Source organism: Cyprinus carpio, unplaced genomic scaffold (genome assembly GCF_018340385.1).
Source record: "Cyprinus carpio isolate SPL01 unplaced genomic scaffold, ASM1834038v1 S000006714, whole genome shotgun sequence".
NCBI classification, from domain to species: domain Eukaryota; kingdom Metazoa; phylum Chordata; class Actinopteri; order Cypriniformes; family Cyprinidae; genus Cyprinus; species Cyprinus carpio.
The window spans coordinates 99,391-160,338 of record NW_024879320.1 but is presented as its reverse complement, the minus strand read 5'-3'; the positions used below and the strand labels follow the sequence as shown (position 1 = coordinate 160,338).

The 60,948-nt window shown below is 38.4% G+C and overlaps 3 protein-coding genes and 1 long non-coding RNA gene across 4 annotated transcripts in view; 3 read left to right on the top strand and 1 right to left on the bottom strand.

Moving 5' to 3' along the window:
- The first annotated feature begins 519 nt into the window (after window positions 1-519).
- Window positions 520-26,321, top strand: rprd2b (regulation of nuclear pre-mRNA domain containing 2b). Its single transcript, XM_042755519.1, is given in 11 exon segments — window positions 520-748; window positions 21,115-21,244; window positions 21,318-21,490; window positions 22,082-22,134; window positions 22,221-22,347; window positions 22,431-22,514; window positions 22,517-22,605; window positions 22,870-23,158; window positions 23,235-23,531; window positions 23,735-23,938; window positions 24,045-26,321. Coding segments are annotated over 11 exon segments (3,612 nt in total). The 5' UTR covers window positions 520-546; the 3' UTR covers window positions 26,009-26,321.
- Window positions 26,322-29,234: 2,913 nt separating this feature from the next.
- On the top strand, window positions 29,235-43,267 carry tars2 (threonyl-tRNA synthetase 2, mitochondrial). The gene is made up of 18 exons (XM_042755521.1): window positions 29,235-29,430; window positions 30,181-30,368; window positions 32,280-32,394; window positions 32,548-32,669; window positions 32,756-32,864; window positions 33,628-33,692; window positions 33,789-33,867; window positions 35,176-35,322; window positions 35,550-35,657; window positions 36,614-36,780; window positions 37,576-37,738; window positions 38,541-38,678; window positions 40,245-40,322; window positions 41,002-41,102; window positions 42,292-42,393; window positions 42,458-42,530; window positions 42,618-42,732; window positions 42,929-43,267. The coding sequence occupies exons 1-18, from the start codon at window positions 29,359-29,361 to the stop codon at window positions 43,069-43,071; spliced, it is 2,085 nt and encodes a 694-aa protein (XP_042611455.1). The 5' UTR covers window positions 29,235-29,358; the 3' UTR covers window positions 43,072-43,267.
- A 1,093-nt stretch (window positions 43,268-44,360) lies between these two features.
- On the bottom strand, window positions 44,361-46,637 carry LOC122144541. Its single transcript, XR_006159750.1, has 4 exons — window positions 46,268-46,637; window positions 46,064-46,157; window positions 45,930-45,992; window positions 44,361-45,836 (listed from the first exon to the last, which is right to left on the bottom strand). It is a non-coding gene; the product is annotated as an uncharacterized LOC122144541 (long non-coding RNA).
- An 11,043-nt stretch (window positions 46,638-57,680) lies between these two features.
- Window positions 57,681-60,948, top strand: part of LOC109064915 (thrombospondin type-1 domain-containing protein 4-like) — a 49,457-nt gene continuing 46,189 nt past the window's right edge. Inside the window, exons 1-2 of the mRNA XM_042755520.1 lie at window positions 57,681-57,978; window positions 60,643-60,712. Coding sequence (XP_042611454.1) covers window positions 57,956-57,978; window positions 60,643-60,712 — 93 coding nt within the window. The 5' untranslated portion in view covers window positions 57,681-57,955. The remainder of the gene's footprint in view (window positions 57,979-60,642; window positions 60,713-60,948) is intronic.

Genomic DNA, 60,948 nt, shown 5'->3' with positions numbered 1-60,948 from the left:
TAAGCCTTGTCTGTGAAACCGGAGGTATGTTGTGGTCTTCATGCCCACTTGAACGCTTGAGGCAAATACAGGAAATAAGTCATGCAAGTAGACAAGTGTTCAAGACTGCAAGTGTGTGTATTGGGACAGGCCTACTAGTTCTCAAAAATAACCAGTTTACAAGACCATTTGAAAGAACTCACAACTTCTTCTGCATGGAATTCAGATCCTCCTTAATGCTGACTATTTGTACAAATGTTGTGGGCCATGCATTAATGCATACTAGCCCCAGAATATACTACAGTGTGGTAGCATCGCATTATTCAGAACAATGTCGCCCTCTGCTGGTGGTTTGCAGCGGTGCAGCGGCGCCCTCTGCTGGTGGTTTGCAGCGGTGCAGCGGCGCCCCCTGCTGAAGGTTTGCAGCGTTGCAGCGGCGCACTCTGCTGGTGGTTTGCAGTGGTGCAGCGGCGCCCTCTGCTGGTGGTTTGCAGCGGTGCAGCGGCGCCCTCTGCTGGTGCAGCGCGGTTAAAACCTCCAACGCGACGCTGCGGGAGTGAAGGAAAGATGGCGGCCGGACCCGGAGCGGCCAGCAGTGGTCACAGTGGTGGCCGCGGCTCGTCGACCGCTTTGGAGTCATCGATGGACCGGCGATTTCAAGGAGTCACCAATACGATGGAGTCCATCCAGGGATTATCCTCGTGGTGCATCGAGAACAAGAAACACCACAGCCTCGTCGTTCGCTGCTGGATGAAGTGGCTGAAGAAATGTGAGTTGCTAACGTTGCTAACGAGCACAAACACGCACAGACTGACGGATCTGAATGCACACCTTGCCCCGATGACAATGCATTTTGTGTTCAACGCAGGGCGCTTGAGACATATCAGGGTTTGATGTGAACGCGCTGGTGTGAGTCGCGCGTGCAAAGCGAGCTCCAGCATGTTGTAATGTTTCGCACTAAAGGCTCAGTGCTGGATCAGTCTGCAGGCCTGAGCATTTAAAACGCAAAGTTTGACATCGTTCAGCAGCTCTTACGAGCGTTTAGCAGCATTGTGCACGAGCAGAGGTGATGCAAACTCAGTATGCGCGAGCCTCGCATACATAAACAGCAGTGTGGAGCTCAGACAGTGATCCAGTGTTGATCACGACACTGGTGGGATGTCAGTGTGGTTTGGGTTTGAATGTGTTGTGTATGGAGTGTGTTGGTGGTTATTTAGGGTTAGTGATGGATGTCAGGTCTGGTTGTATAGAAACTTCTCATGTTGGCTCTTCTTACTGTTGCTTGCTTGTCATTGACTCAACTAAAGGCTGCAAACTTTCATGCCTATATTCTTAAATAACAAGAGGTTATGTCTGCTATAAAGCACTGTATTTATCTGTCCTGCTGTCAGCGTTTGCACATTGCACTTCAGTTTAAATAATGTTGATGTTATGTTTTACAAGTTCATCCATACTTTGAGCCGGATCTGTGTGCATGAGATACTGAACATAGCTTTTGTATTTTATGTTCACATTAATCTATCTATCTATCCATCTATCCATCTATCCAGTTTATTAGTTTAATAACTGGATCCATAAAACTGTGATATCTAGTGTGCATGAACGGGAAGCTTATGGAGTCAATTCAATGCCACATATATTTGCAAAAGAAAATAAAGTATTTTCAAGATAAAAATGGAGATTTGCAAACAAAAATGAAGAATAACAAAATATAAATAAATCAAAGCAAAATCAATGATTTCGCAAAAGATGTTTTTCATGGCCATAGCTACTAATTTATTTGCAGTGCTGCTTTTATTTTGTATTTCAGTCTCTCTACTAGTAGTGAAGCTGTGGGATTTATTTAAGAAATACATGCTTGAACGTTTCAGTTTCTAAGCTATTTTATTGAGAAATCACAGTACAGTGTTGACAATTTATTTCCGCGCTGAATGCAAGGCTCAAAATTGCGACCATTTTAGTTGCATATGCTTCCTAAATTTAATGTGTGTGACCTCAAAATGTATTTGGGAGCATTTGTGCGAGTGCAAATAATTGTTGAGGTGCGACCTGTTTTAATTTCTATGCAAAACGTTGGCTAATTATTGCACAGTATGTGCCTGCTGTGAGCTCATACAGTGACTGGTCTACCGTTCTATCACATAATCAATTAAACTTCATCTTTACCTTCTAACGTTTAAAGCAGATTTTAGGCTGGTTAATATTAGCCGTCAATCACTCCCTTTCACTGCACTCCGTTATCACGTGACAGAGCTAACTAGCATGGAAAATGTAAAAAGATGAGGAGAGAAGATGAAAAGAACAATGTTAAACAGGGTTCTCGACATTAACACTTGAGTTTTTATATTTATAACATATGATACAGTTAAGTAATATTACACGACCAAGAATGCTGTTTTCCCGAATATCCTGAATAAAACCATCAAGACTGAAAATGTGACACTAATTTCATACAACAGTTCAGTAAACTGTAAAAAGTAGTTAAAATGAAATCACTTACATTTTATACGCAATATTATCTGTTTTTGTTCTGTTTCAGCAGCGAAAATAGTTCCAGACAAAGATCACAACAGAACTATGGAGCATTTCACAAGAAAACAATCGTGTTTCATTACTGAATGATTCAGCGTTTTGAAAGAATCGGTTGAGTCAAAGAATCAGTGACCCATTCATAAACAGCTGCCTCCCTCTTGAATGAATCATCCATTTGAACGAATCGTTTGAATGACTGACTTAAAGATTCACTCATTAAGATGGTCAGACGGTCACTTGCTGCCACCTACTGGTGGATTAGTTAAATGTTTAAAAGTATCATTAAAAATATAATTCTTTCCAATATTTATTATATATTAAAAAAAGTAAAACATACATACAACATATACAAATTTAAAAATGTAAACTTATAGATGAAGCACACATTTAATATGATTAGAGAAAAAATGTCCTTTATAAAGGTTAAAAAAATGCCCTGGTGTAATTATTAAAAATATGCAGATTTAAATGTCAAAGCTGATAGAACACCGATGAGAATATTGCTTCAGAATAAATTATATTTACAACACACAAATCCTATGTATTCCAGAATTTATTTTTTTTAATCATTGAAAAAAATGATTTTTCTACACATTTTAGTTGTGTTGCTCTTAAATTTTTGCTGGTGCTCCTAACTTTTTGAAGTTGGGAACACCAGTGCTACCAAGTAAAAAAGTTAATTTCGAGCCCTGGAATGATTGTATGCGTGTGCATTCTGTGTGTGATGTACAAGCTACTGTCTGTAGCCTATGTGTGTGCATTACAGTGCAGCAGCGCATTAGATTAGAACAGCGATTAACTTACCTGTACAATAGGCTGTTTAAAACATGGATTGTGGAGTGCTTTCAGAGCATGTATTTATTTGTAATTTTAACTGTTCAGAAACAGAGCGTAAATGTGGAAGTCCTTCAAAGATTTCTTATCCTGTTGTACCCTCTATAGGACCAGCAACTAGTCGGCTTAAAGCGTCATGGCAGAGCTCTGAAGTCGACTAGTCGATTTGTCAGTGCAACCCCTAGTACACGTCCCAGCTGAATAAAATCTAAAGTCTTTGATAAAAGAGACGTGTTGACTGAAACATTAAGACAGTAAACACAGTTGCGATGATATATGGTTTATCTGTGTTCTTCAAGCCATCTCGGGTATTTTCATTAGCCTAAAGCATATTTAGCACTTTATCTCATCTCTAACTTGAACTTGAGCAAACGCAGTTAATACACATTTAGTTAACAGTACTGTATGTAGGATTGACACCGAGTGGTTGAACTAGGTATTGCAGTCCAAATTAAAAATATTGGAGAGGGTTTTTTCACCCGGCCCCTCCTCCTCAGACTTGACGCACACGCAGGTTGCCAGATTGATGACACAAACAGGAACGAGCACTCTTGACAATGAATGAAATGAAATACGCTGTTTTTTTCTGCCAACTGGCAACCTGGGGTGCTGAAATACAACTGGGTAAACTGGCAGTGGGCGGGTTTCACAAACCAAAACAAAGACCGATATTCTGGCCCGGAACACACATTTTCAAATGAGAATAACTGACTGTAGCATTGTTTTTCAGATCAACAACTATGTTAACTTAGCATGTTTCTTAAATATCTGCAAACATATTATGGTATTTTTTAGCATTAGTAGAGTCAAAATCTTACATACAGCACCTTTAATAAAACGAAACCATGCATTATTTAATGCTAGTGAATAAAAGCAAAAGATCCACCCGCATGGCTCTGCTCATCAACGGTGCCTTGATTACTTCTCTGGCTGATGACGTCACTTCCAGGACTGTTGTTCACACCCCAGTCCTGTGACTCCATCCCCATGTCAAAACAACGCAGGGAAAGTGAAACATGCAGAAACGTGAAGTGCAAAGGGAAAAAAAACAGTGTCGCGAGCTCACTCTTGACTGAAACGTAAAATAAAATCAACATTGCAAATAAATTGGTAGCTATGGCCATGGAAAATATGTGCTGCAAAATCATTGCTTTTGCGCTGCTATATTTATATTTTGTGATTCTTTTTTTTTTTTTTCTTTTCTTTTTTTCTTGCAGTACTAAATGTAAGAATTACATTTTCATTTGTAATTCTTTATTTTTGTTTGCAAAAAGCAAAATTTTTGCTCAATATTTTCATTTTCTTTTACAAAACTTTTGCAAATATATGTGGCATTGAATTGACTCCATAGAAGCTGAACTGCAGTGATGTTGCTGTTGGGAATTTGTTTTTCCATCATGCCTAGGATGTTGTTAAGGTCGGGTTACATTAGAGAAAATTTCAGCAAAATGTTGCAGGCAAATGTCCACTTTCAACCCAAGAATTGAGTCTGTTGGTCAACGAAACAAATTTGTGACACAAACTTGAACAAATGAAACATAAGACATATATTAAAAAAAAGGCTCTCATACTAGGTTGTTTGAAAAACACATTCTTTTTCACATAGTATATATATGTATATATATATATATATATCATTATATATATATATATATATATATATATATATATATATATATATAAAAAGCCTCTCATACTAGGTTGTTTGAAAAACACATTATTTTAACATCTTAACTAGGGCTGCACTATTAATTGAAATTAAATCGCAAAGGCACTAAATCGCGATTAGGCAGAAGCTGTGATTGTCATGTGTATCTTTCAGTGAAGCACAGTTCTGTGATCAGCAGTAAATCTCCATCCAAAGACCAGAGGGCGCTCTAGCGCTGAAAATCCAAATATGCCCCGAAGAAGAAATCCAGGAAATGCTGCAGCTGAATAAAAAGAAAATTTAACTGCTTTCAACGTGACTAATAAACACACGACAACAGCAATATACGGCTTATCTGAGTTATTATTATAATTTTCATCATAATAAAGTATATCTATAATGAAATGCTAATCGTCATAGCCTTTATCACTGCTTAGAATACAATGAAATATTGTGTGCCTTAATTATTCTGTTATAGAAGACACATCATCTCACAAAAAGATTTACTTTAAACACTCGACTGACATTATGCAGTGAATTTGGAGTTAAAACATGTTATTAAATGCGGTATTTTCACATGCTCTAAGATGGAGCAGCATTTACTACACAGAGCCGTAGTTCACTGAGAAGATACGCAAACAGCTGTCATAATCAAGAACGATTTCGTTGATTTCATAATCCTACAATTATATCGTCTGCGATTATGAACACGATTTTGCATAGCATGTCAGAGAACTATGGCTCTGTGTAGTAAATGCTGCTCCATCTGAAAGCAGCTGATGGAGATTTACTGCTAATCACAGAACCGGCTTTACTGACTAAATGCTCACGACAATCGCAATTAATCACGTGCGATTAAACGTGCAGCCCAAATTACAACCCCTCTCCCCAGTCTGGCAGGAACAGCTTGAATAGTTCCAGTATCAAATCAAGGCCCGCCTTCTGGAATATGAGATGTGCTGTGATTGGTTAGCTGGGCCAGTGTGTGCTGTGATTGGCAGCACTCGGCGCCTGGTCGGGAAATGTCATGCCTCTTACCATAGCCGCCTGCCAGCTTCAGATTAAATATTGTGTAAAAAATCAAATCAATTTGAGTTCGATTTAAACCCGGATGATTGTAACACTCTAAGTTCGTCTGCTTGGGAAAGCTAGCATGTCTCTGACATAGTGATAACACTCTTCTCTAGTGCAGCTCAACCAGGTCTCGTCCCATTCGATGATCTTTGTGATATCACAAATCCCAGAAAATATGCGTTGTAGTCCAAACGAGTCGTTCGTTGTAGTTTTTGAAAAGTGATTTCTGTTAAATAAAATATCTCCTTTTGAAGTGGACTTTGAACTTTGTAACTGCACATCGTTTTTATGCTCAAACAGCAACATTACAGACTAACTGAAGTTGAAAAAGCATAATAGGACCCCTTTAAAAAGTGTACATTTACACATTTTATCTAAGCTTAAATATTGGCCTCTTGAAAATTGTGTATTGATATTTAATTTAATTGACTGTGAGCAGAGAACTGACATATAACTGGTTATGACAGATATACTGATAATACCTTAAATAATTAAGGTCTGATTAATCTGGGTTAACGTTCAAATAAGAACACTTACACATCTACTGATAATGCGCAAATCAAAGAACACAGACGCAGCCGGATCATTTCAATAATGACCAACCAAGAGTGTCAAGTTGCAATGCTAGAACTGATATGTGTGCGCGCGGGAGGTGCCAGCACGAACACTTTATATGACTGGACGTTTTTTTAAGCATTCTTTTCTTATTTATTTGGTTCCACAGTGTTTGCCGATTACTTTATTTAAACTTTGTGTAATTTATTTATTTTATTTTACATCAAGGTGTAGGCTCTATGCCGTTCCTCCAAGCTTTCTTATTCGTTTTGCTAATAAACATTCTATGTTTCTTGTTTATTTAATTACACAGTGTTTGCTGATTTTCAGTTTTATATACCCATTTAAACTTTGTGTAGCCTAAGTAATTTGTTATTTTATTAGGCATATATAGTGAATTTTTATTAGTTTTGTTAAGTTCTATGAGTTTGAAGTTGTTGTTGCTTGAATTGAATCAACGCTAATTTGAAAGTGAAAGTAAAACACACACAGCGCTTTTTCAAGCCATTTGAAAGTGAAGAAAAGAGGGAAACACAAACAAACTTTTTTTTTTGTTGTTCATCTCAATGGATGTGCAGCCCACCTGTATTCGGCGTACCGTAATCTCTAGTGTTTTGCCTCGTTGGCTGCCGCTCACCTATTATCGTCCCTGTTTTGATTTCAGCAAATCAATTAGAGTGAACGCACACAACCTGATTAATATTAATGAATCCATAGGCTGCTCCTACATTTTTAAATTAGGAGTACAAGCACTCCTAATTACATGAAGGAAAAAAACTGCTCTTAACTCTTTCCCCGGCAGCATTTTTGAAAAAAGTCACCAGCCACCACCAGCGAATTTGATGATTTTCACTAAAATTTGATGGTCTACAGTATATTTTGCTGTATGAATATTTGAATATGCAATACACTAAAATAAAGATCAAAGACTCTACTTTTAAACAAAAAAATCTGTTTTATTCTAGCTTAAAGCATTCTTTTTTTTAAATCAACACTTGAATATAGGTAGATTTCATAAAAATGTATAATTTTGAGCAAAAAGGTGAGAAAATCAAATTTTTTTCAAAAACTACAAATGGATAATATTCAGTATGATTATCAAAGCATAAATCCAGTAAATTGCTTCCATCAACACCTCCAAAGCTTGCACAGACATATACCACTTCCTGGATCATCATTTTATACCATTACATTATGCAGTTTTCATTTATATGCTGTCTATTACTGATGATCACATTATTTATCATATGCATCTGTTTACATAAGAGAGCACTCGTCACGCTGCCCTGTTCACAGGTGTTTTTGTTCGAGAGGTTTTGTACTCGTTCAGAACGTGTAACAGCGCCCCCGAGTGTATAACAGTGAAAACACGAAAAGCCGTAAAAACTCATCAATGACAGGGAAACGTTGTCTTCTAAAAGACGAGATAACTCATCAGTGGCGGGGAAAAAGTTAAACTGGGTGTGTGACAGGTATGGCTGAGGAATGGGGTTTGGTTGAAGAAATTTTTTTTTTTTTTTTTTTTTTTTTTTTGCTTTAACCCCTGAGTTCAGTTAAAATGACTCGTATGCATTCATACATGGTTTTAATTCTAATTACTAAAGTTCTGTCATTAAATAATATTTGATTATCATATATATTGCTTGACTGACTGATGTTAAGAATGTAGTACTTTCAGATATTTAAAAAGCTGTGCCACTTTACAAACACACATACACACACACACACATACACACATACACACATACATATAATATATATATATATATATATATATATATATATATATATATATATATATATATATATATATATATATATATATGTATATATATATATGTATATATATATATATATATATGTATATATATATATATATATATATATATATATATATATATATGTGTGTATATATATATATATATATATATACATACATACATACATATATATATGCATGTATGTGTTTGTAACTAAAATATAAACACACACAGGCATGTATAGCATATCAGTCTGGCAAGTAAACTAAAAAAAATGTACTAGCCAATGGCGATTCAATTGCCAAGGTGTCTGTAGAGGGTTGTATCTGTCAGATAAGAGCAAGAAGTAAGTGTGAACTTGATTGTAAACTACACTGCTGAACTCTAGACCAGAGATAGAAACAGAAACAAGTAGAATATATGTGTCAAAGACAAGATGTGCCATTTTGGTGTCTGCGTTAAATTAAATATACAAAATTGATTTTATATACATAGAACACAAGGTAAATGCAAGTACTTTGTTTCAAATAACTTATGTGAAAATGAAATGTTAAATGATGGGTGAAACAATGTTCCAAACTGCAAAACTGTCATTCACTCTCATTCGCGACATAGCACAGAGTCTGCATTGTTAAGGTGCACAACGATATTGCTCGGTTTATTGATGCTAAGTGACCTGTTATTCTAGTGTGACTTGATCTCACAGCAGCCTTTGATACAGTGGACCATGAAGTCCTCCTGTCTCGCCTTAATCATTTTGTTGGCATTCAGGGCACTGCGCTTCAGAGGTTCTCGTCATATTTGACCAATAGAACCTTTTCTGCAGTGATCGGGGATTCGTCCTTCTCCAGTACTTCTCTCTCTTGCGGAGTGCCACAAGGCTCTTTTCTCGGACCAGTTTTATTTCACTTTATATGCTGCCTCTCTGGACCATTATAGTCAAGCATAATGTAGCTTTTCACTGCTATGCTGATGATTTGCAAATTTATTCGCCTATGAGACCAAAAAATGTTGACGTAGCTGGGTCCCTAATTGATTGCATTCATGACATTAAGGCCCCGTCCACACGGAGACGCGTTTCTGTGAATACGCACAAATTTTTTATCGGATGGGCGTTTCGTCCACACGGATCCGGCATTTTCGGAAGGTGAAACCACTATTTTTCGAAACCGGGTCCAAGAGTGGATAAATCTGAAAACGCCGTCTTTGCGTTTTCGTGTAGACAGCAAATCTGTGTATTTTCTGAAACGATGACGTCATGAGCCCACGTTTCACCCCTAGTCAAACAATGCTACGTCACGTAACAGCAACAAAAACATAAACCACACACTGAATGATTGTCTTTTTATTATCTAACATTAACACAGATTAATAAATGTAATGTTCCATGTTCGTTTGTATACCGTGCGCAAGGTTTATGCACATAGTCCATGTCTTCTTCTCCCTTTTTAGTGCATCTCTGTGGCAGAATTATAGCGCCACATGCTGGTCTGGCATGTTTACTACATAGTTTTGTGGTTTCGTGTGGACGCAGATATTTCTTGAGACGAGGGGAAAAAAAGATTGGATAGGGAAAGCTCTGGCTTCGTGTGGACATAGCCTAAACTATGGTTGGAGCAAAATTTCCTTCATCTAAATGAAGAAAAGACAGAGTATATTTAATTTGGAGAGTCTGTAACTTCTGACTTTAATGTGCTGACTTCACCAACTGTCAAATCTCGGTGTGACTTTTGATAGTAGCCTGAAATTTGATAAACAAATTGATAGTGTGGTTAAAGCTAGTTTTTTTCAGCTATGTCTTTTGGCCAAGGTCAAAACATATTCAAACCCAAAACACAACAAAACTATACTACCTTGAGAAAGCTATTTATGCTTCTACCAGTTCAATATAGAGTTGATTTAATGCACTTAATGCTGGTGTCTCGTGGTCATCCCTCAATCGCCTTCAGCTGGTGCAGAATGCTGCGGCCCGTCTTTTAACTAACACATGCAAATGTGAGCACATCACCCCAATTCTTTATTCGCTTCACTGGCTTCCAGTTTCTTTTAGAGTTGATTTTAAAATGTTATTGTTTTTTTTTAAAGCTCTCAATGGCTTTGCCCCACCTTATGTAACTGAGATGCTGTCTTTTCGTCAGCCAAACAGGGCTCTTAGGTCCCGAGGTCACGGTACAAACATTGGGGTGACCGGGCCTTTTCTGTCAATGGGCCCAGACTTTGGAATAAGCTTCCCCCCGATATGCGCACCATTACTGACCTGGGCCTTTTTAAAGCTAGGCTTAAAACTCATTTATTTAGACTGGCTTTTAATATCTAGCAATGTTGTGACATTATGTTTCCAGGGTTTTTCCTACATTGAAAATTTTTTGGCGGCCGCCAAAACGATTTTTTGTCCCGCCAAAGCCTTATTTGATCTGTAATAGGGTTTTGTGAGTGAAGCAGGCTACAGACGGAGTGACAGAGAATGAGCACAGCGCCCCACCCCCGCGCAGGCACTCTCCGGCCCCTATTCTAACGATCTAAACGCAAAGTGTAAAGCGCACGGGGCAGGTGCACTCAGGGCGTGTCCAAATCCACTTTTGCTAGTTTAACGACGGAAAAACGGTTGGCACGCCCAGACGCATGGTCTAAACGGGTTGTCCCCCCATTCTCTTAATGAGTAATGGGTGTTTTTTGGGCGTAATGTGCAATAAACTAATCAGAGTCTCATCTTCCAACGCAGAGCCGGATGCGCTCGTGCCATGACGGATTTGCTATGTAGGCTACACGGCGGAATTTGGCAAGCGCAAAGACAGAACGCGTCTCCGAGATGAAAAGGAGCTGCTCGTGTGCGAGCAAATAGATAGCCTAATTCTGATACATGTGATGACTATCCATTATGACATGTAGGCATTCTTATATTTAATAGCCTACAAAAAATTCTTATGCATCGCAATCCTTTAATTTTTAAAATATTTGGCATGTTTGTTTTGTGTGCTGCTGTGCGTACCTGTGTTTTAATAAGCAGCGTGTACTAACACGCTCTTTAAATAACAAAGAAAAACATCGCGCCAGAATTTAGACCAGGTTTGAGTTGGTCTATGGCGCAGTCTATTTTCAGCTCCTTAAAATAGCAATGCGCCTGAAACCACCTATTTTTTTATACCAGCACGCCCATGGGCGCACAAATGCATTTGCTGATTTAAACGACGTGGCACTGGACGGGAAAAATGCGAACGGGGCCGGACTGAAACTACAAACACACTTGCGCTGCGCCTTGCGTTGCATTGCGGCGGGTGTATGATAGGGCCCTCCGTCTTCAGTTCTGTCTTTGCTCTCTCCCACACATCAAAATCAACTGATCCTAAAGTTCGGAAGAAAAAAAAATTGTCTTATCTTCTCTTACAACTTGTGACAAGCATTCCGCACATGCAGCTGACATAACTTTAAATAAACGCAAAAAAAAAAAAAAAAAAAAAAATATATATATATATATATATATAATATATATATATATATATATCTATATATATATATATATATATATATATAATATATATATATAAAAATCTATCCAGTTATGAAGTGTTTTGTGTGTGTGTGTGTATGTGTGTGTTTACAAATCTTTCGCGATGTCCTAACAGCCAGGATCCCCACACAACACGTCCGCTAAATTTCGATTCGTGACCTAATGACTCCTTTGAGCCGATTCATTGTAATGAATGGTTAAAGCAGTTGGTCTGCCCCTCGGTGTCTGAATCGGTGTATAACAAATCATTACTTCTTAGAAGAACATACACATCTGAAATGAGAAAGTAAGTGTGCTTACCCCATTTAGCAAGAGTGGTTAGTAAAATTTAGCCTTAATATTCCACAGTATGTATAGGCCTCTGCCAATGTGTAGTAAATTACCTATAAAATCATTTAGTTTAAAGTTAGACTGGAGTGAGATAAAACTAGATCAAAGCACAAAGCAAGCTGTTGCTAGCTACTGTAGCTGCTAATTTTATTAAATTTTATATGGTAAAAAATTACACTATTACACCTTTTAAAGCTACGTTGTTAATGCTACTTTTTAATTGTTATGATTATACTAAAATAATTATCAGGTCTATCAAAAAAAGGATTTTATCTTTCAAAACTATGAAAGCCAGTCATAGAAAAAACACAGCTTTTTTTGCAAAGAGGGCAAGAAAGGATGAGAGTGAGAGTGACAGGTAATATCTGTGTCTGATAATTGCATAATTTGTAAATAGATAAATTGTGATACCTTTGACATTTCAAATATACCTTGGTATCGATGATGTTTACATGTAAAATAAGTTTTAATCGCTTTCTTTTACTATCTAGTCTGACAGTGATCGTTTTTTTTCATGAATAAAAAGGACAAGAAAAAAATCACAAATTGTTTCTTATTGCATTTCTGTTTCTTATTGTATTTATTTAAAATGTAACATTTATTGTCAATATTGGGCTTGCGGATCATGTGGGTACTAGGGTACTCTTTGCTGTGTGTGGATGACCATGTCGGTCAGTCACCACCGAAGACCAATTTTGACCCAGGAAAAACCCTGGTTTCCTATGCAATTTTTTGTTGTTGGCTTATACTTTTGTTTTTTTTTTATTGCTCTATTTTTGTTCTTATTGGAAAGCACACATAAACACCTTTAATGTACTAAAATGCTTCATTGATAAATGTTGATTGATTGATTTATATTAATGACATGTAATTAATTCACTGAAATTTGTAATTTGTTTGACTGTAGGATACATATCTTTAACTCTTTGCAGTTAAAGTAAATAAGACCAGTATTTCTTCCAGTGCATTTGACACTGAATATAGAAGGTCGATTTGAGAGCGGTGCATTGTGGGATACCATGTTTCATGCATTACTCTGGTTCTGGTTCTGCCTTCTGAGCTGCTTGTGTTTTTGCGGTGTGCTGATATTAGCACTGGGTGGTATTGTGTTGTCAGTGCCGATCTCTGAATCTTCTGGATGAGATTTACAGACAGAAACTCTCCATAACCTTCAGCCACAGACAAGGTTCATTTAGGCTCAGGTGCCTTAATGTCACTAATAAGCACCATTATGCTGAATAACATTGCATAGCTTAAAGATGGATCACATGAGGCTGTGTAAATCTATTCTACACAATCCTCAATCCTGTAATTTACAACCTCATCAACAGTTTGCAGCTGTGGACAGGTTTAGGACTGGCATGGACAGCTGACTCCCAAAGCTTTTGATATTCTTCATGCAGCAGTAACTTTTCCAATAACATCAATAACAGAAATTAACATTTCCAATAAGTTTCAATTGATTTTTACCTTTATGGGCATTTTTACCTTTATAAGGCAATTTGTTCCTAACTTGATTAAATATATGCATCATATTTTGCATCAAATTGTTAAATTGAATCAATAAATCCAAATAGTAAGACACTATAGTGCTGTTACCAATCAAATGAAATCCGTATCAACAAAATTTGTGTTTGCAACGCAGAGGTGACACAGGATCTGCATCTGGAGTGGCATTTAGATGCATTCACATAGACTGTTTAATGCAGGACATTAATGCAGTTCACCTGCGGTTACAAATGCATAATTAATGCTTTAATGTTTAAAAAATAAAATAAAAAAACAAACTTGAATACTGATGTTTGAAATTATTAAATTATTTGGGGCAAAAAAGGGACAATATACTTTAAATATAAACCTAAAATCGCCAGAAGGTGGTGGCAAATCACTGCATGATTGAGTCATTGAGTCATTCACTCAACCGATTCGTTCAAACAGCTGATTGATTCAGTAACGAAACACTGTCGTGTTGACCAGAGATGTAAAAAAGTTCTTCTTTAGCTTTGTTTGGAAATACTTTCGTTGTCGAAATACAGTTAAAAGTAAACCAAATGTTTCAAACAGATTAAAGTGCAAAGGAATTATAAAGACGATAGGTAACACTTCAGAATAAGATCGCATTAGTTAACCTTAGTTAACATTAACAATGAGCAACATTTGTTACAGAAGTTATTATACTTTGTTTAAAAATACAACTGTTAGTTAATGTTAGCCTTAATGTTAAGTGTGACCAAACAATAAAGAATCAAAACATTACTGAGTGCATGTTGTAGCCCAGATTAAAATGTAAAATTGTGAAAAATAAATGACCTATCAATTAATTCATAATTCCACTACTAACACCAAAAACACAACAAATACAAAAATCTGAATGACTATTTGAAACATTTAAATTCTGTTCAGAAACAGAAAGTAGCACAGCTGCTTTGGTTACGGCTGTATTTCTGCTGCTCCATCAGCGCCACCTGCTGTCAGAGAGTGAGTGCGGGCTTTCATCAGCGTGTCTCCTTCACTCGCTCCGCCTGGGCTTCTCATACGTTGTGCTTGTTTACATCAGTGTGCGCATGCGTCTTTGGCGCTGTCCCTCATGTGCACTTGACTAGTACCTAATGCGTTTTCATTTTAAAACAGCTTTTTAAAATGGAAACGTTCCTTGTCCATACTGGCGTTTCAGAAAAGTGCACTACACGACCGAAAACCACCATCGAGTGTTTGTAATAACTTCTGATTGTGATCTTATGTGTGTTTTGGCCATATAATGTTCCTGAAATATGTTAATTGTAGCTTATATCAGGCTAATCAGGGTCAGGCTACACCTGATTAGCTTTTCTCATGTAAACACCCTGTATTGTTATGAAAATAGGCAGAATCTCATAAAAATCATATTAAAAATCATGTACTGTCTGAATTTTACCACAGACATTGTCAAGTGGGCACTAATCATCTGACAAATTAACAAATACTGGTCTGGTGAAGGAATGTCAATTTTTAGAAATTTATAGTCATAGTCTATCCACTGGTTTCTCCTCCCACATTAATGTGATGTATTTTAACTTATTTTCTTTGTCATTTATATTGATTTTCAGTAAATATTTATAATGTAATTAATGCAATGACATTTGTAACTGAAGTTTGTTGGGATGGTACGAGTACTTGATGGCGATGATTTAACATGAAAAGACGATTGTGTGATATTTTTTCTTTTATTGTGATGGGTTATGGTGGTGTTTTGGGTGGTAGCGTGAGGTCTGATTGGTTGGTGTTGGGACCGTCCATGTTATTCTGACAGGATAACTGAAGTGAAAGCGTGATGTGATGCCTGGAATCACTTTAATATAAATACAGTTAAGTGTAAGATGTGCAGTACCAATGTGCCATATACATACTATTATAATGAGAACACAATTGTGATAGAATGTTGTATTTCGTTTTGTTTAGTTGCCTGCGTGTCAATTTGTTTCAGAGATTCAGTCTCTCTGTACCCCTCCTTTCCTGAGACTACTCTGCTCTGATTGGTCAGATGGCCCAGTCTGTTGTTGGGCTGTATATTGCCAACAAAGTCACAATACGATACGTATCCCGATACAGAGCCCACGATATGATACATATCACGATACTAATTTTCACCTCAGCAGAACTTAGTAAAACAGCTGTTTATTAAAAGCTTCAAACTATAGGGCCATTGCTAACTATAGTAGGCCCCTATGAAATACGTTTTATTTTTTCCCAAATTCCGTTTTATTTTTTTCCAAATTTTGTTTTTTCAGTTTTAATTTTTTCTTGACTCCTTTTTAATGGTTAAATTTCATTGTATTAATCAAAAAGCAGGTCTAATTAATTATAGGGCCATTTTTTTAACAAAAAAAAAAAAAAAAAAAAAAGGAAGTCGTGGCCTAATGGTTAGAGAGTCGGACTCCCAATCGAAGGGTTGTGAGTTCGAGTCTCGGGCCGGCAGGAATTGTGGGTGGGGGGAGTGCATGTACAGTTCTCACTCCACCTTCAATACCACGACTGAGGTGCCCTTGAGCAAGGCACCGAACCCCCAACTGCTCCCCGGGCGCCACAGCATAAAAATGGCTGCCCACTGCTCCGGGTGTGTGTTCACAGTGTGTGTGTGTGTGTGTGTGTGTGTTTGTGTGTGTGTGTGTTCACTGCTCTGTGTGTGTGCACTTTGGATGGGTTAAATGCAGAGCACGAATTCTGAGTATGGGTCACCATACTTGGCTGAATGTCACGTCACTTCACTTTAAAATCATAAAACGTATACATTTTCACATCAATTTATTAAAGGTTTAACAAAAATTACATGTTTAGGGCCTAAATGTTTTATTTTTTCTTCACCATATGTTTTATTGTTACCTAATTCTGGCCGATTTTTTTTATTATTTTTTTTAAACACAATTTTCTTTATTTTAATTTTATTGACAAAAACACACTATTCCACATTCTGCCCAATGTCCTTCAAACAAATGTGCCACCTGAATGCTATGAAAACATACAATTTCTTAGACCACCTGTCATAATAGAGAAAATATAAGCACAAATATTTTAGGAATCTGTCAAAAAAAATATATAAATCTAAAAATGTTATTGTCATTTATTGGCCAAATAACAAACCCAAACCACTAAATAGTATTTATTCACATAACAAAAATGGCATCCTTTGCCTTTGATAACAGCTTGCATGCTTGCTGACATTATGTACTTTTTGACTAATTGGGTATCTGAATAAAAAAAACAAAACAAAGCACTTGATAATTTTTTCTGCCTTTATTTCATAGATAACAGCAATAATTATATTATAACATTAGAAATAGCTTACTACTAAAACTAAAGAGCTTATGCAAATTATGCAAAACCTTACATACATTTGTTTTAATAATTTTGTTAATCACTGTAGGCAATAAAGTTTAAATCTCTAGATCAAAAATTAAAATAAAGATAATTAAGATGATGAGAACCGTTTCACGGGGGATGCCAGGTGTTCGGGAAAAAAAAAATCAGAATATTCTAATCTCAAAATTGAAAATTTAATGCCAACCCACCGAACGAATATTCAAATATTCTGGTCCAGCCCTAATAATTTCACAAACGCAAAAGTCAGAGCATTGTGTTTTTGCTTCAGATGCTGAAATTATACAATCAAATTTAAATAAAAAAAAAACTGCTCATGCTATGTGTGTAGTATCTTTGTTTGGATCTTGCAAATGCAGTGGTTGTCTCTAATTTCAAATGGCTACAGATGTATATGTTATTAAATATGTTTAGTTGTTTCATGGCCCTGGGGAAAACATGTTTAAGGCGGATAATTTTTCTTCAGTCAACAGTCACTGGTAGGCATGGCAAAAAGTTAGTTTTAGACCCTGCTTGCAAGTGTATAATCAAGGCCAAAAGTATTGTAATTTTCTTACTGTAGTGTAAAGTATAATAATACACCTGCCAGTTAATTTACAGTGCAGTTATTTTACAATATATGGTTATTACTGTCATATGAAAATATAAAATTATTATTATTATTAGGGCTGGTTAAAAAAATATTGATTCCTTGATTTTAATCGATTCTCATTTTTATGAAACGATATTGATTCATAAATCTAACCTGTCAAATAATGAACGGAACATTGTAGCATGCATCCCATCCAATAAATAGCAATAGGCTTTGTGATTTGTTATTTTTGATATTAACCTGTTAACCTGCAACCCGACGCCGGCGTCCTTAACTCCCCTTGTTTGCACTTGTCAGTATTTACGAATAGATTAAATGAAACGGGACAAATTTAATCTTGACAAACTATATATCATTATAAAGATCTATGCCTTAAGCATCGACTACAGCTCGCTGTTTTTCAATAGAAAGCTTATAAAGAATGTATTTGCTAAATTTGTGTAAGCAGTACACATCAAAACATGAAGAATGAAAACGCAGTACATACCAGATTCGTCGTAATAACGAGTCATAAACACATCCACAGCTGTAAATCCCGGTTTAGTTAGAAAGGTAAGGGTCCACTGAATGAGCACGTTTAGTCCAACGAAGCAATAACGTTGTAATATGGATGATAATTCCTTTGTTTACGTTTCAGTTCTTCAGGGACAGAATTGTTTATGTCCGTTCTGGAATAACTCACGCTCAGAAACTGCGTCTTGGTATTAAAAAAAGGCATGTTTTTTTAGCGTACAGTGTCACAAACAGAATGAGACGATCCACCCAAAATAAAGTGAAAGATAGGCGGAAGATTGTTTATTTGAATTCTGGCGCTCTCTCGTGACGGCTCGTGATGTGCGCTCTGACGTACCTGTCATCTGATGGAGGCGGAACGTATCGATCGCCTTTTTCTTTATTTTTTTATTTTTTTATTTTTATATATATATGTGTGAGTGTGTTTTATGGAGAATGTGCCTCTATCTGCATGATTACCATCTGTTTGAGTGCAAATCAGCTCGCTATTACTGTGTAATCTCAGCTATCTATGTGAACACCATCTATATGAATAGAGTGTGATTTATTGACTTTATGGCGCATTTATAGGATTACCATCTCTATAACTGGCCATCAGCACATCAGCACGTATTTTCATTGTAATTCATTGTAAATGCTGCATTTCTAGCAATCTCAGGATGTTCTGTAATTGGCAAACAAAGTTAAATCTTTTTTATTTTTCTTATTTTTCTTACTCAAATTATTCTTATTGTATCTTTCTAGTGCTCAAATAAATGCTGGCTAACAGGTTAAAAAAAGTCTCAGATTTCAAATTCTGTCCATTTAATAACAACATTCAAATATTAAATGCTGTTTGTTGCTGTTTAATTTGGAGTGACAGCCTGCTGTAGCACCTCGGTCAGAAGTGGCAACACGAACTGATCATCTCCATTTTAAAATCAGTTACAGCATTAAATAAACATAAATGAACATCCAGAGGTATATTAAAAGGAACAGAGATCCGTTTCCTGTCTCATGTAATCGCTCAATTAGTGTTTCAACTGTGAAAAGACAACCGAAAAGACTCCCTGCCAGGAGTGGACAATCCATCTTTCAGGTGCTGACCATCATTCCCGCCACTTCACACTTGGCCGCAAACCACCCAAGTAAGTGCTGAAGGTCACAGCCCGTTGAAGCCATCAGGACGGCATAATCCCCAAACAGTGCCCAGATAGCACACAGTAGCTATCCCCCCCCCCCCCCATAAGTGATTCTGCGGAACACGGTCATAAGCCATCTCCAAATCTATAAACAACATGTAGATTGGATGAGTAAACTTCCATGTTCCCTCCAGAATTCTTGCCAGGGTAAAAATCTGGTGTACTGCTTCACGTCTGGGACCAAATCCGCATTGTTCCTTCTCCAGCTAAGGTTTGACTATCGGTCAGATACTTCTCTCCAGTACAATGGCATAAGCTTTCCCAGGCAGGCTGAGGAGTATGATTACTATATAATTGGAACTCACGGTTATGTGGTAACCACCATACCTGTCTACCAGTCACCAGGCATTGTCCCATATTCCCACACAATACTGAACAAGCATGTCAGCCAAGACAGCCCAACTTAATCCATTGCCTTCAGCATCTCGGGGCCAATCTCGTCCACCCCTGGCACCTTCCACCAAGGAAATGGGCCAGAATCCCCCTGAGTCATCCAACCCTGCCTCAACTTGTAGGGGCATGTCCTCTGGGATCAGAAGGTCTTTAAAGTGTTCCTTCCACCCCCAGACTACATTGCCAGTCAAGGTCAACAAGTCCCCATCCTGACTTACAATAGCCTGGACCAGTCCATGCTTTCCCCACCTCAGCTGTCTTATGTTTTGCTAGAACTTCTTTGAGATTGACTAAAAAAAAAGTAATTCTCCATGGGTTCCTTAATCTCCTCCCACATCCGAGTTTTTGCTTCCCTGACCACTGCTGTAGTCCTTGCAACTGCTGATACATGTTGGCAGAAACAGGAGACCCACAAGTCAGCCACACCCGAAAGGCCCCCTCCTCCTATCTCATGGCCTCCCTCTCTGCTGGTTTTTGGGTTACCACCGCAGCAGGCACCAACAACCTTCCAGCCTAGGATGTAAGGAAAACCTTCTCCAGTTTTGCAGAGTTGCAGCTAAAAATATTCCCAGCAGGATCCTCCGCCAGTGTAGAGCATTCCACTTCATGACACAAAGTCGCAGTGAGGCAACGTTCTTGTTTTACACATATTTGATTATTCTTATAAAAACTTCTTATATTTGAAACAATGTGGTATATAATTTTAATTGGTTTTGAACTATTTGCAAACATTATTTTAAAATATGCACACATTTTTAATTTAAGTGCACTTTTTTAAAATAATATCTGTAAAGAAAAACAGCGAGCTTTGCAGTCAATTCATTCCAGCTTACATAAGAAAATTCTTAGCACGATTCATGGTAATCTCTGGTTTTTCCTATGGCATACTCTGTATAGTTTGTCTGAATTATCATCAGCTAAATGGCTTGCAGGAATGCACCAATTGAACTGTTGTTAGGTTAGTGACGTTAGATCTTTGAAAGAGTTTTGTTTGAGGCACTTAATAGGAAGATATATCCACAAGCAGAGCCGTAGATTCTGGATAATTCTGACTGTATACAACTTGTCAAATTATATAAACCCATACGTCTGTTTTGATGATGCATAAGTGGTGAGTCTACTTGATATAGTTCAGCAAAGCTTGTCATCTCCAGTTTGATTGTTTCTCAAGACTTTTGAAATTATGATAAATTTGTGCTCATAAGTACAGCATGAGTTCTACCATCTTCATCTCACTTCATCAGGTGCCTGTATGCCTGCACAATATCAAAATTTGAGTTTTCTTTATGTAAGCTCTTTGTATTATGGTATTGTTGCAGTCTAATAATAATCTTTTCCGCCTTCTTCTTTTCTTTGTGCAGCGGATGCCAACCACAGGCTGAATCTCTTCTACCTCGCTAATGATGTCATTCAGAATTGCAAAAGGAAGAACGCTATTATTTACCGAACCACCTTCGCTGATGTGCTGCCAGACGCCGCCCTGCTGGTCAAGTTAGTGAATCACATGTTCTTGTATGTATGTAGAGAAGTAGTGATATTCTGTGCTGACTCTGTGTGTTTGTAGGGACGCTAAAGTGTGTAGATCAGTGGACAGGATCTTCAGTATTTGGCAGGAGCGGAACGTTTATCCGGAGGAGTTGATCTCTGAGCTGAAGGCCAGGCTGCAGAAGAAAGAGAAAGAGAAGGAGAAGGAGAAAGAGAAAGAGAAGAAAGTGAAAGAGCAACAGCCTTCTCCTGGTCAGTTTCTGAGGCGTACGTCTCAATGCTGGAGTCAAGTCTAACGCAGAGATTTTTTAACTTCTTAATGTCTAAATATAATCATCTTAAAGGAAATCCACTTCTGAAATAATTAAGACAACAGCATTTTTGTATAAATATTTTTGATTATTTAGAATGGTATCACCTGAACACACGGTAGTCTCATTGTCTTGTATTAAGCTGAAATGTCTTATGTTTTTGAAAACTGTAGCTCTTATATTGTTTCCCCTTTGTTTGCAGTGTAAATAGCCTTGTTGGTAACAAATATACAGTAAAAACAATTTGTATAAAAAAATTAATTAATTGGTTTGTATTTGTCATTGTAATAAAGACATGACATAAATTGCTAAAATTACCTTTTGAAATAGTCTGGTAAAACATTTGCAGCATTAATAAATGTATTATTTACTTTAATATTCTTAAATACCAGTAGCCATATGTTTTTCGAAGAAACCTTTATGTGACCAAATATTAATGAAGAGTGTATATCTGAACAAATAGCCATCCAATAAATAATAATAATTTCTTAAAATAACTTGACCATGTGTTTTCTTTTTCCCCTTTTTGCAGCCCCAGTCAACCCCAAAACTGCTCTGAAGTCTAAAATTGTTGCAGAGTTTGTAGTAAGTCATGATCTGTCTTTATGTTCAGTTTATTTTTTCACCTATTATAATTATTACACTAATAATTAATGTCTTTTCTTTGTCAGCCACATGATTTTGTAGAGCGGTTAATGTCTTACAAGAACTCTCTGGATGAGAGTGATTTAAGAGAGAAGCAGCTAGCTGCTCTCAGAGTGGACGTCTGCAGCACCGAGGCCCTCAAAAGGTTAAAAGGTAATGAAATGTTTCCCAAAAACTGCACTGTATAACTGTTTAGGGAGAGGTTTTTCAAACTCACTGTCAACTTGCATTCATAGATAAAGCAGGAGGGAATAAGTTCTCAAAGGACTTTGAGGAGGGAAGCACAAAGCTGCAGGAATTTGTGACGTTCCTGGAGGGCCAGATAAAGCAGGACCCCCGCTGCTGGAGGCGCTGGGAAACGCAGACATCTTTTACGAGATGCAATACAAAGAGGTCAAAATTGTTGCCAATGTGAGTCGACTTTAATGCCTTAATGCTATATTTGTTCACAAGATTTGTGAACAAGGTTGTTTTGCCAAACAGCATTAACTACACAAATATATGAAAAAATGTGAAAATCTGCCCTCTAACAGAGGTTAGACTTCTGTTCATCAACCAAGTGGGCATGGTTAATGGCTGATGTTAGTTTCATAGCTAAATATTGGCCTTTTGATCGACCATTAATCATGTATCCTCATATTGTGCTTCTGTCAAACTCCTCACTGCTTCCTGTAGGCATATAAAGCTTTCGCCAATCGCGTCAGTAGCCTTAAGCGTAAGCTGGATGCTCTGAAGGCCACATTGCCCAGTCTGGATGATTCTCCCATCCCTTCCCCCTCTGAGGACGCCCCGTCCCCCACCGGCTCAGAGTCGCCCTTCCATGGCATGAGTTCCAGGATCGGTTTGGGCAGTGGGGATGGAAACGGAGGGAGAGGTTTGGAGCCACAGAAGGACAACAGAGATAAAATACATGAAAATGACATATCAAAAGAAAAGGAAACGACAGGAAATGCTGGAATCATTGGTGAGAGAAAGAGAAAAATTATAAATTCAGTTATCACAAATGTAACATTTAACTGACGTAGCCCTTTGTCCTCTAGTTGGCGAGAAGAAAGAGAAGTCAAGTCTTCCATCTGTATCCAAGATGACAAATGCAGCAACAAAAAGCTCCCAGATTACCGCTTCTAAACCATCCCAGGTTTTGGCAACTCCCACAAAGACGGTGTCTGGGTCATCAACCAGTCAAACGCCTCCAGCAAACACCACAACTGTTACCACAACTCCTGTTCCTGCCCCTGTTGTTAGCCCCTCCCCCCTGCAGGTGAACTTGGCCAATGTAGATCTGGGCAAGATCAGCTCCATTCTGAGCTCTATCTCCAATGCAATGAAGACCACTGGTGAGTTTCCTATTTGCAGAGCACAACAGACAGGTTCCAGGAGTAAAAATACCATTCAAGTATCTTGTTTTTATGTTTAGAATGATAAAAACCTTCTCATGCTTTGCCGATGTTCACTCTACTGAACTAAAAGCCAAGGCCGCTGAAAGAGTTTGAGAAGGGTTGTAGGTCATAACAGTGTTTTCTTCTTTCTCAACACCTAGGTGTCAGCCCTGTGTCCCGTCCTTCCCCTGGCACACCTACTACACCATCCAGCCACGCCTCCTCCTCCAAAGCCCCTCCTTTGACCCCTGGCAGCATTCCCTCATCCAATCCTCTGGCCAGCATCTTGTCCAAAGTGGATTTCTCCCCCGAGAACATCCTGAATGTTCTCACAAAAACACAGACTCACAGCCCCAACCTGCAGGGTAGGACACATTACTTGTAGACTATTGATTTCTAATCTGTTTGTCAAGATGGGTTGGATCCTGTTTGAACCAGTATTTTGATATTTTTAAAATCTCTGTCTTGCAGGTTTGTCTTCTCTCCTTTCATCAGCGCGTTCAAGCACTCTCACTACTCCAGACCCTGTTCCGTCTTCACCTGCCTCTTCATCTTCAGCTGTCACCACAGTTGCAGCGACCTCCACCACAACCACCCCAACGACACCGAAGGCCCTAAAGGCCACGGGCAACAATTTCAAGCGAGAAACAGAGCGAGAGAAAGGGAGAGAGTGGGAGAAGGTGAAAGAGAGGGAAAGAGAGAAAGAAAGAGAACAAGATAAGAAAGAGAGAGAGAAAGAAATTGAGACCGAGGCTGTGGTAATGCCCAGCCTGGAGTCGAAGATCAATAGTTTCCTTCAGGGGAATCCTGGTTTCAGTGCTCTCGGACTTGGCTTAGATGACGTAGGCAGCAATAGCCCTCTCCTTGTTGGTGGAGACAACCTAGATGGCACCCCTGTCCGAGATGAGAGCGGTAGCACACCCACCCAAGATGAAATTATGGACTCACCCCATGTACTCAGTGAGCCTCAGAGTGCAGGTCTGTCTGGAGGTCATAACCTTTCACCTACAGCCTATCACAGTGACCCCTGGGATGCCGTGATCACTCCACGAGAAGCACTGGGAGAAACCGAGCGGAAAGACAGGGATTACCGCACACCACCACCCTCAAGACTTGCCGCCTTTAGCCCAAGTGCGAATAAACCAGTCAAGGCCACGAGTAAAACCAAAGAGGAAGAAAGGCTGAAGAGAAAAGTACCGGGTTTGAAAGTTCCATCAGCTGCAATGGTGCAGGATCAGAAGATAAAGGCAAAGATGGATGAAGAGGGAGAGAAAAGTGCATCCTCCCGCAGGCCAAGTGGAGGATCTGATGAAGGGACGAAAGACAAGGAAAGGAAAGCTTCAGCTGACAATGGAGACCACTACCATCGCATTGAGACTGTTGTTTCTTCATCCTCCGGTGAGGGAGCACCAATCGAAACCCTTGATTATGGTAACCGCATCCAGACGGTGGAAAGCATCCGAGTGGTTGGAAGAGTCCTTAGAAGAGGGAGCAGTGCTGGTTCTAGAGTGGGTGGGGCCTGGTATGAAGAGGAGGAGTTTATGGAAGCTCCACCTCCACACCACCCTGATAGTCGCGGCCATGAGAATTCTGAGGAGTTGGGAATGGTCCCTCCTCTTCCTCATCCTCCTCCTCTTCCTGCTCACCTACCACCCCCTTTGCAGTATCCACCTCCACCCTACGCAAACGAAGACCCTACACGACCTTCTCATGGCATTCCTCAACACCACCCTCCCCCTCCATTCTTTCCCTCTTCCATTTCTCCAGTCCCACCACCACTTCCTCCCATCCCTCAAACCCCACCTCCTTCCAGAGACTTCCCCCTGTCCTCAAACACCACTGTTATGGTCGGTGGTGTCCTTGTACCGATAGACAGAGTCCTACCCTATCCACCTGCCAACCTCCATCCTGATGGAGCAGGGCATGGAGGTAGCGGTGGCAGTGCCCCTCCTAGAGGCGGCAAACCCCAACTCCCTTCCTTGTTAGGAGATCCCCCTCGCCCAGGCACAGTGAAAGAGCAATTCGTCTTGCGTCACACCCCACCTCTTCACCGTCCTGGCACCCCGGGAGTTCCTCCACCCCTCCTGGGAAGAATTCGAGAATCCCCCAATCCCACACCTCCATCACCCTCTACCCCAACCACACCTACTCCTCCATCCCCAGCTGGGGAACCTCATCTGTCTATTCCCAACCGCCTACCCATCAATAACCCAAATCAGCGACCCCGCCGCCCTTCTTCCCCTCTGCCCCTCCTCCAATTACCAAACCAGCATCACACGCTCCGTTCCCCACAGTTTCCCAGAGGTTCCCTGCCCCTGCCGCCCCCCTCCCTTAACCGTGAACCCCTCCTACCTGGGACAAAGCGTCCCTCCGGTAGTTTCGGCGGTGGGCCTTTCAACCAACCCAAAAGACCATTCTTGCCCCCTCGATATTAGCATCTTAGAATGAGTGCTAAATGCTCTGTACAACCTGAAATAGGCAGTGTAGCAAGCTAGCATCACCTGCGAATCGCAGCGTGAGACATATACTGCATGTAAATACACATGCACTGACACGTCATGCCCCAGAGCAGCCACGTTACAGCACTACTCTTCTCAGTGCAAGAGAAGTTTTCAGATACTCTAGAGATGAACTAGGAGGAGGAGAATGTGGAGATCCAGAAACATCCATGGAATATGAAAGAAGGCAAAAGGTGGTTATCCTGTTCAATTGGTGTAATGTGAGAGAGCGGTTATGGAGTGTGTGTGTGTGTGTGTGTGTGTGTGAGAGAGAGAGATATGGATGACTTGTAAGTAGTTACGCAGATTATTTCTTTCCTTCCAGTAACTCTTCCTTCACTTCTCCACCCTATAACACTTGCTTTTCTCATTTTTCCCATGTAAATACTTGTTTCTGCTGTTGACAGGTTACAGATTACTGTTTTCTGTCTGTTAACCTCTGTTACTCTTTCACTTTGAGCACAAAACCAGTGGATTTCAACTGTGTTTTATTCCTGAGTGATTAAATTATTGGCAACGATGTAATGCTAGGCAACCATGTTGACTTGTAGTGATCCTTAAGCTTCATAAAGCAAAAATACAACCACTTTATAAACCTTTACCAAGATGTGAAGATTTCGGCTCGCATTGCATATAAGCTAACCAAGTGTTCAAGGCATAACTACTCGGTAGTTTTTGAGTGCTTTTCAAGAGCTCCTTTGGGTTTTTTCTTTTTTCCTTCTTCATAGAGTTCTTACATGTATTCTGATTAATAAAAGCATTGTGTCGAGAAATATTATTGAAAGGAAGGAGACTGTTCTTTACAGGTGGTTTCATACTTTGTTCAAGAACAAATGTACCTGGATTCTTTTGTCATTTTGTTTTTCCTTAAAAGCAGTTCTGTTCTCTCCTGTAAGTCTTATAACTTGATGCCCAGTGTTTTCAGGAATGTGCAGAGCTTGAATACACAACTCTGAAGTTTAGGTTCAAATGAAAGTTGAGGAAAGAATTAGTTTGGTTTATTTTCAATTTCCCATTGAATCTGAAATGTTAATCTTTTAAGTCAGTTCTTTATCTCTTGGATTTAAGATCATGACAAATAGTTTAACCCTTTATCATGTACACATGATTGAAATGTGTGAGTTTCTGTTTTTGTGTTCTACACAATTTCAAAATGTGGTGTCACATGCATTGTTCGTAAAACTACATCAAATAGTACATCCTTTCACAACAAGGTTGATACACTGCTTTGCTTTTCAAAAAAAAAAAAAAAAAAAATGTTTGACAGTTTAAATGTGAATATAACCTGTACACTGTTGTAGTTTTCATGCATTGTGTAAGAAAAAAATAGTTGAAATCTTTCCTTCAAGTGCAGAAATGTTGAATATTTGAGGAGCGTGGTTTGGTGTCTTCATTTGGACAACGTTTGCATTCATCGTAAAGTGTTTAACACAAGGAGTATTCCAAAGAACCTACACATTTATTTAACAGTATTTGCAGTGCCAGCTTTGTTGCACATCAGCATGCTATGTACAAGCAATGACATTCAGAATGAATCTGCAGGATGCTTAAATACAGTGACTCTTCAGTTGTGACAGAAATGTGAAACTGTGAGCCACTCCTTCAGTTAGATCAACTTCTATACGTTTGGTACCAGCTGCACCACAGGTTTACTTCTCAATTTTGCCCTAAAATCTGTTTTCATTCAGTCATATCAAAGGTACAGATAGCTGTCTGGATAGACTGGTTAATCAAACTAATTTACAACACTATTCTCAGAAAACAAAACCTTTAAGTGCCTAATTGTTCTACGACAACCTTCAAACAGGCACCATAATGACTTCTCTCAACATTTCAATCAGTTTTCTTTACGAACACAGAGTTTGTTTTCTGTTGGTAAATGCAGACTTGAGATTTGTGGCTCTACGGTAATGATATTGATGATTGATGGTAAGGTCTGTATTAAGAACCTGAACGAACAGCAAATTTAAACAACTCCAAGTTCTGTTTTTCTTCCGCATTTATATCCTTGACACTCATCCTTCCAGAGGTTCGGGACAGCATAGAGTAGACTTGTAATTTCTCCACACCACGACAACATGTTGTGTTGTTACAGTGTATTCTGATTCACTAAAAGGTAATGTGTCAGACATCTGCACACATATCCAGCTGAGCAGCATCAGATGGCATGTCAATTGGAGGAGATCCTCGTTTTTCACATCCTTAACGATCACTGAAACTGTATGTGCGACCAAACATTGTCACAGTATTGTATAGTGCATTTAATGTCACCGATGATGATGATCAGTGATTACTTGAGTGTGTTGTTCATATCTGAAAAAAAATTGTGCACTTGTTGAATTTGGCCTAGATTTGTAAATTTTGGCAATCCTACGTCAGTGAAGGGTCACTCATTTTCCCCAATGTTAGCCTTTCAGTAACTAGTAGATCATGAATATATAAAACACTCGCTGTACACTTCAGAAAGGGGGAAAATAAAAGATACTAAAGTTGTCACTGAGAGGTACTTAAAGGTAGCCTACATATTAATACCTAAAATGAACAAAAAAAAAGTACCTTTTGAAACCATACCACCCTGGTGACAGCTTCCATCCCTTTTTCTTCTTTCTGAGAGTGTACCTTGAAGTTTACACTGTGTTTGCACAGACAGCTAATGATGAAGGACTGTGGGTCAGTACATTGCAAACAGATATTAAAACCAGATTTAAACATTTGGTTAACTGAGCTGTGTCTGAAACACACTTATGGTGTGCTTTAACTGTTTATTACAGTCGGATTACTGCACTTCAGATGTTACATATGCAGTAATCGGCATAGTTCACATATTTTTTATAAAAGTGTTTTGCATGTCGTCTCTAGGATCCTGTAGGAGTAACAGGGTGGAGTTGTGAGTGCATCAGATCAAGTGATGGAGCAGAGAACTTGAGCTTGTTTCTCTAATATATCACTTTGCTTTGGTTCGACATAGATATATAAACCTGCAGCGTTGTCTGTTTTCCCAGTCCTCCGTGAGGTCCGTGTGTTTGGATGTGGCGCGTGGTCGCATGCTGAAGAATGCTGTCAGTTGATGTGTTTTCTTACGCACTGAGCGGACGCTCGTGACGCACGTCTGGCTTCGCTTCTCATTGGTTGTTGCGCACACAGAGCCCGCCCTCTTTCGAATTCTTCGGCGAATCGGGGTTCTCGCTCTGTGACGCTGTAGTAGTTCCGGAGACATGGCGGCCCGCTGAGAGAGGGCAACGTTTGCTGTTTTGGAGGAGAAGTGATGCTCCGTATCTTTGTGTGAGATGTTGGTGTCTGTGTTCGGGAGGCGACGCGTGTGTCAGGCGGCGGTGCGCGGCAGCAGAAGCTACGGGAAGGTGTGCAGGACCGTGGCACACAGTCACCTGACCCTGACTCGCTTTAGGCTGTCTTTGAGAATGGGGTTAACATAGCTTTTGTATAATGAGATTTTTGGATACATTATGAACTATAACTTTTTTATGTATGCATGCATTTTAATTGTTTTGGTTGTGTTTATGCAAATGTATTTTTATTTATTTTTTAATTTAGTGCACATTTATTCAATACTACATATATATAGAAAGCTCTCTGTGAAGACTAGTGTAGTGTAAATTGTATTAGTACAGAGGGGATTAATGTCAGACCACATTTAAAATGCATTCATTTTAATCTAAATGCAACACATCTAATTCAAAGTGATGTTATAAGAAATGTGACTGCTCTTGCATTGGAGCTGAAGATGCTCTTCTGAATCATTCTGGAGAACATGATCATCAGGTTTAGTTCAGTGCTGCTCTCATTAAAGCAAAGGACACACCAGAAACTGATGTATTCTCACAATCAAATTCTAATCCTGATTAGTAATTCGTAATGTAATTAATGCAGCATATTTTCAGTAGTGTTCTCAGATTTGTGTTCTTCACTGTATATTGTTATTAATGATTCAGTATGTGGTCGGTCTGATCTGTGTATGCCATTAATACCAAGTCATTTAGTTCTGTGATCTTGAAGTATGTTTGTTTGTTTGTTTGTTTTGAGACAGGTGTGATTAAGTACCCCTCCCTCATGTGAAGTCGTCTGATTGCGTGTGTGTCTCTGTGTTCCAGCTGTACCCGTCCGCCTGTCAGACCGAGCGCCTGCGGATCTTCCAGTCTCTCCGTGATCGGCATGCGTCTGGAGCTGCTGAGGAGCAGGAAGCATCAAGACGGGATCTGTCCATCCGATTGGCTGATGGCAGGACGGTCAAAGGGTCAGCCGGTGTGACCTCGCCGTTACAGATCGCCAAGAGTGAACGGTAAATATAAGACTCAGACTCACTGTGAACGGAACTCTAGATCAGTGACTGTCAGCCTTTTTTGTCTTCAAAGCCCACACACTGCCAGTCAATAGTGTTTGAACAGTAAGATTTTTTATATATATTTTTTTTTTAAAGAATTCTCTTCTGCTCACTAGGGCTGTGTATTGGCGAGAATCTGTCAATACGATACAGCGGTTGCAGTACTGTATATTGTGATAAGGTGATATATCGGGATCTTTCTTATTTTAGGAATAAGATATATTTTTAGGAAAGCTGTCATAAAGAACACACCCCCATATGCAAACCTTAGCAATACAATAATAAATGAATTAATTAATTATTTAATAAAGGTAATTTTAGTTGACCTTTCATGTGTATTTAATTATGTAACACTTTATAATCTATAATAACATTAAACTTATTTAATATGTTCTCTGAAGCTTCTTGGATGTTAAGGCACCTGCAGTTCTGGCCAAATTAAAGATGTGTTGTGTGTGAATTTGCACATGTTATAATGTAAGCATCATTAATGACCCCTTGTGTTTAATAAAAAAAAAAAAAAAAAAAAAAAAGAATAATTGAATGAAAAATCAGCATGATTAGTAATTGTCTCTAATTGGTCTGTTTAGCTAAGCCCTCAAAATGCTTATTATTTAGTGGTACAGTAATGCATGAGTTATAGGTTATATTTAATACTTTTCACAAGGCAACATTACATTCTTAAGGTTTCTATGCTTACATTTTTTTTTCAAGAGTACTTGTGCTCCTACTCCTACTAAAAAAAATATTAGGAACACCTGATCAATAACAGAAATTAGCCTTCCTGTTATAAGGCGATATTTGAATCCTTAAAGGTAAAAAAAAAAAAACACCCAAAAAACATAACACCTTTGTAATGCCTCTAACTTTATTAAATGCATGCCATCTTTTGTGCCAAAAAAAAGACAAACTTTTAGCAAAAATTTTAATTAAACAATAAATTCAATTAAATTCAAATAATAACATACAATCAGGAAGAATAAGTTAGTAGTCAGTTTAAATCAGCATCAACGATTCATCTTCGCACGGCACAGAAGAGCACAGATGCAGCATTACAGACTTTCTGACAAGACTCAGAGGTGGCATTGATGCGTTTCATAATAGCAATGTTATGAGATCAGTGTTTTAAATATAAAGTTTTGAATATAGAAGTATTAAACCATTTAAATGACTCAATTTATATTTGAAATGTATAAAATGAAACTGAAATTGCCAGTAGGTGGCAGCAAGTCACTGTCTTTGTTACTGAATCATTATAATAATATTAGAATGATTTCTGAAGATCATGTGACACTGAAGACTGGAGTAATGATGCTGAAAATACAGCTGCACATCACAGAAATAAATTACAGTTTAACAGATATTCACATAGAAAACAGCTATTTTAAATAATAAAAATATTTCACAATATTACTGCTTTTGCTGTATATTGGATCAAATAAATGCAGCCTTGGTGAGCAGAAGAGACTTAAAACACATTTAAAATCTTACTGTTCAAAAACATTTGACTAGTAGTGTGTGTGTATGTATGTATGTATGTATGTATGTATATATATATATATATATATATATATATATATATATATATATATATAAAATAAATTAATATTATTTATATTCTTTGCATTAATCTATTCATTTGAATAATTTTATCTTTAAAATATATAAAATAAAATATAATATAAAAAATAAAACACTCTTACTACTTTTTTTTTGTTTGTTGCAGTTTTCACTCAGAAAGTTCTACTGTATTTCACAGATAATTAAGTAAATCATACACCATTTTTTTGTTTTTCGTTCATAAAAAACAAATCCCTCTTTAAACTAATTCTCCCTCTTCTGTAGTTGTGTGTTTCTGTGTGTGTACAGTGTTAAAGGTGCAGTGGCGGGCAGAGTAAACGGAGCGCTGTGGGATCTAAGTCGCCCTCTGCTGGAGGACTGTGAGCTGCAGCTGCTGGGCTTTGACTCGCTCGAGGGGAGACAGGTGCCCGCTTTTCAGTCTCAATTTCACCCTACAAACATGAATATCAGATCATAATATCTGATGCTGATGTTGAATAGTATGATGCTGTTAATGTTTTGTTGTACTGATTAGAAGTGTGATCTGCTGTGAATCTGTTTGTGTGTGTCTGCTGAAGTGGTGTGGCGGACCGGAGCGTGTGTGTTAGCGAGTGTGATGGAGAATCTCTTCAGCGCTCGTGTGTGTCGAGAGGGGGTCTCTGACACGGGCCTGTACTGTGATTACCAGCTCCAAAACAAGTCTGTTCCCTTTCCAGCCCCTGATGTTCTTCACCTGCTGTTTATCTGAGATATAAAGCTGAGCTGTGTGTGTGTGTGTGTCGTAGCGCTCCCTCTCTGCTGGACGTGGAGCAGAGCTGTAAGCAGATGGCAGCTGAGAAGACTCCCGTCATCAAGCTCGAGGTCACGGTACAGGACCTGAAAGAGCTCTTCCAGGTCAGCCTGTCCTCTAGCTTTTGAGCTTTACGGTCTTCTTCAACCCATGGTTTGTTCCCTTACGTCTACACTTTCTCATGTAGATAAAGACTGAAAAAAGATTGACACAAACCCGTGATTTGGGGGAATCTAAATTATCATTTTAAGAAATAGTATATTTTGGAGATGGAAAAACATAAATTGTAAAAAAAGAAAAAAAAGAAAAAAAGGTGGCGCTTCAGAGCGATTCTCACTCGATGAATAGCACACATTTATGCAAAGCGATTGCTTATGGACTCGAGATGATGAATTATGACAATGTCTACTTTACGACCGTTATATAATATGTATAATATGATTTAGACCGTTGTAAGAATGCATATTTTATCTCTCATCTAAAGAAACAGCCTGCAATAGTATAGATATTTCAAAATAAGAGTCCCTGTGTATTTCACGCTTGTCTATAATTAAAAGTTACACTTCATTTATTTTTTTTTTATTTTTTTTTCTGGGCATTATTGGTATTTTGATTACACAATAAATTGTATTTAATTTAATTTCCATTGAGTTCATAGTAAACTATTGTAGTTTCTGGCTGGGATGTTTCCCCGCAGGAAGAAGAGACTAAGAAAGCATGAGATGAAACTAAAGCTGATCATATTCATAAAGATTCCTAAATGAAGGATGTTTGAAAAACTGTACAGTCTTTCTAGATAAATACACATGTGATTCAGATTCATGTGTGTGTGTGTGTGTGTGTGTGTGTGTGTGTGTGTGTGTGTAGGATGATGCTGTCCGGCTGCGTCTGGCTGAAGAGCAGATGATGGGAGACACACTCAGTGTCTACAGGTCTGAAGTCTCTCGGTGTCCTGCTGGAGCTGATGGTGTGTGTTTGGTGTCTGATGTGTGTGTGTGTGTGTGTGTGTGTGTGTGTGTCTCTCTCAGGTGTGGAGACACTGTGGGAGTGTGTTCAGGTGTTCTTCTGCCGCACACGGGCTTCCTGAAGGCCTTTAAGATGCTCCAGGTAACTCTCACTCTATAATAGCGTGACAGGACACTCGATCCCGCTCTTCTGTTGTTATAGTAACACTGTTTGTACTGTTGTTTCCATAGCAGCTTCCTGTTGATGGTATTAATATCTCTCACTCTTCCTGTTTCACACTTTCCCTTCTCTTTCCACGAGCTGTCGTTCTCTCTTTAGGGTTGTGACACGGGACTTAGTTCAGTTTTATTTATGGAACATTTTATTTCCTCTGAGCAGTTCACAGCATTTCTGGATTTGATTTGATGAGAGTTCAGACTGATCCTGATGTTGGTGCATTCTTGTGTTTATGTGATGATTAACCTTTACATCAGGCCTTTGTTTATATGACACAATAGTTTGTAAACTATAGTGAAAAACAGCTTCATACAGCTTCTTTCTTTTTAATGACATTTTCTTGCAACCGCTGCTTTTTTTAGTACTATTGATATTATATCAATGTATTATATCTTTATATATACACTGCTGTTCAGAAGTTTGGGTTCAGTAAGATTTTTAATGTGTTTAAAAGAAGTCTCTTCTACTCATCAAGGCTGCATTTATTTGACCAAAAATACAGAAAAAACAGTAATATATTATTACCATTTAAAATACTGTTTTTCTATTTTAATATACTTTAAAGTGTAATGTATTTCTGTGATGCGCAGCTGTATTTTCAGCATCATTACTCCAGTCTTCAGTGTCACATGATCTTCAGAAATCATTCTAATATGATGATGTTGAAAAGTTTTGCTGATTAATTTTTTTTGAACCCGTGATCATTTTTTCATGATTTTTTTTATTGAATAAAGTAAAAAAGAACATTTTTTGAAAATATTTTTCTATTATAAACAAACTATATATATATATGTGTGTGTATATTCTGTTTTCAAGTTGAAGTAATTTCATTTTATATTCATCACTTTTATTATTTTTTTAAACAGTTTTTATTCATTTTTATTTAATGTGTTTACTTTGATATTTTTTGTATGTAAACCTAAACACAAATTAGAAATGTTCAAATAAGTTTAAGTTTAGATAGAATACTGTAGAATAGAATATAAATATTTTGTAACATAATTAATGTCTTTCCTGTCACTTTTGATCAATTTAATGCATCCTTGCTGAATAAAAGTAATAAATTATAAAAAAAAAAAAAAACACACAACCTGCAATAGTCTTATCATCTGCCAAAGCTCAGATTGTGTCCACATCAAATTGAGAAATGGTGCTTGTAGTCTCCTCGTGCGTGGTTGAATAACACTTTCTGACTCCTCTAACACTTCTACTCTGTGTGTGTCACGCTCTCAGGTGTCTCCTGTAACTCTGTCCGGCTCAACAGAGGCGTCAGGTATCCTCAGGATGATGGGCGTGGTGTTTCCAGGAGAGAGAGAGCGAGAGGAATGGGAGAGAGAGCAGGAGGAGGCCAGGAAGAGAGACCACAGGAGAATCGGGAAGGTGAGAGCCACATCCTCTGCTTCACAGTGTGAGACTCGCGACAGCAGGAGCATATGGAGTACACATACTCTCCATTCATAAACAACAGCATGTGCTTCTGCATGACCTTGTATTCATGCCGCTGTGCGTCAGTATGAGTGTCACATCGACCGGAGCAGCATAAACCCGAGCAGATTTGTCTGTCTGTGTGATATCTCCAGCTGGCTCTGATGTTGTTCTCGTCTCAGGCGCAGGAGCTCTTCTTCTTTCACGATGTCAGTCCTGGCAGCTGTTTCTTCATGCCTAAAGGAGCTCATATATACAACACGCTCACTAAATTCACAAACTCACTACACGTCACCACGTCATCACCCTCACACACTTCACACACTCCATACACCCCCTACACACCTTCCCCACTTCAGCAGCAGTGTATCTCTGAGCATCGCTCCGGGAGAGAATGCTGTGCATGTGCTCAGTCTTTAGGGCGGGTGAAGTGAGCACTCTGAAGGGTGTAGGTCAGTGTTCACTGTGCAGTGGCCAAAGACATACTGTCTGCAGCAGTTAACAATGTGGACATGCTTGCCTTAAGTGATGCTTCTCATAATCTAAACCCTGTAAGCCTACTGTATCATATTTAATATGCAAACGACTAAGGTTTCTAAATGATCAGCATGATCAAAACTTGCTGTCACACACAGAGTCTACTCCATACCTTCTGATTCATAACTTTCTAGAAAATCATGTGAAAATATGAGTCTCAAATCTGACCCTCAGGATCTTTTGAGGAGTGTTTATTTCTTCATCTCTCAATCATCATTGGATTGCATTGCATTATATGTTTGGATCATTTAAATCTCATCTTACTGAGACACATTATTGGAGATATAGAGCGAAGACTGATATTTATATCATTTTATGCAAGGGTCTGCTGTTATAAAGATCTCACTGATTTTGCAAACTATCAGACTTTTCATTTCATCAGACTTTTTGTTCATGTAAATATCAGCATCTGCACTAAATTGCATATTTCTGCTCAGTTTGGGCCTCTGAATTAAATTGAGCTGATTTTTTTCCACTCCATATTTTCACTATATCATACTATGAGACATTAAAGCCTGATGGAGCAAATATGAAACAATGACTTTTTTTTTTTTTCATTTTATTTTTATTTTTTATTATTTTTTCTTAAGCTTTAATAAATGTATCCATTTAAAAACAAACATATTAGTACATATATTCTCACTCAGATTTGGAGTGCACTCATAATGGCACGTGTGATTCTAATGTAACCACTTCCTCTTCCTGTCAGAGTGAGTACCGGAGGCGGGGCTTCAGCGAGGTCGTGACCCCGACGCTGTACAGCAGGTCTCTGTGGGAGCGATCGGGTCACTGGGAGCATTACAGCGAGAACATGTTCACGGTGACCTGTGAGCCGCACACCTTCGCTCTCAAACCCATGAACTGCCCCGCACACTGGTCAGTGCAACTCAGTGCTAACTCTGTCCAGCTGTCCAGACCAGTGACCCATCTATCACTCTCTGAGAAACATCCGCATGAGTCAGAAATCTGACCTAACCTCCAGACTCATGTTATTACTGTACAGTTTTTCAAGCGGTGTGAGGGAGAAATGTTGTGCATGCTTCTGAATATGGTGTGAATAGGCTTTCATTTAATTTATTCATGCACTACCATTCAAGGTTTGAGTCAGTAAGATTTTTTTTTTTTTTTTTTAAGAAATTTATCATTTTATTTTTTTAATTGATTAACAGTCACAATAAAGAAATTTTTAATGTTACAGAAGATTTCTATTTCAAATAAATGCCGTTCTTTTGAACTTTCTGTTCATCTGTGAATCCTGAAAAATAAAATGCATCACAGTTTCCACAAAAATATTAATGTGTTCAACATTGATAATCAGAAATGTTTCTGGAGCAGCAAATCATCATATTAGAATGATTTCTGAAGATCATGTGACACTGAAGACTGCAGTAATGATGCTGAAAATACAGCTGCGCATCACAGAAATAAATTACAGTTTAACAGAGATTCACACAGAAAACAGCTGTTTTAAATTGTAATAATATTTAACTATTTGTACTGTGTTTTTGATCAAATAAATGCAGCCTCGGTGAGCAGAAGAGATGTTTCAAAAACATTAAAAATTCTTACCAACCCCAGATAGTGTGTATTAGAAAGTGTATTAGATGTATTTTCATGATGATATTTCTTCATACAGTATGAATGAATGCTCCTCTCGTGTGCTCTGTTCAGTGTGATGTTCGAGCAGCGGGTTCGTTCGTGGAGAGAGCTTCCCATCCGCTGGGCAGACTTTGGCGCGCTGCACCGTAACGAACACTCGGGGGCGCTGGGGGGGCTAACCAGAGTCCGCCGCTTCTGCCAGGACGACGCACACATCTTCTGCACACCTGAGCAGGTACAGCTTCAAAGCCTTTCGGTGATTGTTTCAGAAGCATCAAGGACGTAACCGAGTCCGGGGTGCAGACCTGTCTCTCCACTCTCCAGTGTACAAGTCTCTTTAGGAGACAGTTAATGCATTTAAGTGCTTTGTTTTTCTTGACCACAGAGCAAATAGTTCCAGACCAAGCAGGAGCATATGTCAGAGCTCATCAGTTACTGGCCAGCGTCGTATTACATAATATTTGTGAGAAAAACATGTCCATTAATAGCAGTAATAAGAAGTGTATGTATATTTTAATTTGATCTGAATGAGTCTGAATCAGTTCCTTGTTTGTTGTCTGAGTTGACTGTAAGTGTTGGATGGTTAGTAATAATTGGCCTCCTCACGGTTGGAGTTGTTCTAGTTAGCTAAACTCAATTTCTGCAAAGTGTTCTGTGAGTGTTGTGCTTTTCTCAGGAATTTCTACATAATGAATGCTTCAGATCAGAAAGAAATAATCTCACCAGTGTGACCCTCAGTGACGTAATCAAATCATCCTCTGAATTAAAGCTCAGTGACAGTAGTGTGTCTTCTAATGCCATTAATCCTAATTACCCTTGGATTCCTTTGTATCTCCAGAAGTGGAGCATGTTAGTTTTCCCTCCCTTCGGAGCCTCACACAAGCTCTTTCTGCGTCATATCAAACAGTGTTTCTGTGTGTGTTTGTGCAGCGGTGTTCAGTGTGAAGGAATGCACCGATCTGTTGTAATGTCAGTGTTTATACTGTGTCTCGTACACACCCTTCAGTTGTTTGTGCTTCTCTTTTCTGTCTCTTCAGCTGCAGGAGGAGATCACGGCGTGTTTGGGCTTCGTGAGGAGCGTGTATCGTGTCTTCGGTTTCTCCTTTCACTGTCTCCTCTCCACGCGGCCCGTGCCCTGTCTGGGAGAGCCTGCCCTCTGGGACGCTGCAGAGCAGGTACACCTGTCAATCACACCCACTGACCGCCGCCCACCGAAGCACGGGACACTGTGTTATTTCAGGGTTGTTTTTAAACTATTCTTTTTATATTTTCACTATTCATTTAAATTAAGTTTTTGTAATTTAAGTTTTAGTCATTCTGTTATGTGCTTTTGTCATTGTTTTTTATTTAGCCTTCATTTATTTGTATTTCAGATTTAGTTTTAGTAACTTTAACATTTTATTTCATTTAGTTTCCAAGACAATATTTGTTTATTTAGTTTTTATGTAAAATGTATAGTTTGTCATATATATATATATATATATATATATATAAAGCTTACACTTTTCATCTAACATTAATAATATTTCATTTTAGGTAACATTTATTATTTTTGAGTTTTAAGCTTACACTTTTCATCTAATATTTATAATTTGTCCTTTTTATTAGTTTTGTTTTCAAAATATTTATATTTAGCTTTATTTATATTTGAGTTTTAATTTAAATAAACTTATTTATTTCAGTTAATTGACAAGGCAACATTTCCGATTTTTTATTTTTATAACTTTAATTTATTTGTATTTCCATTTTGGTTTTAGTAATTTTAGGTCAACTTATTATATTAATTTCAGTTTGTTTTTTTTTTTCAGTTTCTTTTTTTATATATATGTATATGTACGGTAGACTTACATTACACACACACACACACATATAGAGCTTTATTTTTTGGTATTAATTTTTAATACTTTAATGTAAATATATTTATTTCAGTTAGTTACCTAGCTAAAATAGATTTTGCTTTTTTTTTATTTTTTTTTATTCAAATTTGATTCAAATTTTTGAAAACAATTTTTAATAGTTTTATGATTAGTTAACAACAGCCCGTGTCGAAGCGTGTCGGAGGCTGTTAGTGCTGCAGTGGTGTGGAGAGTGTAAGATCTTGTCTGTACAAGTACCAGTGTAGAGTATGCAGCGAGACAATGAAGGAAACACGCGGCGTAAATGTAGGGCAGGTCCGAACAGACGGGAAACGTGTCAGAGATTCGTTGATGTTGATCAGGGTCACGGTGTGGAATACAGCAAACAGGTCATGAGAGTCAGAGGAGGGAAACAAACAGCCAATCAGAGCCGAGTATGCAGTATATAAAGCACACTACACACTACAGGAGCTCTTCACCCAGCGATAGTTCACCCAAAAATAAGAAGAAGATATTTTGGAGTATGCCATTGACTTCCTTAGTATGAAAAAAATAATACTGTGGATGTTAATAGTTACCGTCGATATTTGGGTGAACTATCCCTTTAATGTAGGACATGCACAAGGCCTTTGCTTTATAAGGATGGATGTGGTTTCCAGGCCGGGTTTGTCTGGCTGCTTTGGGTTAAACAAGGAAACAGTAATATCTCTCCCAGCGCTCTCTCCCTCAAACTAATGCTGCTTTCAGCTGCGCGTGTTTTGGGATTATTGAATTAGATGTTTACAGCAGATTCTTTTATTAGCGTTTCCAGAGCCAAAGCCGTACTCTGACACATTCCAGGTTTTCCTCTGTTATGTGTGTCTCTCTCTGTTCGTCCCGGAGCAGCAGCTGGAGAGCAGTCTCAAGCAGTTTGAGGAGCCCTGGGAGCTGAATCCCGGAGACGGGGCGTTTTATGGACCAAAGGTGAAAGATGTTTTCTGGTCTGACACTGCATGAAAAATAAAGTTGGGTAATCCACATGACTGTTTAAAATGAACTAGTGAAGCGAAATGGTGCAAAACAATGCATCAGTTACCCATATACACTAAAATTTGAGGTCACTGATGTTTTGTATTCTTCTGCTCACCGAGGCTGCATTTATTTGATCGGAAATACATTAAATATTATGAAATATTTTTATAATTTAAAACAACTGTTTTCTAGTTGAATCTCTGTTAAACTGTAATTTATTTCTGTGATGCGCAGCTGTATTTTCAGCATCATTACTCCAGTCTTCAGTGTCACATGATCTTCAGAAATCATTCTAATATGATGATTTACTGCTCAAGAAACATTTCTGATTATTATCAATGTTAAAAATACACAATATTTTTGTGAAAACTGTGATGCATTTTATTTTTCAGGATTCACAAATGAATAGAAAGTTCAAAAGAACAGCGTTTATTTGAAATAGAAATCTTTTGTCACATTATAAATGTCTTCACTGGCACTTTTAAACAATTTAATGCATCCGTGCTGAATAAAAGCATTCATTTTTTTTTTTCTTTAAAGCTAGTATCAGGAGCTCCTGATTTGTTAGGTGGCTGAAGGGATGTTTGCTGGTCATCTGGTGTTTCATTTTGTTCTGTAACACTGTGTTCAGATTGACATCCAGATCCGAGACGCTCTCGGCCGACAGCACCAGTGTGCCACGATCCAGCTGGACTTCCAGCTGCCCATCAGATTCAACCTGCAGTATTCTGGGTAAGATCTCTCCTGCCCTCACGGACAGATGAGCCTGTCAGAAACCCACATGAGTAGGATGCGATTTAAACTAGGTCTGAATAAAATGTGAAAGAAATTGAAATTATATCCATTAACCGCTAAGACCATTAAGATTTTTGTCATTATTTTCATGAAAATTAAGCACATTCCCCGCATCATGTGCATCCTGGCACTTACATTGAAAGGATCTAGTTTATCCTATTGTTCTCAAAGCTATCATTTACTGGAATATTACAATAATGTGTTTGTTTTTTAAATCAGCTTACTATATTTTCTGAAAAATAAGTTGCACCTGAAAAATTCCGTTGTTCAGAGAAAAAACACACACACACATAAGTAGCATTGGTGTAGAAGTGCCATTATTATTATCACATTCAGTAAAATTGCATTAAAAGAAAGCATTTACAGACACTATAAACAACATGTGTTTTAGTTCCTCTCATTCCATAACAAAACCTTCAAATTTCACAGTTATTAATAGAGATACTGTTATAGTTTTGTTAATGTCTTGTAATAGTTTTTATTTTGTTTTTGTTCATTTTTCTTTCGGTTTTTGTTTTCTTTTATTATTGTTATTTTTATTAGTTACTGTTTTTAATATGTCTGTATAGTTTATTTTATTTTTATATTTTTAAGTTAAACCAAATAAATTATAAATGTTGCTTTGGTAGCTAGCTAAAAAATAAATTTAAAGTTGTTTATATTTTATTTCATTCAATGATCATTTTATTTAAATTAACAATTTTTATGGTTTAAATTAAATATAATCAGGAATTAAAAATAGATGTATAAAAAAACTATAGTGGCATTCCTTATAAACAGTATTTGTTATAAATGGCAAGCCGAAACAAATTTATTTAAAGCGAAACTGAAACTAGAAATATAGGCTCACGTCCCCCTCTCGTTCAGCATCAGTACAAATGTGTGCGCTTCGTGCATGTTTTCTGTGCGTGACATTAATTTCATTACACAAGCCCCTTTGGAAAACAAGTCACAGCATGTTTCAGATGATAAAAAACACTTCTTCTGGAAAAATACAGTAAATACTGTCTGGTTGTCATATCAGTGGTGGCTATGATATGAGAGAACGGGGTGATTTAAGATTGTATTTTCAGCTGTATGTCAGTGTCATGTGATTGAGCTGTGTGTGTGTGTGTGTGTGTCACAGGGCTGACGGACAGATGTACAGGCCGATCATGATCCACCGGGCCGTGCTGGGGTCCCTGGAGAGGATGATCGCTATCCTGGCCGAAAACTTCGGAGGGAAATGGTGTGTGTTTTTGAGTTCGATGGTTTCTGGAATTGGTAAAGTACTAATGTTTTGTCTTTCTCAGGCCTTTCTGGCTGTCGCCAGCGCAGGTGATGGTGGTGCCTGTAGGGGGCGGCAGTGAGACGTACGGACAAGAGGTCAGCGGAAACGCAACACTCTGGACAAACTTAATTTATATCATTATAAACAGCTTCTGGGTGTTTGATGCAGTCTGCTGTGGTTTGGTGGTCTGCAGACTGAGGGAAGCTGGATTCATGGCTGATATTGATGATGATCGTGGAAACACCTTAAATAAGAAAATCCGCTCGGCGCAGCTCGCACAGTACAATTACATATTCGGTGAGGATTCGTTATCATACAGAAATGCTTTCTTGTATCCCAGAGTATTTGTGCAGTTGTATGTGGTGCCACACTTGACCTTTAAGGATTTAATGGTTTAATAGTTTCCTGCTGGCACACATGTGAAGAATTAGTGTTGTGGGGCCTGTTAGCAGTAGTTCAGATAAACTAACCTCTCCCCGTGTTTGTCATGCAGTGGTGGGAGAAAAAGAGTGTGCGAGCGGGACTGTGAGCGTGCGGACGAGAGCAGGGAAGCAGCTCGGCCAGAAATCACTGCAGGACGTGATGAGCTCGCTGACTGAACTCAGACAGACACGCAGCAATCAGGAGGAGTTTTAAACGCTCACGTGAGGAAGAGATGCGAGTCTGGACACACCGACACAAACCACGGCAGAACCAGAGCCCTGGCCACACTTCATATGTGCTCAGATCCCTGTTGAGTTCTACACAAACACAAACACATTCATTTCAACAGTGCACCTCTGAACCGCTGCATGAGGGGTTTATTTATAATAAAACAATGAGTTACTTTTAATATTCAGACTCTCTGTTTCTCTGTCAGCGTACATATTCATTAAGCTCTGTGTTGTGTGGATTATTTACATCAATTAGGGAACACTCTAATAACTTATTCATAAATGCATATGAAATACTTTTTATGTAGTTTGTTTTATTTTTAATATGACAGGCTTTTTCTCACAAAGTACAAATAAATCTTAAATAAATTAACACAAAAAAAATTTTAATAAAAACTATTAAACATTAAAATACTTAATATGAAATCATTAGAAAAACTCAGTTTAATTTAAATTCACACACAAAAAAAGTTTTTTTTTTAAACTATTAAACATCAAGCTTGCTATTGTTGTAATTAATGGAGTAAAATCCAAAAGCAACTTTGGAGCACGTTCCATCGCCATCAATAGAGTTGAACACAGAACTTGCGACCATTGTTAGCTAACGATGCTTTTGGAAAATAGACCTCTGGTTTCAAGATTGCCAAGGTTACAATGACAAGGCCTCACTCTCAATCAAGCTCCATTAAAAGTGTGTATTATTATTAATTCATGTTAATTCACCTTGTAACCCTTACAAGGTCTCCAAACTGTTATCCATATGTGTTAATGCATAAATAGCACCTGCATCATCGGTGTATGAAAATAACCAGTGTGCTTCAATAGAGAGCAGAGTGAGTGCTTGACTAAAATAGGAGTAATTCATAGAAGAGGGGTGTGTTGTTGATGAAACAGGATAAAGCAGCACAGGTCAGGGACGGCCGAGACCCGCTGGTGTTTTAGCCTTATTGGAAGAAAGGCGTCAGAATGGAGAGGACGTGACTCACATGGGTGGAGGAGGTCATGGTGGAAGCACACGTTCACACCCCAACAAACATATACCGGATCAACAAAGGGCACCAAAAAACAAAGACATTTATCTGATGCACGTTTGAAAGAGGGTGACATGCTGGAGCTTGTTCTGAATGAAAACTCAATAAAGTACTCTCCGCATACTCAAACCAAACCATCTAAACTTCCACTGGACCCGAGAGAAGACGTAGCTCCCAAAAAGCCGTCCCCCCGAGAGAAGACGTAGCTCCCAAAAAGTTTCCGATCAGTTACCCACGACGTTTCATACTTAATGTTAAGGGTTTAGTCACATCACTAACCCTACAGTGAGTTTGAGTAATAGATATGCTTAACTTGCAGTCTTGGAAAGCAAAGTCCCTTTTCTTGCATACAGTGATTTCATTTCTCATTTCTTCAAAATAATTTATTTCCTCTTGGAGTATGAGAGCCAAAAAAAGAATCGAAGTAATCTTATAAAACTGCGTCTTGCTAGAGATGGCATATCTTCCTCTGTCATCCCACACACAAACACTCCCCTGCACAAGGTCATTCTTCATTCAGTGAGCAGCATCGCAGGAGTTCATCGGGGTATTTTAGGAGCGTTTACAGCTCTGCGTGCATGAGGCGGCGCGTTTGATAGTATATGAGTATGAGCACGGGTTTGCTGATGGTATCAGTGCTGCATATAGATGCGTAAAACCCTCCTGTGAAAGAGTGGGGACACTGATATGAACAGGGGTAATGGTAGGCCTTCCTGCGTTGTTCTGGGAAGGTCTGGCTATCAGTGAGAACATGTCAAGCAGGAATGATTAAGGGACACTCTTAAAATAACCCACTGTGAGCTCCTGCTGCGCTCCCTCTCCCTGATAAAAATACACCCTTACGGTTCACGGCCGCTGAAACAAAAACAGGAGGTAATTCCCTAATTTGTCATTCATGTTTCAACGTAACCTACATCACACTAGTACACTAGTTCAGTATTCCCATCCTCCGGAAGTAATCTTATGATAAGTGCCATGTTCAAGGCTACAGTGATCATTAATCTTGGATCACACCTTGGTTTGGACCCTACATCCTTTTGGTTAGCAGCCCAGAGCTTTAACCTCTAGACTACACCTCCCTGGAGGTCAAGATACGTAGGATGTGTTCTTGGATCAGCATCCTTGTTGGTACTTAAAACAACATTCCAATCAACCAGTAAAATTTTAGGGCTTAGGCTAAGGGTCTTAAGCAGGGGTGTCCAAACCTGCTCCTGGAGGCTCAATGTCCGGCAGAGTTTAGCTTCAAATTACCCCGACACACCTGCCCGGAAGTCTCGAGTACTCCTGGAGACATGAATTAGCTTCTTCTGTTGTGTTTAATTGTGATTGGTGCTAAACTTTGCTGGACCCTCCGGGAGTAGGATTGGACACCCCTGATTAAGGTCTCAAGGTTAGGTTTATATCTTGCTGTCACTCTTCACTTGGGTGGTCCCAGGCACAGATGAACTGTTTTCATATGCATTTTGTAAACAAAAATTGCAAGAGCTAACTGAAAGTGCCAGATCCAGTCTGATTGCTGTGGATGCACAGGTGTTTATCATTTGTTCTGGAAACAATCTTATCCTGGATGCTACAGTCAGTTCTTCTGATATGTTTGAGCATGTTTTATTATCTGATCTGTTTTATCCCCCATGTAGCCAGTGTGGTCCACAGTGTAGCTTATTTTGACCAAAATCCACTCAGGAACACTCCGAAAAAAATCCAGAACAATATTGAACTATAAAAGAAAGTAGGACAGCTTTATAAAATTTGATGACTGAAAATCATCAAAATGGTCTCTTCAGTGTCAGAAATCATGCAAAAATTTTACCTTTAGGGGTACAACAGCTTGGGGTACAACGAGGGCAGTATCCTTAAAGGTGTGTAACCATACCTTAAGTAGAAAGGTATTAATAAGCACCTTTTAAAGGTAGATGATAAAGGTTGTCAATTTAAGGGTTCTACCTCAGCGACAAGCTGTTTGTGCAATATTTGCACTTTAGATTTGGCATACAGTTTAGACCCAGTTTATCTAGTTGGTAGCACTGAAGATGCCAACCTAGAAGACAAAAGAAGTGTCTAAAGAAGAAAAGTCTAAATGTGTGTAGACCTCAGAATTGTAGAAATCAGAATTTCTGTCTAGCCAAAAGTATTAAGAATTAGACATACAGCAGAATTTACAGATGTGCTTACAGATGTCTAGTGCTGTAGTGGTCAATCCTGCTCCTGGAGGGCCACTATCTTGCAGAGATAAGCTCCAGTCTTCATTAAACACACCTGAACCAGCTAATCAAGGTCTTCAGGACCACTACAGACTTGTAATGGTCAGTAATAGGTCTTCCTCAACTCATGTATGCAGTACTTTTTTTTTTCCAACTGGACCCCGGTGCACCTCCAAATGACAGGGCTGCTAGCACTTTGGTAGTTTTGAGTACAGTATGCATCAGATTGTCAGTGATTGCTCAGTTCATGTCAGATGACCAGTTCTGGTCTAAATGGGGCATTCCTTGATGCAATAGTCCAGTGGAATACAATCCAACCCTGATCAAACCTATACCTGTGAGATTTTCCAATAATAATAAGACATCTGATAGTTGATTAGTATGCTCACGTCTAGTGTGTGTTGTTAGGCAAGTTGGAGCTGAACTCTGCAGGACATTGACCCACCAGTGGATCCCTGGTCTAGTGTATTAAATCTTGCCCTGGAACAAATGCCTTAAAAGCTCCAACCCTGATCAAACTCACCTACCTGCTTTCCAATAATCCTGAATCATTGATTAGCAGGCTCAGGTGTGTTTGATTAGGGTTAGAGCTAACTCTTGGATTGAAATATAATTTTTTTAACATTCCCTAAAAACATTTCAACCTAACATTAACTCAAATAATTTTTTTAATGTTCTTTAAAAACATTGTTCTGTAACATGTCCTTACAACATTTCCGCCGAATATTAATTCTAAATGTTAATTAGATGTGTTTGCTACCTTTCTAACGTTCCAGTGCACTGGAAGGATTTCACAATTTAGACCGCCCTTATAATGGCCGACTCCCTGATCAGTGCCCTGACTACTGAACTAGGGAGCTGATTGAGATGCATCCCCTGTCTCTCAGAAGTTGTGCAAAGCCACCCAACCAGATGACAGCACTGCTAGCACTTGCCAGTTTTTTTTTTTTTTTACAGAATGCATCAGATGGTCAGTAATTGGTGACTTGGTGTTTGTCAGACAGCCAGTTCCCATCTAAGTGGGGCATTCTTTGTTGGGATAGGCAAGGGATGTCCAGTCCTGCTTCTGGAGGGCCACTATCCTGCAGAGTTTAGCTCCTATGCAAGTCAAACATACTTGAACCCACTAATCAAGGTCTTTGGGATCACTTCCAGGCAGGTGCACTGGGGCAAGTTGAAGCTAAACTCTGCAGGACATTGAGCCACGATTGGACACCCATAGAATAGGCTATGAACCAGAATTTATGCCATGTGAGACCACTTTGAAGCCTTTTTAGACTAGCTTAACATGGGTAAAAACATGTAAAATTCATTCATGTTTATGTAGAGGAAGGAGAGAGAAACAGTAATAAAGAGACCAGGCAGGAATCTGCTTAATTGCTTGGCTTGTGCATGCCAGTCTGCTCAACATCCTCGCTTACCCAGAACTGTCCAGCGATCCTTCAGAAGCCCATTTAGAGCGTCTTATCCACCTCAGAGCCGAGCGCAGCCCCTGTCATTTTCAGGATATATTTGCAGGACGATTACAGCTCTGGCCCGGACGCTGATGCTGACCCCGCAGTGGGCTGTAATGCATAACAGTCCCTAACAGAGTGGCTCAGTTCAGCTCCTGGCGACCATCCACTGTAAACCATTCATGCAACTGCGCTCACATCAGATGACCTCAATCCAAACCTTTTCATTTCTACACAGTTGAAGCATGTGAAGAGTGACTTCCAGACCAATATTAACTCTGCATGAACAGGTATAAAAATAAAGACCGTCAGACACCGGGAAAACACTGAGGTTTCATTTCTTGACAATGAAAAGATGAGGGTTAGACTTGGTTCTCTCCAAACAGAGGCGTTTGGATAAACAGTACAAGGATAGAAAACGCTCACTATCCCCTATAGCACACTGTTGAAGGCATCAGTCTTGGAATTTTATATAGCTGTCCTAATAAACACTATAATTTATTTTATATTTCTGTATTTAACACTACCAGAGCACTGATTTGCATGCATAGTGTACTTGAACTTAGAAATAAATACTTTATTAACCATAATCCAATGCAGAGACAATACTAATGCTAGTTTTGAAAAAGATGAAGAGAAAGAAGGTGATGTTTACCTACCACCATGATGCTTGAGTCCTGCACCTTCAGGTTTCAGTGATCTGGTCTGTAGATGTGGATCGGGTCCCTACTTCAGTGTGCATCTGTTCATGCAATGTGTTTATCATTCAAATAACAGTGCACATACCAGTAAAGTGATTAGCACAGACCTCATTAAATCACCTTGCACGCATTTAAATACTCTCCTACTATAAATGTTGCTTCTGAAAGGGAATCCTACAAATGCATGTGCAATAAGGTCAACCAAAGAAATAACTGTCCACGCCTTTTCAATGCTAATTTTTCACTGCATGCCTTTAGTTAATCCTGAAAATAGTTTTTAATGCCAAAAGAAGGTTTGCATTGGCGCAAGCTGTTAGTAAATCTAGCCTTTAGACAATTAAAAAATTAAAAGTATGTGCTCTGTTGACAGTGCATTTATGATCGTGAACTACAGAGGTTTGTTGTATCCTTATAATAAGTGTGAGGTAATGAGAGTGATAGTTATTTATATAAAGTTCATTACAAAGATGTTCAGTGTTTAATTTCTGTTAAGTAGTGATGCAGAAAGGAAAAAGCAAACACACAAAATCAAAGTAAAAAAGTATCCGTGTATGAAGAAGAAGAAATGTTTATGCAAGAAAGAATCAAACGAGAAACTTCTGAGTTCTGTTCCAGTCCTTTCTGATGATCTTTTGCTCACTGCTTCAAGCTCATCTTTAAAGACTCTTGAAGACCTTCTTTAAAAATGTTTAGGTTATTTAGAAAAGCAGGGAAGTGGCATGAACATTCACCTCAGAAGTTGTTTCTTACTGTTTAAATATTTTCACAGAACTCCTGCTGTTGGTTTAAGGAGCAACTTCCCTTAGGGTCTGTGTTTATAATGGTGACACGCTCTAATTGCACAGCACTGCCAGAGAAAAACACATCTTGAGTGCTGGATCACGTCATCCCAGTGTGCTCGAGGAATATGTGTGCTGTCATGGAATCATCTCCCAATTATAATCAGAGTAGAGCGCTTGACTGCCATGTGTACAGTAGAGTTCTCATACACACTAATGTCAGTAGTAGCCTGTTCAGTTTCTTACCCGTGAGAAAGTTCTCCACAGGAGCAGGGCTTAGACGCCGCAAATGATGCAAATGACCGCTTTTGACCAGTCGTATTATGGTCTGTAAGATCACAATTAGATACAGTTACGCTGGAGGCTTCAGTTAAAAGCGTGATGGCGCAGCTATCGCATCAATAGTGACTGCAGTTTCTGAGGTTGTTATAAGAGCTTCCACAGATCAGACGCCTCCCTCCCCCTCATGTGAGCTCCGTCTCGGGCCGTACGAGAGGACTGCGAGGTGATGAGGAACAGCTGTAGGGTTAGGACAGTGGGATTAACAGTTGGCTTATTCTGAAGCCAAAAATGTTTGATATGTGATGCAGCAAGCGGCTGTAAAATGACAGATATTCATCTTTCAGCAGATGCTTTTTGTACTTATTACAAAGACAGGACGGTCTCTTTGGAGCACTTTAAGTGCTTTACTCAAAGGAACAATGTGTCAATACCATACACATACAATACTACTCATACTGTACTGCAGTATGCAGCAGAGCACGCTGAAAATGATGTGCACTTTAGCTTTCTTTAATGAAATGTAATGTTTTCAGAAACTTGATTTCATGTTAATTGCAAGTGTACTGTAGTTTAAATCTTTATTAAATGCAGTTAGTTGAACCTTACGGTGCTTTTTGACACAAGTAGGACTTAAGTACATTTTTATATGTCATTTCATAATGACATATTGTCTTTAAATTATGGTTAAAGTGTTACTGCTGAATGTACTAACAATCATTTATGAGCAACTAAAATAAACTGTAATGACATTTCTGTTGAAACTTGTATGTCATGTATTTAGATATATTTGTAATTAGATGTGTAATGATGAAGTTGCAGTTTAGTGCATTTAAAATAAATTAACTTATGTTAAGTGTAAAATCAAATAACACACTACAGTTAAAATTATAATCAAGTACTTTACATGTGCTTTAGTATGTTAGTCAACACATCAAAATAAGTGCACTTCTTTAAAATACAATGTACCTAAAATGTACCTTAATATGCACATTTTTATTTGGCATCATTACAATGTGCACTGCAAGTTCACTTAACTGGTTAGAAACATAGCCATGAAAGTGTCTCTCTTTAAATGCACTTAAGTGGTCTTTATTTCATTAATATTATATTCCCTGCAAGTTTTGAAACATACTTTTGATGTACACTACAAGTGCACATTCAATACAATTACGCACATTTCTTTTCACAAGGGTGGAGTTGACAGCTGTAGTTTTTCTTATTTTTTGATCACAATAACAAAAGTAAAGCACATTGTCACTGAATTAAACAAGGGCTATTTAAAAGCTATTTGAAACGGTTGTCATCTGGGTAATGTTTTATTTGTTTGTTTGTTTTTTTGTTTGTTTTATAGAAGACAGTGTGCAGTAAGCAGTATGTCAGTATTACATTCCAAACATAGCCTGAGTTTTTTTCAATTTAAGTTTTTTAGAGCTTTTATATATAGTCCAGGTTTGAGGATATAGGAAATTATGGGGAAATATCTTAAGCAAGATTTGAGCTTGCATCGTCCACATGTGCTCGATGACTCAGAGAGTTGAATCATGAGCTAACTTCTAGGCCACAGTTCCAACAAAACAACATTACCAGGAATCCAGTGATGGCTGAACTCCAGTGACCGTCACTATAAACATCTACCCAATGACAAATAACCAAAATTTGGTTGTGAGTGATGGAACGCTTTCTGAGTTACGATTATGAACAGAAGCTCTTATGAGGTCTTTATTGCTGTTTCAATTGCTGTAAGTTTCCGTTTTCAGACTTTCCCAGCAATATTTTGCTGTATGGATGTGTGCTAAGCATTTCCTGTTCAGGATGAGTGACTCTGAGCGTCCTGTTAAACACATTACACCAGCATGAGGCATTTGGACTGGTGATGTAAAGCCATCTGTCATTAACTAACGTGACCCGCCGTCATGTTTGCGTTTGACGTGGAGACGCTGTAGAGTGCTGTCACTCTTCACTGTTCAGTCTGTCTATACATATGACAATAATGTATCAGTGTTGTCAAGACCAAGGAATTAAGATTGGTTTGAAATAATGGCTCTGGAAGTCAATACAACCGTTTTCAGAAGCCTATAGACACTACAGTTTGTTGAGAATCCATTAATTCGTGTGCATTAAAAGAATCTTACAGGAAAATGCAAAGGTTTCCAGAAATGAAGTAAAGTTGAGAATATTTCAATGCATGATGTAGGCACCCCTTTTGTGAAAAAGAAGTACACTTTAGCATGCATTTAAAAAGAGTATGTTATGGAAATAATATACTTAAGTGTGAGCTGAATATAATGTTTTCAGACACTTAATTGCATTTGAATTACAATTAAATGAATGGGTGATTGTTCATATTAACATAAAATGCACTTAGCTAGAGTGCTTTTTGACTCACTTGAGTAGGACTTAAGTACATCTTTATATATAATTTCAGAATTAATTTGATTGTCTTTGAAATATGGTTAATGTGTTACTGCTGAATGTACTAACAAACATTTATGATCAACTAAAATAAACTTTAACGTCATTACTGTTGAAACTTGATTTTAAATATATTTATAATAACACATTTGGAAAAAGTTGTAATTAAGTACATTATTTTAAATCTGCAAGTGAATATATATATAGAAAGTGACGTGACATTCAGCCATATATATATATAAACACTACTAGTGCACATTCAATAGAAAAACTTCTGAATCCAGCTGACTATATTCCTGTTGAATTTAAATTCACATGTCTATTCACATCTTCTAAACTCATTATAATCCATTCTTTGCTTGGTTAGAGCTTTCTTTAGTATTTAGGCACCTTCAAGCAAAACACTGTCATCAGACAGACTCGGTTCCATGCCAGAAGCTCTCAGACACATGAGACTCAGATGGAAACTCAATTATGGGACTGCGCTCTCCGGTCCCCTGCACCATCAGGTCTTTGCTGTAGATTTGATCTGCTTTAGGTTGCTTGTCGACCGTGTGGTCAGATGGGTCAACAGACACAGTCTGTTTGTTTATTATGTGCCCAGGTGCATACAGGGTGACCCTCTTTTTGTCCTGATAATTGAAATCACATCACTGTAAATCTTTGTCAGCCAATTAACATCCGTCCCTCCTGGCCTCAGTGACCCTGAAGGCCCCTGGCCCCGGTGGGTGTCCCCTTAACAGGCCCCTTGTGCATCTTGTCTCCACGCTTCAGGGATGGAAATTACTAGACTGAGTGTTTCCTTCGTTCTTTCACTCGTTTAACACAGACGCAAAGAGCACACAGTCAGTTCTTTGATCTCCACGGCCATAATATCACTGGAATGAGGCAAATATTGACTCCATCTGACCCGAACCAATCATTCTGTCTCAGTCTCTCCCTCTCGCTCACTTTTTTCTGTTTGCTGAATGTGGATGTTTTACTGCAAAGTTTTTCCTTAGAAGTGTTTTCTCAGTAGGCATGTTTCTTTTCATCTCTATCTTTACATATCTTCTCTCCTCCCTTGAGGCCCTTTTTGCCAGTGCCCTAAATTTAGCACATTTTATTCCCTCTGCATATTAGCAATGTCTACTAGGGTGAGCTGTTATCAGTGTTTAAATGTAATAAACTTGAACCTTGGCATGTAACTCACGTATGACGTATCACAGCAGTTATCCCTCTTTTTTAAATAGCCAATACCTTGTTAAAAATAAGTGTGCTTAATTGTAATGAATGTGCATTTGTATTGTACTTAAAAGCTTATTATTAAAAAAAAAAACTGTACTTGCATTACTGAAATAAAAGGCCATTTAAGTGCACTTAAAAACTAATACTAAAGCACATGTAAAGTACTTTGTAAATACATGTAAAGATTATAAGTTTAACTGTACTGTGTTATTTGATATTAACATTTTAAAATTAATCATTACAAATGTGTGATTAAAAATGTTTAAATACATGACATACAAGTTTGAATTGAAATGATATTAAAGTATATTTTAGTTTATCATAAATGTTTATCAGTACACACAACCCTATTTCAAAGAATAGAATTATGAAATTACATATAAATATGTACTTGATTCTTAAATGGTACAAAAAGCACTTTAACCTTCAACTAACTGCATTTAATATAAATTTTAATTATGGTGCATTTTCATTTAACTTCAGTCAACATGCAATCAAATTTCCATAAACATTGCATTCTGTTTGCACTTTACTGTACATTATTGCCATAATAAATACTCTTTATAAAAGAACCCTATTTTCACACAGGATAGTCTTCAGCTTTAACTTGATTTGCTATTTGCTATCAAAGTGACAGTAAAGACATGTATAGTGTTACAAAAGATTTCTATTTCAAACAATTCATTGAAGAATCCTGGAAAATAAAATCAGTTTCCACAAAAATATGAAGCAGCTCAACCGTTGTACAGATCGATAATTATCAGAAAATCTTACTGACTCCAAACACTAGTTTATTTGAGACACTTAAGATCTTTGGCGTAATGTTTGATCATGCATTTTGTTCCTCTAGCAACTTTCCCCTCTGCTTTACTCAGATTTGCCATTATATCTGGAGGTTATGATTTAATCCAACATAGGTCAGAAAACACCCACAGGAACAGGCATGAACATTAAACGTGTTTAAGCACCGAAGCGCAGCCGTCACCCAACATTTCTCTCAATGTGATTATGATATATCTTGTTTGATATCTTTGTTCTGATATACTGGCATGATTACAGGCTTTGAATGTCTCTAATATAGTTCCCTTTTACCTCTCACAGCACTTTCTTAACGTCGCATGTCCTTACAGACTAAATCACACAGTGGCCCTTGAATCAGTGATTTATAAATGTGTTCATGTGGGATTCATCAGTCATGAGTTGAGTATCTTGACATGCTCGACGAGCCTCTTTCTCAGTGGTTTATAATCTATCCACCCTTCCCTTAACAGTAAACAAATAATGTAATTTTCACGCCACCATGTTTTTCAGTGCATTTTTAAGATTATTTTCTCCTTTTAAAGACTTCTGAGCAACTGCCACCCAATCAGACTGGCCAGCTCTTCTTAATTTACTCATTTATTCTCATTGCAGTTATGTTGATATACATCTGTTCATTTTGAGGTCTGAATAAAAATATCCCCAATCATTAGGAGTCATTATGCCGATCTCTCTTGAGTTTTATCGAGAGTGTTGTTTCAAGCATTCACTGACATTATTTATAGATTCGGTTTTGAGTCCTAAAATATTCAGTGTGGTTTGAGAATTTTTTATATCTACAAAGTGGGGTCAAAAGTATGAAACCGCATTGAAAATCAAAAATGAAAACAAGTAAACATCAATATTCCCACAACAATGTCTCTTTGGCTGCAAAAAAAAAAAACTTGTAACAAATCAAATAAGCAGACCGGGGCTAGTTGTCACACCAAGATGGTTATAAGTATATATGTGACCCTGGAGCACAAAAGCAGTCTTGAGTCACTGGGGTATATTTATAGCGATAGCCAAAAAAACACTGTATGGGTCAAAATTACTGATTTTTCTTTTATGCCAAAAATCATTAGGATATTGAGTAAAGATCATGTTCCATGAAGATATTTGGTAAATTTCCTACCGTAAATATATCAAAACTTAATTTTTGATTAGTGATATGCATTGCTAAGAACTTCATTTGATCAACTTTAAAGGTGATTTTCTCAGTATTTTGATTTTTTTTCACCTCAGATTCCAGATTTTCAAATAGTTGTATCTCAAACAAATATTGTCCTCCTAACAAACCTTACATCAATGGAAAGATTATTTATTCAGCTTCAGATGATAAATCTCAATTTGAAAAACTGATACTTACAGTAAGACTGGTTTTGTGATCCAAGGTCACATGTATTATTAAATAAAAAAGTGAACACAGGTTCTCCTATAATAAATGCTAAATAACAGGTGCTGGTCATATAATTAGAATATCATCAAAAAGTTGATTTATTTCACTAATTCCATTCAAAAGGTGAAACTTGTATATTATATTCATTCATTACACACAGACTGATATATTTCAAATGTTTATTTCTTTTAATTTTGATGATTATAACTGACAACTAAGGAAAATCCCACATTCAGTATCTCAGAAAATTTGAATATTACTTAAGACCAATACAAAGAAAGGATTTTTAGAAATCTTGGTCAACTGAAAAGTATGAACATGAAAAGTATGAGCATGTACAGCACTCAATACTTAGTTGGGGCGCCTGAATTACTGCAGCAATGCGGCGTGGCATGGAGTCGATCAGTCTGTGGCACTGCTCAGGTGTTATGAGAGCCCAGGTTGCTCTGTTAGTGGCCTTCAGCTCTTCTGCATTCTTGGGTCTGGCATATCGCATGTTCCTCTTCACAATACCCCCATAGATGTTCTATGGGTTTAAGGCCAGGCGAGTTTGCTGGCCAATTAAGAACAGGGATACCATGGTCCTTAAACCAGGTACTGGAAGCTTTGGCACTGTGTGCAGGTGACAAGTCCTGTTGGAAAATGAAATCTGCATCTCCATAAAGTTGATCAGCATCAGGAAGCATGAAGTGCTCTAAAACTTCCTGGTATACGGCTGTGTTGACCTTGGACCTCAGAAAACACAGTGGACCAACACCAGTGGATGACATGGCACCCCAAACCATCACTGACTGTGGAAACTTTACACTGGACCTCAAGCAACGTGGATCGTGTGCCTCTCCTCTCTTCCTCCAGACTCTGGGACCCTGATATCCAAAGGAAATGCAAAATTTACTTTCATCAGAGCACATAACTTTGGACCACTCAGCAGTAGTCCAGTCCTTTTTGAAGCGAGACGCTTCTGGCGCTTTCTGTTGTTCAAGAGTGGCTTGACACAAGGAATGCGACAGCTGAAACCCATGTCTTGCATACGTCTGTGTGTAGTGGTTCTTGAAGCACTGACTCCAGCTGCAGTCCACTCTTTGTGAATCTCCCCCACATTTTTGAATGGGTTTTTTTGTTTCACAATCCTCTCCAGGGTGCGGTCATCCCTATTGCTTGTACACTTTTTTCTACCACATCTTTTCCTTCCCTTCGCCTCTCTGTTAATGTGTTTGGACACAGAGCTCTGTGAACAGCCAGCCTCTTTTTTAATGACCTTTTGTGTCTTGCCCTCCTTGTACAAGGTGTCAATGGTCATCTTTTGGACAACTGTCAAGTCATCAGTCTTCCCCATGATTGTGTAGCCTACAGAACTAGACTGAGAGACCATTTAAAGGCCTTTGCAGGTGTTTTGAGTTAATTAACTGATTAGAGTGTGGCACCAGGTGTCTTCAATATTGAACCTTTTCACAGTATTCTAATTTTCTGAGATACTGAATTTGGGATTTTCCTTAGTTGTCAGTTATAATCATCAAAATTAAAAGAAATAAACATTTGAAATATATCAGTCTGTGTGTAATGAATGAATATAATATACAAGTTTCACTTTTTGAATGGAATTAGTGAAATAAATCAACTTTTTGATGATATTCTAATTATATGACCAGCACCTGTATACTAAATTAAATATGTGTTGGGTATTTTGTCAGAATTAAACCTTTAAACCTTCTAAATCTTAGTAACTGAAACAATACAAAAATATATTATTTATATATAATATGTTAATTAAAATATTATTTAATTATTTCATATTTCATTAGTGTGACATTATTACATTTTGTATTTTTCATAATTATTTTACTGTTTATATTTTGCTGCATGTTCCATTATACCATCACACGGTGTGACAACATGCCCCGTTACTGTTCAAAAGGTCAGTGTGTGTTTTCCTGAGCTGCAATGATAGAAAAGCCAATAATGTTCCATGCAGTCTGTAGGTGTTTGTACAGAAATGGATTTTCAGTAATGAGAGAAACTGTGGTAAAAAGAATGAAAACTAACCCTAGTCTCCATGGTGTGGTGATATCAAAAGTAAATATTAAGAACTATTAATAGTGCTGTTATCTGTGTGATTCTGAACTCATGTGGCATTCACTGCTGAGCAGAGTTCAGTCTTTGAGGAAGAGTGAGGTACATGATGATGTGAACAGAAGACATGGAGAAACCAGGAGAGGAGTGGAGTGCTGTGAGGAGGAAAAGAGAAGAATAACAGATGGAGAGAGAGAGAGAGAGAGAGAGAGAGAGAGAGAGAGAGAGAGTCCGTGTGGCCCCTGCAGGCCCCCGAGCTGTCCAGCGTCACACCAGCTTTACACAAGGACAAAAAAAGTTGTCGGGTGAACGACAGGAAGAAAAAAAAAAGCTACACCCCTCCCTCTCTTACTCGAGGGGAGTGTGTGTGTGTGTGTGTGTGTAACAGAACAGAGACAAGTCTGAAGAAACCAGGAAAAGTTCTCCAAGCAGCTCCGCGGATCTTGTGTTTGTTTCTTTCGCTCGTTCACAGTCTGGACGCAGAACGGAGACAGACGCCCGTGTGAGGACAGAATGACGACCGGATCCGTGAGCAGGTAACGTGAACACCGACCGCGCGCACAGTGACACTTTGGGGCACGTTTGTGACTGTTGCGCATCATTGTATCGGATGGAGACGCGTCGAGGGTCCATTAAGAGTCGTACCCTGACCCTGCCACTGGCTGCGGGCGTAGGGAGAGGGACTCGGACACGGGTTCCAGTCGGACCAAGACAATCCTGGTCAGATCAGGCGACTGGACTGGGCAGCTGCGTATATACGAATACATATTCATAAATAGTAATGAAGAAATAAATGTATGCATGTTTCTGGTCCAAAATCCTAATGCTTAATCATAATTTGGAATAGATCTTAACGGGCTCAAAGAAGCAAAATATATAAAAAAAACAATTCTTCATAGGCGGCTATATTTATGAAAGTTTAAATCTGGAAATTTCCCAGAGGTATCCAGTGGGCTACGTTTTGTATGACTAGAGGATTTTATTTAATATTGATCTTCTAAATTAGCTACTATAAAAACGTTTGTTTCCATCAGTTTAACCCTTAACTCTTCTCACTTCTCCGAGTTTCAACAAGATTTCTTCATAAGAAATGAAGCCTGGAAGAAGAAGTCCATGCACTTCGCAGCAGGTTGTGACTGCGTTGATTTACGACAAATTTAAGTTCGCTTCTGAACGTTTTCAGTGTCACTGTGATGAAGCTGTGTGAAATCTGATTCGGGACATTCCTGGCGGATCATCAGTAGCAGGGCTCCTGTAGGCTCTGTGGCGGGTTCCTCCAGTAGTCTGCAGCGGGGCGGGCGGGTGAAAAACGTGGCCGGAGGCGGGGGGTCGTTACTGCGGCTTGAGCGAGCTCGTTCCGCGCGCTGGGACTCTGCAGCTCTGACCCGATGCTGTCCTTATGGTTTCCGTGGCGCGCCGCTTTAACCCACGTCTATGATTACGGGTCTGCGGCTGCACTCAAAACGTCATGCATCATTTTACACTCTTCTGAAAAGCTAATAGTAAACCACAGATGATGTGGAAACTCATCAGGCAGATAAACATTATTGGTACAAACAAGCCTCATGTTCTGCTTAAGTGTCAGACCCCTGTGCTGTAGCCTACTATTGACCTGGGATTTTGAAATTAACCCATTATGTTCACTTCAAAAATGTAAACAATTTTCCTCTGACCTAATTACTACAGCACATACAGACGTTGCTTTAAGTGATCACGCACTTTCAGAAACTTGATTGTCTGCTGTAATCCAGGAGAGGTCGATTTGGCCCCAATAACATAATGCAATGCGCTTGATATGTCTAATCCAGGGTTATTTTTAACACTAAGTAAACATAATCTTGTTGCATGTTTCAAATTGTTCGAATGGTACTCTGAGTTAGTAATTAATCATTTTGAAACGGTTTGTCAAGATTTTTGTGGAACCATTTAATACCTTTAAAGTTGCTTTGACACATTCTGTATTGTTTAAAGTGCTATATAAATAAAGATGATTCTGATATTAGTCAATATAAAGTGAACATTGAGTACATAATCTGAATATTTAAACATCATGGTTTCCATAATCAGATTGAACCAATATTCTGGTTTCTTGAAATCTAAATAAAACAGCTGAAATATGTAGTTATATAGTTCTGTTTATTCATAACTGAACATTTGTTTATATTTGCCAAATATGTCCAAACAAAGCTAATTCTGTGAGATCATGTCTTTTTATTTAATTTTTGTTTACTAACATTTTAAAGACTTACACAGTATAATTGAAAACTGATGTGCCTGTAAACAGCATCATTAACAGCTTGCCCAATATCGTCACATTCATTGGCTAATAAATAACACTGTCTCTTCAGTTCCATGCTGAAGGCGTTTGCTGTCAGTGTTTGCCCTTCAGATGCTGAACCTAATCACTAATGTGTATTTAATGGGTTAACCACTCAGACACTTCATGTTCAGTTGTCTGCTGCTAAACAGCCCACTGAGACATTTGAGCACCTTGGCACCACAATTCAGGGTTAGCCCTGCTTCACCTTGCTTAATAAACCAAAAATATCCTACTGTGGGAATTAAAATGATATTTTTAACTTTGTAGTTATCATCTTTGGTATAAACAGGCCTTAAGTAAAATATACAATTTGAATTTTGACCTGACCATTCTGGATTAATTGCTAACTCAGAGTAATGAACAAGATAACCCAAGATTACTTTTATCTTTAAAATGTGCTTTAACCGTTTCAGCTGTTCTATACCTGGGGCCTCAAACAGAAGTAGCATTTATCATTTGAAACATTGTTATTTTGAAAAAAAATTAAAAATTGCAAAATTATTTTTCATAAAATTAGGACAGCAAATATCTATATGATACAATGTGAAGTATTTTTACTATGAAAAGCCACCAACCAGAACCTTAGCATGTGGGTTAAAGGCGTTTCATTAAAATGTGGTGGATATGGGAATGTTTTGAGGATAAGTCATATCCAGAGGCACTGCCAATAGGAGCCGGGCAGGGTGGGGGACGGCCTGTCAGGAGGAATTCTGGGAAATCTGTTGGGAAGTATTGGAAGTATTTTCCTAATTAATCAGCCTCTCGTTGACCCCAGACACTACAATTTTCAGTGCTCATCATGTGTTAATATAGTGTCTCATTATCACAGAAACATGATTAAGTTGAAACGTTGCTCTTCTTCATATGTGTTTCCTCACAGATTGTGTGCGTTTTGGTGTTGTGTGTTTGCTGTCCTGCACTTAACAACAGCTGAGGAAGCAGAGAAGCCGGTGAGTGACGATGAAGATGATGATGATTTCACATGTGACAGCAGAACTGTGTCTAAAGAGATGCCACATCATTTGCACGTCTCCAACATAGTAAACACATATAACCACTTCTCAATCTCAAGCTGAATGGGTCTTCTGTGGCTCTGAGAGAAGCGCAGAAAAATGTTGTCGACCCCTGTGGCCAGTGCTGGATCTGACCATTAAATCAGGCCGTATGAGCTGATCTTTCCATTGTT

What these genes read in the sequence shown, in the direction of transcription:
- tars2 (XM_042755521.1), top strand. Translation starts at nt 29,359, where the DNA reads ATGTTGGTGTCTGTGTTCGGGAGGCGACGCGTGTGTCAGGCGGCGGTG. An exon ending in GCAGCAGAAGCTACGGGAAG is followed by an intron (nt 29,431 to 30,180) that starts GTGTGCAGGACC and finishes TCTGTGTTCCAG; the next exon opens with CTGTACCCGTCCGCCTGTCA. An exon ending in TCTGGGACGCTGCAGAGCAG is followed by an intron (nt 38,679 to 40,244) that starts GTACACCTGTCA and finishes GTCCCGGAGCAG; the next exon opens with CAGCTGGAGAGCAGTCTCAA.